The 71702-nt window shown below is 35.8% G+C and overlaps 7 protein-coding genes across 9 annotated transcripts; 5 read left to right on the forward strand and 2 right to left on the reverse strand.

Moving 5' to 3' along the window:
• Nucleotides 1-7253: 7253 nt before the first annotated feature.
• Nucleotides 7254-7972, forward strand: LOC113304983 (cytochrome P450 87A3-like). Its single transcript, XM_026554102.1, has 4 exons — nt 7254-7296; nt 7434-7540; nt 7627-7757; nt 7867-7972. Exons 2-4 carry the CDS (start codon nt 7463-7465, stop codon nt 7970-7972), a joined length of 315 nt encoding a protein of 104 aa, XP_026409887.1. The 5' UTR covers nt 7254-7296; nt 7434-7462.
• Nucleotides 7973-26991: 19019 nt separating this feature from the next.
• Nucleotides 26992-27477, forward strand: LOC113304984. The gene has a single exon (XM_026554103.1). It carries the CDS (start codon nt 26992-26994, stop codon nt 27475-27477), a length of 486 nt encoding a protein of 161 aa, XP_026409888.1.
• Nucleotides 27478-43381: 15904 nt separating this feature from the next.
• On the forward strand, nt 43382-45321 carry LOC113301658 (short-chain dehydrogenase TIC 32, chloroplastic-like). The gene is made up of 8 exons (XM_026550444.1): nt 43382-43604; nt 43689-43920; nt 44013-44089; nt 44250-44397; nt 44479-44557; nt 44643-44724; nt 44808-44854; nt 44964-45321. Exons 1-8 carry the CDS (start codon nt 43439-43441, stop codon nt 45126-45128), a joined length of 996 nt encoding a protein of 331 aa, XP_026406229.1. The 5' UTR covers nt 43382-43438; the 3' UTR covers nt 45129-45321.
• Nucleotides 45322-46544: 1223 nt separating this feature from the next.
• Nucleotides 46545-48559, forward strand: LOC113301659 (short-chain dehydrogenase TIC 32, chloroplastic-like). Its single transcript, XM_026550445.1, has 8 exons — nt 46545-46706; nt 46841-47072; nt 47234-47310; nt 47410-47569; nt 47645-47723; nt 47826-47907; nt 48056-48105; nt 48188-48559. The coding sequence occupies exons 1-8, from the start codon at nt 46604-46606 to the stop codon at nt 48347-48349; spliced, it is 945 nt and encodes a 314-aa protein (XP_026406230.1). The 5' UTR covers nt 46545-46603; the 3' UTR covers nt 48350-48559.
• A 314-nt stretch (nt 48560-48873) lies between these two features.
• On the forward strand, nt 48874-49573 carry LOC113303263 (blue copper protein-like). The gene is made up of 2 exons (XM_026552291.1): nt 48874-49153; nt 49245-49573. Exons 1-2 carry the CDS (start codon nt 48985-48987, stop codon nt 49454-49456), a joined length of 381 nt encoding a protein of 126 aa, XP_026408076.1. The 5' UTR covers nt 48874-48984; the 3' UTR covers nt 49457-49573.
• A 2896-nt stretch (nt 49574-52469) lies between these two features.
• Nucleotides 52470-53102, reverse strand: LOC113304986. Its single transcript, XM_026554105.1, has one exon. It carries the CDS (start codon nt 53100-53102, stop codon nt 52470-52472), a length of 633 nt encoding a protein of 210 aa, XP_026409890.1.
• Nucleotides 53103-63365: 10263 nt separating this feature from the next.
• LOC113304851 (lysosomal alpha-mannosidase-like) lies at nt 63366-67124 on the reverse strand. 3 transcript variants are annotated; one of them, XR_003338449.1, is made up of 9 exons: nt 65648-67124; nt 65512-65548; nt 65339-65385; nt 65154-65221; nt 64935-65049; nt 64519-64605; nt 64183-64277; nt 63870-63996; nt 63366-63709 (listed from the first exon to the last, which is right to left on the reverse strand). XR_003338449.1 is itself a non-coding variant. In XM_026553986.1 (8 exons), the coding sequence occupies exons 1-6, from the start codon at nt 66372-66374 to the stop codon at nt 64598-64600; spliced, it is 366 nt and encodes a 121-aa protein (XP_026409771.1). In that variant the 5' UTR covers nt 66375-67124; the 3' UTR covers nt 63366-63709; nt 64183-64277; nt 64519-64597. The 3 variants fall into 3 exon arrangements, 1 of the variants encoding a protein (XP_026409771.1); XM_026553986.1 differs by lacking the exons at nt 63870-63996; nt 65339-65385 and having other exon boundaries at nt 65648-65745; nt 66335-67124; XR_003338450.1 differs by lacking the exons at nt 65339-65385; nt 65512-65548.
• Nucleotides 67125-71702: the final 4578 nt, after the last annotated feature.

A 71702-nucleotide genomic window follows, 5' to 3' on the forward strand; every position in this document is an offset into this window, starting at 1 on the left:
GACAAAGGCTCTTCCGTTTATCTCAACATAAACTCCTTCGCCAGGTCCTTAGATCTATCTTATATTCAATCACCCAAAGGTAATCGTTTAAGATTAAGCCAACATCACCTTTAATCCGAAGAATCGTGTTGATGCCGATCTACTCAATTAATCAATCCAATCTACCACAAGGATAAACCGATTATTAATTAGATGCTCTTTTACCGAAACAAGTATTGTGCACACCAAAGAGTATAAAATCCAAGTCAGATCTTCAATATCTTTTTTGTCTTCAAATCTTCTTAAATCTTCAATAAAAACCTGCACACAATCACTTGAATATCTTGTGATCAATCACGCACAGAACGAAGTCTGTTAACAATGTATTATCACAAGATCTTCTTTAGAACTAATAACAGTCTAAAGATCCATGTCGAAACTCTGAACTAGTTTGAGAGAATCTTATATCAGAAGAGAAGATTCTCAAGAATAAACAAACTAGGTGCAATCATATTTCAACCACCGTTAGTCAATCAAATCAATCAAAAACAAAAGATAAACCACAATTATCTAGTTTCCCACCAACGATACACACTAGAGATTTTAAATCCCAAGAAGACTTTAAACTGAGCGGCCGTAAGAGATTTCGCCTAATTAGGTTACTCTCCTCTCCGAATAGGCGGCTACAACAGTAACAACAACAAAAGAGTAAATCTGTTGTTACGAAGGATTAGTTTGCTAAAAAGGAAAACATCGAGTATTTATAGACAAAGAAGTTTGGACACCAAGGAATTTCCAAAACCGAAAATATTCTCAAGATATTCATAAAAGCACAGATTCGGTTTTCATAATTCCTAGAAATGCTCTGTCCAAAAATAACGATCGAAATCTCTCGGAAAATCTAATTAGTAAATGGAAATTACTAATTCTATAATTTCCCTACAAAATGAAATTAATAACCTTAATTAAAAGATTCTTAACTTACTTATGTTTCGATCCTGGGATTCTCTTCTCTTAGCCGTTAAGGAATATCTTTGAAAAATTAAAGAAATAAACATTCACAGCACGTGTTCAAAGTTTGTTGACATCTTAACTTTGTAAGTTCTCTTTCACACTTACAACTTTGAAACCGATTTCCCACACTTCCAAACAAGTTTAGAATTGGTTTACCTGACTTTCAAGAACTATGTGATTGATCAAACCAACATTCAATCACAATCATGGGTTTATGGTTCTACCTTCCCTTCCCGAGTGAATTATTAGCATAAAGTTTTGAGATGTCAAATGTGCAGTCTCAGTTATTGCTTCTAGCACGAAACACCATGTGAACATTTATTCTTTTCCAGTACCTATTAATAAAAACCATCAGTATGTTTATCAGCAATAATCTTGTATGTAACCTATCTTCTCCTGACCGAACCTCCAACACCATTTTGCAAGCATGAAATGATTCATTATCTTAAGTTACATACACCGAGACTACCCCTTTCTTTATCACCACAAACTGAGGAAGGTGCTTTAAAAAGAGAAAAATAGTAAATTGGAAGAGAATTGAGTATACATTTAATAAGAGCAAGTTTACCTCCCTTAGAGAGTGAGATTTGTCTCAAAAAAAATAGTCTTTCCTCAAACTTATCAATATTAGGATCCCATATATGCTTTGAATTTTCCTTATATCCAACAGGCATGCCTAGGTAAATGAATGGGAGGTTGTCATTTATACAACCAAACTCAGCATCCCATACAGACAACTCTGGTACATCACCAATGACTATAAGTCTTGTCTTATAGGTATTAACCTTAAGGTCAACAATGTACTTAAAGCACTTGAGAGATGAAAATAAAATTGAGTAGTTCCTCTTTACTATGATCAATGAAGAATAATGTATCATCAGCATAATGCAGGTGATTGACAATAATGCTAGAAGGTGATATAAAAAAACCACCAAAGAGATTTAGTTGAGCAGCTCTATCCTTATATATATATATATATATCTATAGAATCCTTCCATGCCTATATTAAAAGGAAGAGGAAAAACTGGACAATATTGTATATATACTCATAAATCTTCCCCGTCATCATCACCGAAGATTTTTGTGCACGTTTTCCCAAGAAAATCTTCATAATGTTATTTACTTATTAATTTCAGTTTTGATGAGCAAATTTATGTTGTTAAATGTTGGTTAAAGATGAAAATGAGGATTTTGATGAGTGACGTGCTTTCTGTTTTCTAGTTTCTTGATTATGTTTGGATATTTATTTTTCTGGAAAGGTTTTGAGTTTCTACGTAAGTTTGTTGGTTCTTTTTTTTTACCTGTTCATTTTTGTTACTTTGGTGTCACTCTCGGTGACATTTATGTTTTTTAATTAATTTTGCCATTTTTCGCGTCAATTTTTTTTTTATTTTCTTCGATTTTGGCTTCGGTTGTTCAAGGGATCTCAGTTCTAGTTCTGATTTTTTGAGGTATCTTTGTTACTATTTTTCACCTATACCATTGTCATAAAGTAGATTTTTAAAATGCCTCAAAAAATAGGACAAAAAAAGAACTAACTTTTAGAAGATATCACTTCAAACTGAGGATACTTTACTGTAGTAACCTGCATTGTAAATCTTTATAAAACCATGCCGACTTCAACAATCGGCATTAAAAAATTATGCCAACTGCCACCGTGAGTATTCATCAATTTGTGAGGGTATCCCTAAATGTGAACCCAAAAAAAAATACATGTACTCCCTTTGTTCCACCAAAGATGACCTATTTCATCTTCATGTTTACACAATTCCATAGGCAAGGAGGAGGGAAGGATAATTTTAGTTACTTTTTACAATTTTATCCTTATCGATAACCAAAAATTTAGAAACGAAATATCTCCAAATTTAACTATGCCACAGATATTCGTACTTTCCGTCAGAAAGCATTTTAAAATACCTCTGTAACAAATATATGTATGAATATCAAATTAGACATTGTTTTTTCTTTATCCGCAAACTTAATATATTGAAGAAAAAAAAGAAAAGATGCGTGCAAGCAGTTACAACTTAAGAGGAGCATATAGCCCCAACGAAAAACAGAAAAACAAATTTAAAACTAAAGGAAAAGAAAAGAACATGTTTCACGAGAAACAACATCAGAGAATAGATAATTGTTCAATTGCAAGGAAATCTCATGTACTACACAAGACACAATTGAAGCAAAGATGATTTGATTCACTTGAATCGATTCATGAACTTTTGTAGCCACGGTTTGCAAACTGCGTTCCTTAGTATTTTTAAGTTTAAGTTCAGAAATCATCTTCAGATATATAATCTTCTCAAATTCGCAGACTAGGTTCATGGACTTAAGTTACCGTGCATAGTTTACAAACTCCAACATAAATTCTCGGGTATGAGAACTTCGTCGGTTCACAGACTGGGTTCGCGGACTGAGTTCGGAGGGACGAAATAATAAATATGAAGGTATTAAAGAAAGTCTTAATTACACCTTCGGAATAACCCCTAACTAATTCCATGTCATCATTTTTATTTAAAAAAATTAATATTTAATACAAAATGACGCTAAAGAGAATATTTTTATGCTTATCTAAATCCAAAATACATAGCACAACCTTGACTGTTGGGGATGAGTTTCACAAAAAGGATCTTATTTAGTCCTCTATTTAAAAATAAGAGTAAATTGGGGCATACGCAGGTATGGAAAAACCATGCCGATTTGGATTTCCGGCATTGAAAAATCATGTCGATATGAACAGTAATATATCTCCTAATTATTTCTAGTATAGCCAAACAAATGGAGGTATAAAAATAAATTCCGTGTAGTATTATTTTGACCTAATATTGGAGATGCTCTTAGGACCTTTTTATAAACTAGCCAAAGAATGCAACGAATAATTTTATTGGTTCGATAAAGAAAAATTAAAAGGTTTTTTTGGGATCAACAAAGAAAACACTTATTAGGATCGCGGTATCCATTTAGCCAAAGCTCAGTCGGGATTCATTTACAAAGGGTTTAGAGTACATCTGAATTTCGACTACTCTGTCTCAAATTGGGAAATTTTGTTCTTTCATAGGTAGTTTTCTTTTCCTATTTTTCTTTTGTTTTTTTCTACCTCTGGTAAACCCTTTGTAAACCCTTTCTCTCTTTAATGATATCTTCCTTTTGATCAAAAGAAAAATAAAATAAAAATAAATATAAATGCATCTCCAATAGTTAGGTCCTACAAATTTGGGGGACGAAATATTAAATATGAAAGTGTTAAAAGGAAGTCTTAATTACACCTTCATAATAACCCCTAACTAATTCCATGTCAACATTTTTATTTAAAAAAATTAATATTTAATATAAAATGATGATAAAAAGAATATTTTTATGCTTATCTAAATCTAAAATACATAGCACAACTTTGACGGTTGGAGATGAGTTTCATAAAAGGGATCTTATTTAGGCATCTATTTGAAAAGAAGAATAAATTGGGGCATAACGAAAATTATTAAAAAATATTTTATTGTTCATACTGGTATAAAAAAATCATGTCGATTTGCATTTCTGGCACTGCAAAATCATACCCACATGAACATAATTCTGATATACCCAAATAAATGGAAATCTAAAAATGAACTCCGTGTAGAATTTTTTTAACCGAATATTGGAAATGCTCTTAGGTCGTTATTATAAACTAGCCAAAGAATGCAACGAATTTCTCTTTATTAGTTCAATAAAGAAAATTAAAAGTTCTTTTTTGTTTTTTTGTTTTTTGGGATCAGCAAAGAAAGCAATTATTAGGATCGGGGTATCCATTTAGACAAAGCTCAGTCAGGATTCATCTAACCAAATACCCAAGTTAACCAATGCGTTGTGGACGGAGTTTGATGGTCCTAGATGGTAGCTTGGTGTATACTGTTTGTGGATGTTATTGTGGTCCCCACACCATACTTACGTAGTTGGAGTTTGATTGCCTTAATTAATAGGAAAATGACAGGTTGACCGAGGAAAGCACCGATTAGCATCCCTGCTGCCTGATTGATATGGTGATAAATCATGGAATCAGTCCATGGCTAATCGATATGGTTGGCATTCTCCGTAATTAATATCCCTGCTGCCTGATCATGCTCATCATACCACAGAATGGGTGAGTTCTGAAAATTACATATGGATGGTATCCCATCCCCATTTACCCATACAGTATGTTATACATATCACTTGAGTAGACTAGAGTTAAGACAAACACCAACCACAATAACTCTCCGGTATACACATTAACTTTACCTTATCGAAAAGAAAACTTATCACAATCAGACTTGCCACCTGTTTTCATTAAGCATATTGATGAACCTATATAAACACTACATAGCATGCTTTCAGTTTCAATACAACCATGTCATAATACGTCGTTCTCTTTTTTTCATAGAATGATATGATAATGATGCAGATATTTATGCTGAACACTTGGTTAATTGTTCTATTTTTCATAAGTTTGGTAACAATTAGCTTCAGTCATTATGTTTATAGATGGAGAAATCCAAAATGTAATGGAGGAAAACTCCCACCTGGTTCCATGGGATTACCTTTGATCGGAGAAACCATTCAGCTCTTCATCCCCAGCAACTCACTAGACATGCCCAGGTTCTTCAAAAAGAGATTAGCCAGGTACGTATGTATTACTAAGTATACTAATTTTATCTATTAAATATCATCATTTTTTTCTTCTATAATATGATTATATAATTAATTATAAGCTAACTGTTGAAACGATTTCATGCATGATCAGATATGGAACATTGTTTAAGACAAGTCTAGTGTTTCACAAGGTGGTAGTATCACTAGACCCAGATTTTAATCATTTCATATTCGAACAAGAACGAAAGACAGTACAGTTATGGTACATGGACTCATTGTGGGATGTATTCGGAAAATCTATCGAATCTTCAGATGATCCTTACATTCTCAAATACTTTAGAAATTGTCTCTTGAATCAATTTGGCCATGAAACCATCAAGGAGAAGCTTCTTCCTAAAATCGAAGACATGGCTAATCGATATTTACGAACTTGGTCTACTCAATCTTCTGTCGATGTTAAAACATTGATCACAAGAGTATGCATTATTTTATCCCCATATCTGTATATTTGATATACCATATATGTACTTAAAGTCGTTAATTAATTATTTTTCTAATTTTCTGATGCACAGATGGTGTTTGATCTGACTGCAAAACATTTATTCCATTATGATCCGATGGACAAGAATGTGGCTAATGTGTTTGCCAACTTCTTCGATAGTGTAATGACGGTTCCTATAAACATTCCCGGAACCACATATCACAAGTGTATGAAGGTAATAAGAAACAGAATATTCCATTTAAATTGTTTGAGTCACCAGACTAATTTTGACGAGGAGCTGGTTTTGTATCCAGTACTTTGAATACTAAATTTGGCACCTGGTCTAACTGTTAACTGTCATAGATATACTTAAATTCCAATACTTTTCCTCGAGAAGGAATGGCTCTGAACAAACTTTTGAAAATACTCCGAGAACCGTGTACCTAAAAGAGAATAGTGAATCCTTTTAGGAAAACAGTGGTTCCCACTGGATTCATTAATAAAATTCTCTTGTGAACGAGCTCATTCTAATTTCAATTATAACTTATCTATGCTTCAAAAAAAAAAATTGTAACTTATTTGGTTAATTTGTAGAACAAAACAAAGGCAATCCAACTGATGAAGGATATACTGCACGAGAGACGTAATTCAACTGAAAAGAAAGGGGATTTTCTTGATCGAATCATAGAAGACATGAAAACAATGGAATTTCTAACAGAAGATTTTGTTGTTTATTTAATATTTGGGATGTTACTTGCCAGTTTTGCCACCATTTCGGCAAATCTCACTTTAGCATTTTCACTGTTAACAGACCACCCTGCCGTGGTAAATGAGTTACTGGTTAGTATAGGCAAAGTCGTCATATTTAGCTTATCAACTTTATTCCTACAATAAACGAATAAAATAGTTAATGAATGCTACACTAAGTTAAGTAATGATGTTTTGCACTCTAATTAGGAAGAACAAGACAATTTGGCTAAAAGCAAAGACAATCCGGATTCTCCTCTCACATGGGATGAATATAAATCAATGACTTTCATGTCTCAGGTAGGTAAATGTACTGCAAAACATTTGTCGTGCGCAATTATAATTCAAATTCTAGCTAGATAGACACAATATTCTGAATGATTATATATGAAAGGTTGTTGATGAAACACTGAGGATGGCGAATCTTTTTCCCGGGATATTAAGAAAGGTTATTAAAGATATTCACGTAAATGGTGCGTACTTTCGAACTTTTCTTACCAGACGTCCTTTTACTATTTGCATAATATTCAAGGAGAAAGCAAATAGATGGAGAATTTGATTTATTATAATTTTTGTTTTTATGTATTTACATTGTAGATTTTGTTTACAGGGTATACTATTCCAGAAGGCTGGACAATCATGCTTGTTTCTTCTGCTGTTCATATGTGTCCTAAAAGTTTTCCTGATCCACAGACCTTCGATCCATGGAGATGGAATGTAAGTCTATAAACTGTTGCGTAGGATTGAGCAATTAAACATGTTCTTATTTACCTGTGGATTTATGTGTGTATATATATAAACAGAATATTGGTGATACAAATGCACCATCTAGAAATTATATTCCATTTGGTGGAGGGTTGAGACATTGTGTAGGAGCAGAGTTTAGCAAGGCAGTGATGGCTATATTCTTGCGTGTTTTGGTCACTAAGTTCAGGTAACCTATACATCTACCAGATTATAATATCCCTGATGGATTATACTTAGCTTATGAAACTTTTGAGTATTGCAATTTGATATTCTGTCTTCGTTTGTTGATTATCCAGTTGGAAAAAAATAAAAGGAGGAAATGCTTATCGTAACCCTGCTTTATCGTTCGGAAGAAGCGGTTTCCACGTTAAGATCTCTGAAAAGGGTCAGATCAAGAACTAATCTTCAACCGTTCTTTAGTAAAAACCACAGTTTGGTGGTCTGGAAACTTGTTTCTATGTTAGTAATATATCGGATGTGAATAGTTAGTTTGTTATCTTATTTCAAAAATAAAAATAAAAAATAAAAACTTAGTATGTTCTCTTGTCATTAATTTATGCTTATATAAATTCGTAGTATTAAAAAGATTGTAATCATACTAAAATTCCCTTTATCCAAGTTATAAATATGAGTACTCAAACCTTAATAACCTAGCATTTTTTAGAGGCGACACCAAAACAAATTAGGGGCGACACAAAAGACAAAAAAGGATCATCCAAACTAGCCATCCCTTATTTCTCGTCTTTTTAATGGCCAAACTACCCTTCACAATCGGTAGATAACTTTACATCGGGAAGTTTAATCCACAATGGGGAGTCAATTTAGTTTATATAACTTCCTTATATAAAGTATCTCCAAAATAAAATCCTCTATCTTTTGAATTTGATTATCCTATCATCGGTAGTAAATAAAGTTATCTTGACTCCCGATTAAAGTAGATTTTTGATAAAAATGCTACTGTAATCGGTAGTGAATTTAGGTTATTTAACTCCCGAATATAGAGTAGCCCCAATATGAGATTTTGCAAAAATTCTCTATCTTTTGAATTTTGATTATCCTATAATCGGTAGTAAATAAAGTTATCTTGACTCCCGATTAAAGTAGACATTTGGCAAAAATGCTACCATAATCGGTAGTGAATTTAGGTTATTTAACTACCGAATATAGAGTAGCCCCAAAATGAGATTTTGCAAAAATTCTCTATTTTTTGAATTTTGGTTCAGCATATAATCGGTAGTAAATGAAGTTTTCTTGACATCCGATTATACAGTAGACCTCTTTACCGAAATCCTAGTCAAGATAGTTCATATAACTACCGAATATAGAGTAGCCCCAAAATGAAATTTTGTCAAAATCCTCTATTTTTTGAATTTTGGTTGAGCCTATAATCGGTAGTAAATGAAGTTATCCTAACTTCACATTATACAATAAACCTCTTTACCGAAATCCTACCATAATCGGTAGTCAAGATAGTTCATATAACTATCGAATATAGAGCATCCCCAAAATGAGATTTTGCAAAAATCAACTATTTTTTGAATTTTGGTTGAGCCTATAATCGGTAGTAAATGAAGTTATCCTGACTTCCAATAATACAGAGGCTCTTTTTGCAAATATCCAACCATATTCGGTAGTCAAAATAGTTCATATAACTACCGAATATAGAGTAGCCGCTAAATGAGATTTTGCAAAAATCTTTTTTTTTTTTTTTTTTTTGAATTTTGTATCCTATAATCGATAGTAAATGAGTTTATCATTAACTTCAGATTAATAGTAGCCCCAAATACGCATTTAGCACAAATTCATATCAATCAGTAGTATCTTTGCACTTTACTTAACTACCGATTTAATATTAACAATCGGACACAAAATAAATTCCGATTACGGAAGGGCATTAACGTATTCTACTATACTTTAGGACATCCCTTAATCTTTTCTATGGGTTGGGAATAAAAAAGTCGTCCATAATTCTTTCCGGGTCGCCCCTAAAAATGCCAGGCTTAATAACATTAGGGGTGTAAATTTAGCCTGGAAGCCCGAGGCACATTGCCGTCCGCGCTGTCCCATGATAGCCCATGGGAGCCCGTGGCCCATTACAGGCTGGCCCGACCTAGCCCATTTGAATAAGAGGACGGGCACAGGCCACAGTTCAAATTTTCTTGCCCGGCCCAATACCCTCCATATTAGCCCGTCAATGTCACCCGCCCTATTAGCCCGTCAGTGTTATCCATTTACCTAGTCTAAATGACTGTTTTCATTTGAATATACTTTGTACAAATACTTAATACAGTCAACCCTCATGGTTTTCATATGTATTTCTTAAGTAGGAATTACTATTTAGTCCAATTTTTCATGACCCAGTGAATGGCTAGTCCACCCACGAAAAACATTTACTCGTTAGTCCAAAAACATGTTTTTGGACTAGATTATTTACTCGCTAGTCCAAAAATTTTGTGGAGATTATAAAATTTATTTTCTAAATGCCTAAAACACCCTTACAGATCTAATTAGTATCAACACATTTAATATTACTAGTAATATGTTACTACATACTAATAGTATCAATATGGTCATACTACATATCAATATGTACTATATTAATAGTAAAAAGAATATGTTACTCGTAAATTAAGTAGCTACTCTACTATACTAGTAGTAACATGTGTACTAGTAGACTAGTTTACTAGTAGTAACTAGTACTATACTAGTATACTAGTAGTACTAATAGTAACTAGTATTATACTAGTAAACTAGTATACTAGTAACATATTAATATGTAATATCAATATATAACATACTACATACTAATATGACACTACATACTAATATGACACTACATATTAATATGACACTACATATTACATATGTTACTAGTTATTACATATTACTAGTTACATATGTTACTACATATTACATATGTATACTAGTTACATATGTTACTACATATTACATATGTATACTAGTATACTAGTAAACTAGTATTAAGTAACTACTCTACTATACTAGTAGTAACATGTGTACTAGTAGACTAGTTTACTAGTAGTAACTAGTACTATACTAGTATACTAGTAGTACTAATAGTAACTAGTATACTAGTAACATATTAATATGTAATATCAATATATAACATACTACATACTAATATGACACTACATATTAATATGTAGTGTCAATATATAACATACTACATATTAATATGTAGTATCAATATTAATATGTAATATCAATATATAGCATACCACATATTAATAATGTTACTACATATTAATATGTAGTGCCAATGTATAACATACTACATATTAATATGTAGTATCAGTATATAACATATTGATACTAGTAACATATGTTACTACATACTACATTTGTTCTATATATGTTACTACATATTTTACTACATACTACATATTAATACTAGTATACTAGTAGTTACTAGTATACTAGTATACTACTAGTTATTAGTTACTACATATTACTAGTTACATATGTTACTACATATTACATATGTATACTAGTTACATATGTTACTACGTATTACATATGTATACTAGTTACATATGTTACTACATATTACATATATATACTAGTATACTAGTAAACTAGAATTAATACTAGTATATATGTTACTACATATTATATATGTTACTAACATACATAGTATATTATATGTTAGGGTTAGTAGAGTAATTTTACTCTTTTCAAATCTTTTTTGGACTAGGGAGTAAATGTTGTTTCCTGCTAGACTAGCCACTAATCCGGATCGGGTTTAGTGGACTAAACAGGAAATCTCTCATTTCTTAACTTCTACTCCATTGAAATCAAAATTTGTTAACCATATAGAGAAAATATTGAGCAAAATCTAAGGCAGTTTCCTTATCTGATGATTTAATTCGGAAAAAATTATAGGAAGTTTGGTTTATATTGGTCCCTTCTCAATCTCGTATTTGGTTATTAATTTTAAGTAAAACTTGTGTATTATATTACATAAAATCCAAGGCCCTCCCAACCCTACCCGCCCGAGCCCAAGTTCCATAACAGGCCATGAGTACTAACAATAGATAAATAACCCTGCCCGCTAGGCCTTTTTAATTTCATGGGTAAGAGATGTTCTAGCCCCTCTTAACGTCCAATTTGATAACTAGGCCGGGCCGGGACCCTAAATAACATGGAGAGAGAAAATGTTTTGAACCTTACATTGCATCCTCTGGAGGAGCTTTCCCAGAATCTTTCTGTTCGCTTTCCTGTTTTTGAACTCTCAAAGACCTCCTCAATTTTGCTGTAGACTTAAAAGAATGTATTGGAGGAGCATCTTCCTCATCTTATTGAGATTATTAGTCCCACATTGTTGGGAAATCTAAGATCCTGCAGTTTATAATTTTTTAGGGCCTCTCCACTCATTGTCAATTGGTTTTGAGTTGGATGCCCGTATTCTAACATGGTATCAGAGCAGGTTATATTTGCGACGAGTCATTAACCGTGCTTTTACTCCGCGTCACCCGATTTATTATCCACGTATTAGACCCAACGAGGTTACACATGAGGGAGCGTGTTGAGATTATTAGTCCCACATTGTTGGGCAATGTAAGATCCTGCAGTTTATAATCTCTTAGGGCCTCTCCACTCATTGTCAATTGGTTTTGAGTTGGATGTCCGTATTCTAACACATCTTGATCTTCTTCTTCTGATCCTTCCTCGTCAGATGCACTAATAGTCTCATCTTCTTGACTTGGTTCATCAAAGAGTTTCTTCCCCTGTATATTACGGCGTTTACGTGAACGACCCCGACGACACGCAAAAGTTCCCTTTCTCTCGTCTGATAATAAGCAACAATATTAGCTCTCAGTCCCATATATAACCAAGAAAAAGAAAATAATGATGATCTCGACCAGATTTAGTACTGATGATAAATTTTTTGACTTGATCTTGAGCTGGTCGAAGTACAATTTTTTGAGACACAAGTGTACGTAACTATTTAAACATAACTGAACATTAAGCATCAAGTAACATTGAACTGCAGCGCAAAATTAACAGCAAGACATAGCCACCTCTTTTTGATCAGATCCTAAATAACTAAACAATCCTAGTTAAGCATTAATTAGAAAGAATGGAAATAGTTTGCCAAGATAAAAGATCAGAGGTTGCTCTAGAAAATCATAGAACTACGGGAGCCAGATCATGGTTTCTTCAGACTTACCATTAAGACGGGTATTCTTTGCGTATTTCTCACGTAAATGATCAATAAAAGTGACACAAGGAAGCCACCTACTAGGATCTTCATCAGTATTCACATTCTATGTTCGTTTCTGGACATCCTTTAATCTACTCAGAAAACAACCAGATGTTACAAAATGCCTTTTATTAAATTATTAGTTTAAATGTTACATAGGAAATACAAACAGGTCCGAGAAATAATACATTAAAGAAAGTTTGGTCCAGTTGACTGAGTTAACTGTCTGTTTGGTCCATTTTTAAAAATATATTTTACAGTTTGGTCCTAGAAATTATGGCTTGGTCCTACGATGACGTCATGGATGATGAAAGTTTGGTCCAGTTGACTGAGTTAACTGTCTGTTTTCAGATCTAGGTTCTCTTTGCTCTCAATTTTCTTTTCCCTGCTGCTGTTGAAGATGAACCTTGTTTCTTGATCTGCTGCTGCGGTTGAAGATGAACCTTGTTTCTTGATCTGCTGTTTCCAGAAGATGAAGATGATGATGATGAAGACTTTAAAGATCTGCTGCTACTGACGATGGTGATTTGATTTTTGAAGATTGATTTATAGTTTTTATAAAGATTGTTGTTGAAGATGATGAAGACGATGAAAGAAGATGATGGACGACGGAATTTTTAGGGTTTTCTTCTCTGCTGCTGTTGATGTTGTTGATTGATGATGTTGAAGTCGATGAAGATGATGTAGTTTTTGTGTTTGTTTTTTCGTGTTTATTGTTTGCTGCTGCTGTTAAAGATGATGAAGACGATGCACATGATGATTACGACGTTGCTGTTACTGTTTGAAGACGATGATGTTTGTTGTTGCTGTTGTTGAAGACGATGAAGATGATCCTGCTGCAATTCATTTTAGGAATGAACACTGATTTTTATGGATTTTTTTTGTGTGTTCATGTAAAGAATTAACTCTGTTTTTATATCTTGAATTTTTAGGTGTTCATCTTAAAGAATGAACCCAATTCTAGGTTTGAATTAGTTAGTTTTTGATAGGTGTTCATTTTGTCGAATGAGCTCTGTTTTCTTATACGTTCTGTCAGGTGTTCATTTGAAGAATGAAATCTGTTTCCATATAGGTTTTATCAGGTATTCATTTGAAAGAATGAACTCTGTTTTTTGTCATAATAATGAAGTTTTGTGTTGTGTTCATTTTACAGAATGAACTATGTTTTCATATGTGATTTTGTTTGGTTTTATTAGGTGTTCATTTGAAAGAATGAACTCCGGAGTTCATCATACAGAATGAACTACTATACAAAACAAGTAAACATAATTTTTTAGGTTTTTATTAGGTGTTTGTTTGAAGGAATGAACTCCGGAGTTCATCAGACAGAATGAACTGGTACAACAAATAAGTAGGAATTAACACGAAAGGGTACTTTGGTCCCTTTAATATTTTTAAATAATTATGGACCAAATAGAAAAGGTGATTTCTGAAAGGACTAAACAAACTTGGGACCACCTAAAAAAGGACCAAACGATATTTCCCTCTAACTTTATAGGATATCAGTACTTTACTTACATATCTAGGATGTCCGTTCTTGGAAGTCTATATTCAAAATGTAGTACAGCTTCAAGGAAACTAAGCTGTCTTGGAGCATCCTCAAAGGAAAACAAGATGCCCACTTCAACAATCTTAAGAATGTCTTTCCTATACTTCTTTCGAGCTGCACCAACGATTTTTTTCAGCAAGCCGAGCAGATTGGTCCTTACACTCTGTAAGAGACTTACTTGTTAAAGATTCATCATCACTTTTTGAAACTTGCAAGATGTGCCGATTATATGCCTGATTCCAAATCCAATTTTAAAGAGATTAAATATCTAGGACCAAATTGAAAGAGAATACGAACCTAAACTTACAGAGAAGTCGAACAAGACCTCATTTATGCAAGTAATAGTAGAATAAGCTTGAATAAGTAGTTCAGGTACAATGATTTGTCTATTGAAATTTTATCCTCAAAAGAGTGATCAAAACCCTTTTTCGCATAAAAGAAAACACATGTATGCATAAAATTTCAGCTTCTGTTTAAAATAGACCTCTCATATCTCTAAGCATTCATAAGATAAGATATCAAGGTTACAATAATCCAAGATATGATTCCAGAAAAAAGAAAGTGTCCATATCAGAGCTGACTTAAAGTGGTTCAGATGATTTCTTGTAGACTCAAGTTAGTAGCAAGCACAACGAGCTAAGTTATACCCACTGCATCCAACATAATGTCGTCAATAAAGAAGCTGTTGAATAGCAGGATGATAGCAAGTGAAAAACGTTCAAAATTCTAACCCTTTTCAGTGATTCCAGAAATATATTACAAACATCTCTGTTAGCTATCTTCTTCAGAACCGAAATCAGCTGCTTGACAATCTCCCCAACATTTGTTCCATGCATCAAAAAATGTGAACTAATTTCTGGACCAAGATAGTCCTGCATGAATATTTGAAATTAAGATATTTTTGTTACCTGCACGGTATTGATTGTAAGCTCAAAAATTATGAACATAGAAAAGAAGCAAAATCAAAATTTTCTGACAGTGAGTCGGCGATATATTTACAGTATATTAAATATGAAGTAAAGAGTGAATAAAAAAAATTCACTATTTTCTGTTTGGATGACCAACATGTGTACTTTAGGTTCTGTCGATAGACCAAATTCTCACAAATGGATCCTGTCTAGGGTATCCCAGATGCAGTTTTTACCATAACTAAAGAGAGTTAATAGGGTTTAAGGGAAATTCCTATGGCAATGTTCAAATCTATTTTTTTGTTGATCTTGGTGGATGGTCAAACTGGGTTTTCCACTATGGTAAAGCATACGACGTTTGACCGTCAAGCGCCAGAAGGAAGTGCAGACGTTGGCGCTCGTATCACAACTGTTGGCGCTCGTCGTACAAACGCCAGTGTTTGTAAGAGACACACCGGCGTTTGAACCAAGGTCGCCAACGACTAGTTTTAAACGGTCACCGGAACGACTAGTTTCTACCTGCATAAATGTGGATCGAGTTTGATCTCACAAATTTACAACAATCTTTCATCCGATCAATCTTTTCTTAATTTCAATTTCTTTCAACTTTCAACCATGAATTCTGATTTTGATTCTTCTGAGGAAGATATGGATATGGATGAAATGTTGTACGAAGAAGAGGAAGAAATGTGTACGGAGTTTTTGCATCAAATGGATAAAGATGCAAATCAAGATAGAAAAAGGAAAATTTTTATGTTGCAATACATTTCGGGATCATACCAAAGCCTTTAGAGCCATATGAAGTTGCGACTAGAAGATGGACGAGGCGAGATCGACATTTTTACCATGAAAAGATGATGCATGATTATTTTAATCATGATTGTGTCTATTCCGATGAGGATTTTCAGCGACGATTCCGCATGGGCTGCAACTTGACGGAAAGGATTATTGTCGAGCTTTGTCAGGTACAACCTTTATTTAATTATCAGTATGATGCACGACATGTACGAGGCTTTAATCACGAACAAAAGGTCAGTGCGGCCCTCCGTATACTATGTTACAGGGTACCAGCGGATTCCACGGATGATTACATCCGTATTGAAAACAACCTCCTTTAGGTATGTCAAATTGTTTTGCGAAACAATTGTCGAGCATTTTGGTCCAACCTTTTTAAGAAATCCTAGTCAGGAAGATGTTCAAAGAATAACTGAAGAAAACACCGCTAGGGGTTTTCCAGGAATGCTAGGTAGTCTTGACTGTATGCACTGGACGTGGCATGCATGTCCGGTTGAATGGGTAGGCCAATATAAGGGTCATTATCCAAAACCAACTGTAATTTTGGAAGCTTTATCTATCTATGATTGTTGGTTTTGGCATGTCTTTTTTGGACTCCGAGGTTCAAATAACGATCTCAATGTTTTGTATAAGTCACCATTGTTTGAAGATCTTAAGAATGGGATCGCGCAGCACTGTAATTTCACCATCAACGGTCATCACTTCACTCAGGGTTATTATCTAGATGGAATCTATCCAGAATGGTAAACAGTGGTTCAAGCTTATAAACAGGTAGGTTTTGGTCCGACGTCTTCGAAGGATATGAAGTACTTTAACACCCAACAAATTAAATACATAAAGGATGTTGAACGAGCTTTTGGCATACTGAAAAGTAAGTTTGCCATCATAGATGGGCCGGCATGCTTTTTTGATCTTCAAGAAATGAATAAAATTATGTTGACTTGTATCATTCTGCATAACATGGTCATTGAAGAAACCATGCGTGACCCAACCTGGATGAGTTTTCCAGATGAATATTTGGTGCCGGATCTTGTGGTGGAGCATGGGAGACCGGCAAGAGAATATAGACTTTCCACTGACAGACTCCAAAACCGGGTAATCTATGGACAACTAAGACAAGATCTAACTAAGCACATTTGGGCTTTAAAAGGAGCAAGAGACGACGCGCGGGGGCGAGTAAGAGGCAGAGGGACAGGGTCAGGGAGAGGAAGATAGATGTTATTTTCAATTTAGTGTTTTGTTTATTATTATTAATTAATATATTTTTTAATTTAAAGTTGTTTGTTTAAACGACTAAACTTAAAATTGAGGAAATTATATTAAAAGTAATTTTAAACAAACGAGTACAATTAAATTAAACTTAAGTAAACAATAATTAAAATCAGTTAGCAAGACTGTATTCATCTTCGTTTTCTTTCGAGGCATCATCTTCGTCTTCTTCCACATTCACATACTGTCCAGTTTGTTGAGGGGTGACTTGTTCAGGGACTTGTTGTTGTTCGGCCGCGGCTTGTTGTTGTTGTTCGGCCGCGGCTTGTTGAGATTCGGGCCATCCATTCTCGTAGTCTATGCATCAAGTTGTCGTTCATTCATTATTGAAGTGTCCAAGGAGAGTAACTTGTTTAGCTTACAATCTCTGTAGTATTGTTCTCGCGAAAGACGACTTTTTTGTTGATTATTTATAGCAATGCCACAGTCCCTGGCTCCATATGCTTCTATCTGCATCTCGAATTCCTTGTGATCAGCATACTTGAACTCGCTTGACCCCCTTCTAATGCTCGTTCGGCTGCGTCTCTCGCTGCTTTTGCAACTTTCTGACCCCCTCCTCTTCTTCTTTTGACGTTGGTGTTAACGTCTGGATTAGTGTTGTGTTGTTCCTGACTGCTTGGTGTTCCATCAAGTGAGGAAGCAGGCCCTCCATTCAGAAAATCCCGCGAGATTGGACCATGTGGTGATCTTGCAGGCACTTGATTACCTTCCAACAAGTATGGATTAAACTTTTTAAGCACCCTCAAAATGATGAAACAAGTTTCATGTTGGAAGCTTAATTTGTGGGATCTTTGCCACTCTTCCCGACATCTTCGTTCCACATCCGGTTTTCCTTCACCACTTCTTCTATTGTGCCGCATTTGAGTGATCAAAGATACATATTCACTAACGACTGCTGAAATTGTGTGAAAACGATGAGACAACCCATCGACATCACGTCTATTGGGGTTAGTTGTTTCTTCACCAAATTTTTGTAAAAATCTTATCATAACAAGTTTTTTTTTCTTGATAAATACTAGTAATCTCATCAAATGTATATAATACATAATTTCTGCAAAGTGGCTCGTCTTCATCCATTGTATACTTGGCACCACGAATTCTTATGTTTCTTGGTTGTGATTGCGGTGTATTTTGTTGTGATTGTTGTGGTGTTTATCGGTGTAATCGTTGTTGTGAGGATGCCATATTTGTTAGAAATGAAATTGATAGAGATAGGATTTTTTCTAGTAGATTGAGTTAATATGAATAGTTTAGTTTGAAAAAAAAAGAAAAATTAGAGATGGTATGAAATTGTGTAATTTTGAGGTAGTGATGAAGAAGGTGTGAGTTTTAAGTCTGGAGATGAACTGAATTTATAGGGAAACAAAAATTAGCAACAGTCGTTGGATGGAAGGAGCCGTTGGCGCTTTTATGTAAAACTCAGCGCCTTTACGAAGGACGGTGGCATGTGAACTAACAACGGGCGTTGGAAAGACAAGCGCCAGCGTTTGTAAATCAAGCGTTGGTACCTAGATCTCCCGGCCTTCTATCAAGACAACAAAATTATTGGTTTGTACATCCATTTTTCATGTTTGTTGAGTCCACAGTGGGAGCATAATCAACAAACTCCAAATTTGTTGAGTCCATAGGAGCTGCTCTAATGGATGCAACGAGAAGAAGATTTTGTGTTTGGCGAAAAAGTATATCATCACCTTAGAAACCGCATCACTTACAACCAACTTTGATGATGCTATCATGATTGCTTCTTTAATTGTCTCTTCTATGTATTCTTGATTTGCTTGATCATCTTCAATTTCGTCTGTGTAGATGCATATTTAGACACAAAATAGAATCAAATAAATAAACTAGGAATTACCAATAGGTACTATTATAGTGGTCTTAGTTAGTGGCAGGTCCACCCACTAAAGCCCAGTAACTGGAGGTCCATAATAAAAAGAAAACAACAAAATTGGACCCAAAATTATATCCCTGGTCTTGTACACGTGTGGAACATATGAGGACGTATTTTAAATACCTAAAACATCCTCAAGTATATAAAAGCAGTAACCAAATCCATTTTTTCTTCATTTTCTCGATCTATTATTTTTCTTCTTCATTTTCTCATCTGTGCTTCGGTGAAGAGCTCCGGATATGAAGATCTTCTGAGGTATTTCGTAAGTTGATTTACCTATATTGATCTTTATTTTAATTTTCTTCTTGATTCTATCTTAATATGAGATCCAAATCTCTTGATTTCATGGAGAAAAATTCAAAATTCAGATTTTAGGATTTCGAAAAGAGGAATTGAATTCAGTTTTTTTGGTGTTTACGATCTTCGTGCTTGATTCGTTAATTTTTTAATTCAATTTTGGTAAAAATGTTTCAGATCTAGATAAATAGTCATGTTTTATGTTCATTTCATTAGTTGATCGGATGTTTTAATTCCATTTTGTTGGTCTTTGGTTTGTTTTTACTTTGATTTTGTGTATTAATCATCAGTACATATATGATGTACTGGTGGTTTTTGATGAAAATAGTCCAGATCTAGTTATAATATCATGTTTTACGTTCGTTTCGTTTGTATATCTGGTATTTTAGTTTCATTTTGTTGGCTTTTGGTTTGGTTTCAATTTGGTTTTTTGTATTAACTATCATTACGTATATGACGTGCTGATTTTTCTGTGTGTACTATGCATCTATATGTTTGGTTTCAGTTTTTGTTTGTGTATTAAACATCAGTACGTATACGACGTACTATTTTTATGAATCTTGATCGTAATTATTCGATTTTTTGCTTAGATTATGATGGTTTTAGCTTATTTGAACTCTCAGTTTGATTTTCTTGTTATTTTCGTTCTTTATTTTCTCAAAATCATACTTATTTGTTGTTTCAGGGGTATTATCCATCAATATATATGTTGCATGCTAATACAAACTACTTTTGATTCTATTTTATTCTTAGTTTTATCACTTGTTGTTGTTTGATCCATAAGTACATATCTTCCGTACTGAAATAAGATTATCTCACTTCTGTTTTTTTTGATAGATTCATTGCGTGATGTTGTGTTTTAGTTCATGAATCAGCAGTACATATGTGGCATACTTATACAAACTCCTTTTGATTATATTTTATTCTTAGTTTTATCAGTTTTTGTTGTTTCATCCATAAGTACATATATGCGATACTGAAATAAGACTCTCTCGGTTCTGTTATTTTTTGTCATGGAGTTGTTTTATATAGTGAATTAACAGTATATATATTGAATACTGAAAAACTGTTTTTTAAATCTGTTTTATACATAGATTTTAGTCAGTTAATTCTTATGATTTTGGCAGTGCATATATGGAACACCGAAATAAAATTGAACCATCGTTAGGTAATATTAATTTTGATGTTTGTCATATTACTTGTACTGTTCATTTTTATCTTTTATTCATATATGGATCGTTGTTGTGTTTTAATTGTTACATTTTGGTCACATTTACAGGTTCAATATGTCTACTGTTAAGAGTGTTAGTGCTTTGAGAGGAAGTGGTCCAATGAGAGTGGAGCAATAAAGAGATCCTGTTTTTTTTAGTATATGAATTTTTACATATATGTAGTGAAACATTTCATTGTAACCCGTTTCTTTGAGTACATCATATATGTACTGCTGAATTATATTGTAAAAAGAAACTAAAATAAATGATGGACTTATGCAAATAATGAAATTTAACCTGCAAGCAGTGTAGCAGATATGTACTCAAATTATGTAAGAAGTGTAGTAGATATGTACTCAAATTATGTAAACAGTGTAGCAGATATGTACTCGAAATTGTAAACAGTGTAGCAGATACGTACTCGATATAATGAGCATGTAGACACACACGTTTGGTAGTCGAGGGTATTATGGCCATTTCCATGTTTTAATTAATTTTGGACCTCCAAATAAAAGAAAATTCTGGTTGGACTCTACTATAAATAACTATATGGGCTTAGGACCAAATAGCAAATTTTCCATAAATAAATAAGTGGTCATGCACATGCACACTTCATAATGCTGACTCAATCCAGCTTTACCCTTTTTAAACGTGTAAAAGTAGAAGGTATAGCAAAGTTAGTAACCTGGAATATTAAGTTGTTGTTCACAAAAAGACCAGATTTTTGAACCGTACGCACGTCGGACAAAATCCTAAGCCTTCCAACTTCGATGAAGCAAAAATCGACTTTCTAAACATGAACCACGTCTCAGCAAGTATACGGCAGACCAGGGCCGGCCCTGAGTATTTGTTGCCCCAAAGTGAAACTAGCATTGCTGCCCCATCAAAAGTGTGTCTCCTTCTCATTTTCCGATGACTAATTTAATAGGATGCAGATATCATAACCATAGTGTAAATGCACACCAAACGGGAATGATTTTTTAACCTTGCAGCATCCTAACGTTTTAGAAGCACTGACGTGCCATGCAGTTTACTAAATCCAACCTATCCTATGATATCGTAAGCAACAAACCAAATCCCTTTTACGTACATTACTGGGAAATTATGAAGACCGATATGTTTTCTCTATCTCATTGTATTGAGAAGAGTAAGAATAATTTTATATTTATAGTGTTTTGATTACAATGTATTAAAAGTAATAAAAACTAATTACGGTAACCATTCTAAATACAACAACTATCCTAAATATAGAAATTACTTGGAGTATACACCAATTAATGACCTTTATGCATATATTTCCTTCTAACACTCCCCCTCAAGTTGGAGCCGTATGAGAGATATCGTATACGCCCAACTTGCTGACAATGCCTTGATGATGTTCTCCTCCTAATGCCTTTGTGAAGATGTCTTCTAATTGATCTTTGGATTTGACATAGGTTGGTAATATTAACCCTGACATAATTCTTTCACGAACAAAGTGACAATCTATTTCAATGTGTTTTGTTCGTTCGTGAAAAATTGGATTATTTGCAATATGAATTGCAGCTTGGTTATCACAGTGTATTTTCACTGGTCTATGAATCTTAATTTTAAATTATTGCATGAGATAAGTGAGCCATTGAATTTCACTTGCCATATTAGCTAAAGCTCGATATTCAGCTTCTGTAGATGATCGAGCTACAGTGAGTTGATCGACGAGTTGATCGTGCTACAGTGAGTTGATCATGGTAACATATCATGTGGTTGATCGACGAGTTGTTGGGAAGCCTGCCCAATCTGAATCTGTATATCCTGATAAGATTAAATCACTATTTGATGACAAGAGAATTTCTTTACCAATGGAACCTTTTAAATATCGCAAAATACGATTGGCAGCATCCATGTGCGTAGTTGTGGGCTTGTGCATAAATTGACTAAGATAATTTACTGCATATACTATATCAGGCCTAGTGACTGTTAAATATAGAAGTCGTCCAATCAGACGACGATAAGATGAAGGATCATCCAGAGTATATTTTCTTTGACATAAGAAAATGCCTTTCGGCGATCGAGAAACTTCAATTCCTAAGAAATATTGTAACCTACCTAAGTCTTTGATTGAGAATTTCTTTTCAAGAACCTTTTTGAAGTGTTGAATCAGTTTAGGATCATTTCCTGTTATAATAATATCATCTACATATAATAAAATATATATAGAGCTAGCATTTTTATGATAATGAAATAGGGAATAATCTGCTACAGATTGTTTGAAACCTTCTACGATGAGAGTAGATTTTTTCAAACCACTGACGAGAAGCCTGTTTAAGGCCATAAATAGATTTTTGTAAACGACAAACTAGATTCTCCCTCCGTGTCTTTGGTTGTTTATGTTACGCCAATAACACTAATATCAAACATAAATCTGATGCTTCAAATGCTGCTGCTTCTCACTATGGTTGAATCACCACCATCATCTCCCTCTAAAGTTTTGGGGTGAATGTGTGCTCACTGCCACTTTTTTGATAAATAAACTCCCAACTCCATTACTTGGTTACAAATCATCCCATGAAATTTTATTTGGATGTCCTCCGCTATGATACCATGAGAAATTATGAAGACCGATATGTTTTCTCTATCTCATTGTATTAAGAAGAGTAAGAATAATTTTATATTTATAGTGTTTTGATTACAATGTATTAAAAGTAATAAAAACTAATTACGGTAACCATTCTAAATACAACAACTATCCTAAATATAGAAATTACTTGGAGTATACACCAATTAATGACCTTTATGCATATATTTCCTTCTAACACTCCCCCTCAAGTTGGAGCCGTATGAGAGATATCGTATACGCCCAACTTGCTGACAATGCCTTGATGATGTTCTCCTCCTAATGCCTTTGTGAAGATGTCTTCTAATTGATCTTTGGATTTGACATAGGTTGGTAATATTAACCCTGACATAATTCTTTCACGAACAAAGTGACAATCTATTTCAATGTGTTTTGTTCGTTCGTGAAAAATTGGATTATTTGCAATATGAATTGCAGCTTGGTTATCACAGTGTATTTTCACTGGTCTATGAATCTTAATTTTAAATTCTTGCATGAGATAAGTGAGCCATTGAATTTCACTTGCCAGATTAGCTAAAGCTCGATATTCAGCTTCTGCAGATTATCGAGCTACAGTGAGTTGATCGTGCTACAGTGATTTGATCATGGTAACATATCATGTGGTTGATCGACGAGTTGTTGGGAAGCCTGCCCAATCTGAATCTGTATATCCTGATAAGATTAAATCACTATTTGATGACAAGAGAATTTCTTTACCAATGGAACCTTTTAAATATCGCAAAATACGATTGGCAGCATCCATGTGCGTAGTTGTGGGCTTGTGCATAAATTGACTAAGATAATTTACTGCATATACTATATCAGGCCTAGTGACTGTTAAATATAGAAGTCGTCCAATCAGACGACGATAAGATGAAGGATCATCCAGAGTATATTTTCTTTGACATAAGAAAATGCCTTTCGGCGATCGAGAAACTTCAATTCCTAAGAAATATTGTAACCTACCTAAGTCTTTGATTGAGAATTTCTTTTCAAGAACCTTTTTGAAGTGTTGAATCAGTTTAGGATCATTTCCTGTTATAATAATATCATCTACATATAATAAAATATATATAGAGCTAGCATTTTTATGATAATGAAATAGGGAATAATCTGCTACAGATTGTTTGAAACCTTCTACGATGAGAGTAGATTTTTTCAAACCACTGACGAGAAGCCTGTTTAAGGCCATAAATAGATTTTTGTAAACGACAAACTAGATTCTCCCTCCGTGTCTTTGGTTGTTTATGTTACGCCAATAACACTAATATCAAACATAAATCTGATGCTTCAAATGCTGCTGCTTCTCACTATGGTTGAATCACCACCATCATCTCCCTCTAAAGTTTTGGGGTGAATGTGTGCTCACTGCCACTTTTTTGATAAATAAACTCCCAACTCCATTACTTGGTTACAAATCATCCCATGAAATTTTATTTGGATGTCCTCCGCTATGATACCATGAGAAATTATGAAGACCGATATGTTTTCTCTATCTCATTGTATTAAGAAGAGTAAGAATAATTTTATATTTATAGTGTTTTGATTACAATGTATTACAAGTAATAAAAACTAATTACACTAACCATTCTAAATAGAACAACTATCCTAAATATAGAAGTTACTTGGAGTATATACCAAGTAATGACCTTTATGCATATATTTCCTTCTAACAATTACCTATAAAATGAATCATAAAATATAAACGGTAATTTATCTTATGGTTGAATTGGAGGTTTAATTTCACTTACCATGGAGATGGTCGCTCAAGACTCAAGTGGAAGTAGTGGTGTGGGAAAGGAACAAGAAGAAAGAGACGAGAGTTCTGTGAGAAACCCTGAAAGAAAAAATGGCCTCTCGTTCTCTGTAGTATATGAAATTTGTCGTATATTTAGCAATTAGCCTGAAAATAAGTACTTATTTACAATATGCCCCTAACTATTTTGCTACACATCCTGTTTGTTTTCTGCAATCAGGATTTAAACCTTCATTCTTTTTATTTAGTAGAAAACCACCGGACAAAAACCTATTTTTGTTGCCCCTTTCCGGTGCTTCCCAAAAATCAACCTTCGTTGACTTTGCCTCAGGGCCGGCCCTACCGCAGACCTAAGGAAAAAGGAAAAAAAGGAAAACTCAGTTACCAATACCACATCTTTTAACTGCTACATATTACTTTTAAATGTAAGACTTCTTACTCGACAAGCAAGCCTCCATCCATATCTTCCATCTCCCATGGCTTCAGAATGGGTGTCCAGGTAGTGCTCAAGTTGGTTAAACAATTTAGTACGTTTGGATAATAATGAATCTAGTGATTTTTTGGAATTATTTTCTTCATATATAATAGATTGGAGACACCAGGTTACATGCATTTACATGTTCAGAAGCAGAAAACATACGACCTGGAAATACATGAACATCAATTGTAAACAGATTTCGTATAGAAAGCAAAGAACCTAAAGAATTTCATACAAGAAATTGCCAAATTCATATATGAACCTCCTCATCCATATTTCTGTTTCCTTCAAGAATCCTGACAAAATCTTCATATAGGGCTTTTTTTTTTTTGATCGGTAAAGAATTTGATGCTGGCGAGTTTCGAATTCGGGTCCCTGATATCATCACCCAGAGACTTTACCACTGTACTACAGTGACACCGGCTTCAATTAAGGCTTCAATGGGTACAAATTTCGCTAATCGGAGTTCATAAATACGTTTCAAATTAACGAGAAAAGAGTAGTCATCATCACCTCCCTGAAATCTCGAAACATGTCAAATTTGAGATTTGAATCCTGTTGGATAAAAATAAAGAGCTTAGAAATGACATTAGATATACCTATACTTGTTTCATTGCAGATTTAAGCTTTGTTATGAGTTCATCCTCTAGCTCCTTCAATTTAGTGTGTGCACAATCTTGCAGATCTCCTTGATTCTCAGTGGAACAAAAGCTCATAGCCTTTACACAGGACCTCAAAGGTTCTTTTTCACCATTTTTGAAAAACGCTTCTTAAATGAACCTGAGAACTTTTTTAAAATTCTATGCCAACAAGCAAAATAAGAAGACAGCATGTGACGGGAAATCCTAAATTAAAAACATTATTCAGATGAACCTACCTGTTCTTGCCTCTTAAGATAATAGAGATCGAGATTCATATTCAGAATTATCTCTACCAGCGGTGACATTTTGTTCTTGTCAGATATGAATTTAAGTAACAGTTTTGGGTAATTATTCATCATCGCTAAAGTTATGCCCCGTCTATTATATTCCATTGATCCCTAGAGAATATTAAACATAGATCTTGTAGTTGCAGGAAATCCCATAACTACACCCTTAGTAAAATCTGTAGAACAAACCAAGAAATCATCATGAGAATCTCAAGAAGTTTTATTAAAATCTTAGGATGAGTACAGAGATATGAGAAAACCCTAACTTGGGAAGGAAATAATCTTTCTCTCTCCTAAATTTCTTGTCTAAGCTCTCTCCAAAGATCTCTCTCTTCTTACAAAGGCGCTCGGCTCCTTATATAGGAGTTTATATAGTGGAGGAGAGTTAATAAAGCCCCTTATTTCGGATCTGACCTGCGTCACTGTCGCATTGGGATTCACCATTGCCAAATAAAAGAGGTGGACGTAGCAGATTCATTATTAGAAGTAATACCAAATAAAATTACTGAAGAAGATCAACAAATGTTGGATGCTATTCCTAGCATTGCAGAGATAAAGAATACTGTATTTAGCATTGATCCAGACAACTCTCCAGGTCCAGATGGATTCTCGGGTTGTTTTTATAGAACATGTTGGAAGATCATTAATGAAGATGTAGTTCAAGCAATACAATATTGCTGGCAAAAGCAGTTTATTCCAAAAGGGCTTAACTCTAGATTTCTTGTTCTCCTTCCAAAAGTGCAAGGTGCTAAAAAGCCAAATCACTTTAGGCCAATTGGACTGAGTAACGTCAGCTTCAAGATTATCACAAAAATTCTAACAGTAAGGATGAGCAATCTAATGGAAAAGCTGGTGTCTCCTCAACAAGAATCTTACATAAAAGGAAGATGCATTCAAGAACAAGTTCTTCTTGCATCTAAAATGGTCAATGAAATGAAGAAGAAAAGGAGAGGAGGAAATGTTGGGCTTAAACTTGACATATCACAAACATATGATTATGTTAGCTAGGAATTCCTTTTTCAAGTACTTCAAAGATATGGTTTCTCTGCAAGTTGGTGTGATTGGCTGCACAAAATTTTTAAGTCTGAAAGAATATCATTGTTAATAAATGGAGGTCCATGTGGTTTCTTTCTAGTGAGTAGGGGGTTAAGGCAAGGAGACCCACTTTCTCCAATTTTATTTGTGTTGATGGGAGAAGTTCTGAGCAAGAAAATTACTCAATTGGTGAAGGAAGGTATGATCATTCCAATGGTCATAAGAGGATGAATTGGACTAACTCATCTGTTTTTTTGCAGATGATGTTTTCATGTTTTGCAATGGAGGAAAGAAATGTCTTCAGAATTTGATGCAATTATTATCCACATATCAAAAGTATTATAGGCTGATCATCAATAAGAGTAAGAGAAAACTCTTCATTGATGGTACAAATGAATCAAGGAAATCTTTAATTCAAGACATGATGCAAACGGAGATAAGTGATTTTCCTGACAAATATTTAGGTGTCCTATTATCAGCTGGGAGAGTTAAAACATCAACAGTTTGGCCAATGGTTGAAATGTTACAATGAAAACTAGCATCTTGGAAGGGGAGAATGTTGTCTTTTCAGGAAAGGCTAGCTCTTATAAAGTCAGTACTTTGTTGCATTCCAATCTACAATATGGCAGTATACAAATGGCCATCATCAGTAATTAAGAATTGTGAGAAGATTATAAGAAATTTTCTATGGACTGCTGATGGAGAGATTAGGAAATACAAGACTCTTGCTTGGGAAGATGTTTGCACTCCATTTAATGAAGGTGGTCTGGTTATTCCAAGACTTGCAGTTATAAACAGAGCCTTAGAACGTCCACAATGGTACGATCATAACCAAAGATCAAAGACCAAAACAAACGATCAAATTTGAGAGTAGTCTGGAGTGTGACGTTAAGGCAGTGGAGTATATTTATTCGAGCGGATGTATAATCTACGCTTGCATGTGGAGCGTTCGTATAATCTTCTCCCCGAAGAGGCGTAGATATAGTTTACGCTGGTTGTGAGGCGTTGGTAAAGAATACGCTCGTTGTGGGGCGTACATATAGTTAACGCTCGGAGAAGGGACGTAGGTATAATCTACGCCTGGTGTGGCGGACGGGTAAATCAACGCCTCATTCAGGCGTACTTATAATCAACGCCTCTCTCAGGCGTACGTATAATCAATGCCTCATCCAGGCGGACGTATAATCAGCGCCTCATTCAGGAGGACGTATAATCAACGCCTTATTCAGGCGTACGTATAATCAACGCCTCTCTCAAGCGTACGTATAATCAATACCTCATTCAGGCGAACTTATAATCAACGCCTCATTCAGGCGAACGTATAATCAACGCCTCTTGTCAGGCGTACGTATAGTGTTCGACTTGTATTAACACACGTATCGAGCACGTGTGGCATTAAAGCCCAGACAAAGAGAAACCACCACGTATAGCCCACGTGTTCACTTGGCCTTTACCCTAATCTTCTCCGTCTTCTTCTTTTCTTTTCTACCTCCTCTTTGTTTCTACCGCCCACAAACACAACACATCACAGTAACTAGCAGGAAAAGAGAAAAAAAAAAAAACGAGATACTTGATGAATCCCGGTTAGAAAATAGGTATGTTTCGTTTTTCTTAATCTCTTTTGTTTTATCCATATTGTTGTATAATTTATTTAGGGTTTTATTTGTTAAAATTAGTTTATATAAAATTGGGTTTTAACGAACAAATATGAATATGAAATTGATTAAATATAATTGGGTATGTGTGTTTTATGATTTTAGAGATTAATATGTATGTGAAAAAAACCATATTTGATGCTTATGTAAATTTGGTTAAAAGAAATTTTAAAATAGTTATAGAAGATCTAATTTATGGGTGGAATAGATTTAAAATTTTTGGCTACTGTAAAAATTGGTAGTTATGTAGATTATGTGTGTTATATATGTAGAAGAGATGATTTGTACATATGTGAATATGGTTAAAAATAATTGAATTTGTATTGTTTTTTATTGAATTTTGAGGTGATTAATTTTAGTTGTTTTTTGGTTTATTTTTGATGTTCATGTGAATAGGCTAAAAGATTTTATGAAATTTTGTCAAATATGTACAACACTTAATTTGTGGGTTATATAGATGAATATGTGTTTTTACAATTCACGTGGTTATGCCAAAAATTGTAGTTATGTACATTTTGTGTGTTACATATGTAGAAGAGCTAATTTATATGTATGTAATTGATTTTTTAGTGATTTTTATGGAATCTTGAAGTGATTAAATTGGGTTGTGGAATGTTGTAATGATTTTCAAAATGCATCGGTGACGATTTAATTTGTGTTCATAGAATTATAGAATTTGGAATTGATATAGTTTGTGTTAAGGATTTATAGTATTTGGAATATAAATGGTGTTGGACTAATAAAAATATGAAATGGCGCGGGTTGGTCTTTTAATAATGTAATTGCATCTATCTTGTGTGTGCATAGATGTTGAACAAATTCACAGCGCGGTTCAATGGTCGCATGAAGACGAACAAGAAACAAAAATTTGTAGCCGAAGAGGATTATAACTTAATCACTACTGGTAAAATTAAGGAGGTTGATATTCCCCGGTTAGGGAGGTTTCCTATACTGCAAGATGATAAACCGCACGCTACTATGGACATCACATTTACAGGGGAGCACAAATTGAAGTATCAACATCGTGGATCTCTGGCATCGGTAATTCATCCCTATCAAACTATTTCACAACACTGTCCTAGAGCTAAATATATTATTGAAAAAGCGGGATGGCAAAATTTACTGAACATACAATGTAGCGAAACCAACCATTCAATGGTTGATTATATTGCTGAGTGGTTTTGGGATACAACAAACACTTTTCACTTCCCATTTGGTGAGATGGGATTCACCCCCATAGATTGGCTCATGTTGACTGGACTGAGTATCGGTGATGGGCCTGATGTTCCTTATGATTCGGGGAAGTACCAATTTGAACATGTTCGTGAGCATATCTTTCCGGATATCCAAGATGTCACGTTCAGTCCAAAAGCACCGTCGTGGGTTTCAAATTCAATTATAATTAATTATTTAAGGTCATATTTCTTCGAAGACAAGTTGGTTGCGGCTGAAAATGATAGAACCCTTGCTCATAGAGTAGCAATTGCCTTTTTCATGTATGTTTTGGGACATTTTTTCTTTTCTAATGCAAAGACCTATATTGATGCTGGATGGTTAGATGCTTTTGAAAATATTGATGTAGTATCCACGTATGACTGGGGTGGTGCCGCGTTTTCGAAATTGTATGCGGCACTCCGTTTATCTGGGAGGAGACAGAAGGCACTATGTGGTCCATTCCAAGTATTAGAGGTATTCATTTAATCTAGTATATTTGTCCTTTCATTGTTTATTTTGTTGCTAAGTTATTGAATTGGCTAATTATTTTGATGGAGTAGTTTTGGGGGTATGAATACCTGGGCATATGTCGACCAGAAATCCCAGAGGCGAGTACAGAACAAAAATGGCATGTATCTTCTAAATGGAATGTACCGAAGAATACAAATGATATTTTTCGCTGTAGGGATTTACTGAGTAAGCTTACTGCTGAACAAGTGACATGGCGCCCATGGGAATCATACAGAGAAGTTCTTGCATCTGATATGGGATGCACGGCTACGCGGCTATCAGACTCGAGATATATATTTTCTTACATGGGCATTGTGAGTTAATAATTAAATTTTATTCAATAATTGTTGTTAAATGCCAAGTACCTTTTTTTTTAATGGTTTTGTTTCTATATAACATACTTACTAAATTCTTATTCCCTTTTTAACTGTACAGCACAACATGTATCTTGGTGAAAGGTGTTGGAGGCAAAACCATTGTACTTTCCCTGTTCCTATAAGACCACACACAGTTATAGGGGATATCGGCAATATTCAAGCTGAATGCCTAAAAAAAGAAGGTTTGGTCGATGCAACAGAGATAGTGAAAGTTGTTAAAGATTATGATATATATTTACAATACTGGAGAATGGTAACCAATTACAAAGATTATGTGACTCATCCTATTTGGGAAGCCCATACATATGGGTATGTCAGTGACTTGTATACGAAACCAATTGAACAACCTGCTGAACATGTATATATCCCTCCTCCATATCTATTATCCCACGTAAGTGTACTTTCGACTTTTTGTTGTACGTTCGATTTTTTATTGTATATTTGTACTTATGTATTTTATTTTTTCTTCACAGCACGAAGCTTACACATTATTTCAAGAAAATGCTGATTTTAATCAACAATTTCGCGATTTTACATTAAAACAAACGAAGGAGAGGATGGACGTTATTATGTCGAAAGAAGCAGAAATACAAAGGCTAAATAATGCGAACGTTGATTTGCAGCAACAACTATCTCTTTTCCGTATTCCGCACACTGTCCAACCTCCCCTTGGATACGGTTCCTTTTCCCAAACAATGCCACCACAAGTTTGGAGTGCTATGAATCTAGGATCACCTTCAACAATGTCCTCAGTCAATACCACTCCGAGAACGCACATGCCTTTTATGGCACCAAGATCGTCGACTTCGGATACTGATAATAAGAATGGTTAATTTATTATGACTATTTAGATGACCTGTCTTTGGTGTTATCTTTTCTTATCTTTTTGTGTAGTCATACTAGACCTACTGATAGTTAGATGCTTATCTATTCTTTCAGCGACTAGTCATTTCAAGTCTACTCTGTTTGATGTCATTTTAGTAGTCCTCTGAAGTTTGAGCGAGTAGTCAGTGTGTATAGGATTTTCACCGTCCATTCTTATTGTATAGTCATATCAGGTCACTGACAAACACTTTATCTTTTTTGGAAAACACTTTATCTTTTTTGGAAATCAGTACCTCTCTTCTGCTGTCACTTTAATGCTCTTGAAAATGGGTTATAAATTAAAGATCTGATCACTCAATATATGAATAACAATACCTCTCTTCTGCTTCATATAGTAATGGAAAACTATGAGAAAACCGCTCATTATTGCTCTTCTGTTTCTTCTTCATCTTCTTCTTCTAACAGTAGTTTTTATTCCTCGGATGATGATGCAATAGCAATTATGCAAAATAACATGGCCGTTAGTTTGGGAGTCCTTATTACAAATTCAAAATGGCCTCAAACTCGTATCAAAATACCAAGAGATCGTGAGTCAGGGGTTGAACTTCTATGGAACGACTATTTTTCTCCGTACCCAAACCAACCACCCAATGTTTTTCGCAGAAGATTTAGAATGCGTCGACAATTGTTTAACCGAATAGTGGAAGGTGTTACCAATGCAGACAGATATTTTGTTCAAAATCCCGATGCTTGTGGAGTTCTAGGATTAAACCTCATCAAATAGTTACAGCAGTAGTACGAATGTTAGCTTACGGATGTGCGGCAGATGCGATAGACGAGTACTTACGCATAAGAGAAACCACTGTGCTAGAAGCTACTCGTAGGTTCTATAAGACGATTGTAAATGTGTATGGGAAAGAATATTTGCGTGAACCAATGGATGGTGATATTGAACTGTTGCTCAAGCAAAACAAAGACCGGGGATTTCCTGGGATGCTGGGTAGTCTAGATTGCATGCATTGGAAATGGGATAAATGTCCATCGGCAGAATCCGGGGCTTACACCGCGTATAAAGGGAGCGAAAGTATCGTGTTGGAGGCAGTGGTGTCGTATGACCTATGGTTTTGGCATGTTTTTTTGGTATGCCCGGCTCTAACAACGATATTAATGTTATGAACCGTTCATATGTTTTTCGAAGTCTTGTAACAGGAAAAGCACCGCCGGTGAGCTATGAGGTGAACGGACATTCATATGATATGCCGTATTATCTAGGTGATGGCATATACCCAGAGATTCCTACTATTATTATGGCCATTAAACATCCTGTTGGAAAAAGGAAATATTTTCATCGATGCAAGAGGGTGCAAGAAAAGATGTTGAACGGGGATTTGGTGTACTTCAACAACAATTTGGAATCATCAAACAACCTGCAAGAATGTGGAATCCAGATGTGCTTGCCTATATCATGAAAACCTGTATTATCTTACATAATATGATAGTCGAGGATGAGCGTCTACCCGGTGACTGGCCACATGTTTATGAACAACGTAGCAACGCAGCACCGGTTAATATATTAAGAGGCAATAGTGACGAGTTTTCCCAAATTAGAGCTGAGCAACGCCGACGTGCAATGCGTAACAAAGATGCACATATTCGCTTGCGTGATGACTTGATCGAACATATATGGGTAGAATATGGGAATTAAAAATTGTCGTTTGTCATTTCCTTTGTATGTTAACTTTGGATAATAATAAAATAATTAACTTTGGACAAATGATTTTGTTGTACGTTCTATTATCTCTTTGTATGTAACCATCCTCAAGTTTTAATTAAGGTCGTATGTTTCAAAAAAATAGAAATTTAATTAAAATCAACGGAAGTAAACTTAAAATCCAAAAATTACATAATAATACGGCTAATTGTTCAGATAAAAGAAATATTAAAACATAATAATACTAATAATACTACTAATCACTAAATAGGAGAAATAAGTAAGGTTTGAACTATTCCGCCTTTGTGTTAAGATTGGTTTCTTTTATTCCGAACTATGTCCGCCCTGCGAAGTTGGAAGTACTCTTGTTGTACAGGTTCCATTTTTTCAAGATCCATCATAATGATGCGAAATTCTTCGTCTTCAGCTTGCTTGGCTATTTTTGCCGCATGTTCAGCTTGTTTTGCTGCAAACTCTGCTGCTCTTTCTTCCATCTTGAATCTTGATTGTGCTTGGTAATGAGTATTGAAATTTTTTTGTTCTTTAATAATTATTCCCATCAATTCCTCTTGGTGTCTGGATCTCTCTCTCCCTGTTTTCTTCAATCTTTTTGCTGCTTTTTTCCCCATCTTACGGAGATATGTGTTCTCTATGTCTCCCCCATCTGTGTCGTTACAAGTCTCTCCTTGGGTTGTTGTTTGCGGTCCTTCCTCATCTTCCTCGTTATTCTCATAAGTGTCCAAATCGTGAGTCGTATCGAATACAAAAGTCGATCGCCGATTATATTTTATATTTTCTAACACAATTGGATAGCACTCTTCGTACTTAAATTTTTTCCCATCGTTGCATTCCTTGAAACGCTTGTTCACTTCTTCAAGCTGTTAATGTTTTTAAAAACACTTAAGTACATGGGCGCTTATTAAATATTAGAAAATAATTGTTCAAAAAATCAAGAATGATTACCTTCTTTTCAGGACCCCATCCAGTATGATATTCACCTTCCACTTCTGCCTCTTTTGCCGAAAATAACGCCACATCTTTACTTATTCCCTGATATCGTTTTTGCCAGGAACTCCAAGACCGCTCTGGATTATTAGATAAATGAAGTTCAATATCATCCTTGATACGAGTCCACAGCGTCGCCTCTGATTGATCAGCTCCAACACTAGGATCTTGAGATATAGATAAATGAATTTTACACATTGTTACATCTTCAATTGTCGTAAAATTTGGACCTCTTGCTGTTCTTGGTGCCATTGTAAGCGAAACGCAGAAAAATTTCCAAATGATTTGAAAGCAGAAATAATATTTCTTCTTATTGGTGTGATAGATAGTTTGAAGTATTAGTTGTGGGAAAATGTTACACCCTTTCATGTGTATATATAGGTGTTTCCTCAGTAAATTTCCAACGTTCGAAAATGTCTTCCAAACTTTTCAACGTTCCAAATTACCCAACGTTTGATTTTCTTCAACGTTCGATTTTCTTCAACGTTCGAATTACCAACGGTATAAAAAAATTTCAAAAACAAATTTGTCTAATAACGTTTTAAAATTTTCTAAAGCTTTAAATGGGGCGGAGCTATTAATTCCGCTCGACAACGCCGGGCTGGGGCGTTGATATAATCTTTGTCTCATTGGGGCGTAAAGTTTATGAACGCCTGGCGTGGGGCGTAAACTTTACCAACGTCCCATCGGGCGAACATTTCAGCAACGCCTCATTCAGGCGTAAATTATATACACGTCTCTTTGTGGGGCGGTGTCTTTACGTACGTTTCACAACAGGCGTAGTTTATATGCACGCCCGATAACAAACGGTGATTATACATCCGCTCCACTATATATAGTTTTGGTCTTGGTCCCATACCAAATATGGTCCGGAATTTGGTTATGGTCCAGCTTTTAATCTTTACTCCGTCCCGCTGCGTCTCGTCCCTGGACCATAATTATAGGTTTGGTCGTCCACTGCAGTTGCTCTTATTAATGAAAATGATGTGAATAAATCCTGAACTCAAATGAATATTGGGGAAGCTTTCTTTAAAGCAAAATATATTGATAAAAATGGGCAGTGGAGTACAAAGTTGCAATTATCATCTGTGTGGCCAGGTCTTAAATGGGCATTGGACGCTCTGAAGGAAGATATAAGATGGAACATAGGAAATGGTAAGGATATCTCAGTCTGGTATGATATTTGGATTCGTAACAGTCCACTAGTAGATAAAATGGGATCCTCTCAATATTTCTTAGATAACAAAAACATGAAACTAGCAGACATATTAAAAGAAAGCTCATGGTTGATTCCAAGGAAATTCAAATAGCTTTATTGAGACAAAATATGCCATAAGTATATGGGGATCAAGATGAAATCATTTGGAATGGATATATATAAAGGGCAAATTTACAATGACAGCTGCAACAAATAAGCTCAGACAGAAAGAACCCAAAAAGCATTGGTCAAGGTATGTATGGAATAACTTTTTACATCCAAGTGTTGCAAGTAATATTTGGAAGTTGATACAAGGAGTATATATTGATGATGCTATAATGTTAAGAAAAGGATATGAGCTTAAATCTAGGTGCTCTGTGTGTGAGAAGGCACATGACAGCATGCAACACTTACTTTGGGAATGTGCTGTCAGTGTTGAAATATGGGAATGGATTTCTTGTGTGTTCAATTTTAAATCTCCTAATCCTTTGAAGATGTTTGGAGAAGTACAATGCATAAGAGTTCACTCATTCGGGAAATATGGATTACTGCCTCCTGTGTCATAATTAAAGAGATTTGGTTCCAAATGAATAAGAAATATTTTGAAGAGATAAAGACAGATACTCAAAGTATTAAAAGGAGAGTACTGAAATTTGTTCAAGAAGGAAGTATGAGAATGAGAGTACACAAATGGAATCAAATATATGATGACAACATAATAAGTTTTTTTAATTTGGGGAAAAAGACATCAAAATACCAGTGCATCAAGGTTTGTTTTTGGACTCCTCCAACTGCAGGTTATATTCATTTTTGCTGTGATGGTTCATCTTTTGGAAATCTAGGAATGGATGGTTTTAGAGTAGTGAACATAGATGAATTTTTTCAGGTAATTGGCACTCTGTGTGGTGGCATTGGAGTTGCAACAAATTACATAGCAGAAAATTATGCAGTGTTATGTGCAGCTGAGTTAGCAATGGAGTGGGGATTAACAAAGATTGTCATTAGATCTGATTCCAAAACATTACTGCAAGATTTTGAAGCAGGTAAGCTTCCTTGGTTCTTAAAATCCAGATGGAGGAAGGCAAAGTCCAAGATATCTATCATTCAGCTTGACCACTGTTTCAGAGAAATCAATTTCTCTGCAGATACTGTGGCTAAGAGAGGAGCTAAATTATCAGCTGGTGAAAGGAAATTTCAATATGGCAGGCCTAATTTTTTACCCAGAATAGAAAAGCCCAATTGTGCATATACAGATTCTGCTAGTTTTTTCTTTTAAAATTTTGAGGATGTCTTTTGTACTTGAGTAGATTAGAATCTTCCTTTAAGTTTTGAGTTGTAATTTGGTTCTTTTATTTGGAATTAATAAATAGTTAATTCATCCAATGTCGTCTGCACATCACTCCCTTGCATCGGTTTCCCATATAGATGCTGATTCAATGATTTTGAGCCCTGGTTTTCAATCTTCTGCACCTCCAGCTGCTGCCTCTGTATCGTGTTTTTCTGCAGCTACTTTGTGCCTTGTAGCTGCTGATTCAACGTTTTCGAGCCCTGGTTTTCAATCTTATGCACCTCCAGCTGCTGCCTCTATACGGTGTTCTACTGCAGCTACTTATTCAACGTTTGCATCTCCTGCTGCTGCAAAATTTGATGCTGATGTTCAACCGTCTGCAGCACCAGTTTTTCCGAGTTCTCCTGGTAAGGTTTCTAACTCAACTGTTGCTTTATCTGATGATAATGGAGAGCTTCACCGGTGTCCCTTTGCTGGTTTTGACGGCTGCAAGAACGGGAAAGGAGGTAGGGGATACATGAAAGGATACTTGCTTACACACATGCGAGACAAACACTATGCTACTGTTGAAGCAAAGGAGAGATGTCGCGCTCGTATTAGTGGTGATAATGGGGTCTACAGGGCTTGGGAGAGTTTTTTGAGGGGTGTGCATATGTGGTTGTGTTTCCCTTGTATGCACATACACGCTTGGAGCAAAGCTTGCAAGTTGCACAATGGCGAGCCCACGCAGTCGCCTCTTAGGGGTAGGACTGTCGACTTTCTTATCCACGGAGTTAAATGCCCTGATGTTGTACCTGCAGGGTGCCCTGCTTCTACTTCGACTGGAGATGATGGTTTGGCTGTTGTGGCTCCCGTCACTTTGGAATTACTAGACAAAGCTTTACAATGACAAATTCCCAATGTATCCAGTGTTCCCGCCAAGTGTAAGCTACAGTTTGCTCGGACCTTCACTGTTGCGATACAGAATGTTTTGTGTAATCCCTCTGACATGTCCCGTTGGATTCAGGTGTTGTGGTTCCCTATCTGTACATTGCGCTTGTATGTCCCCCAATGCAGCACCGAGGAACGCTCAGGCACCCGAAATAAACTACATACTGTTGTGATTCTTTTAGCTCTGAAAGAATAGTCTGAAATCGATGGTTGTGCTGCCTTGACTTATCGTGCCATAAAGGAAACAACGACTCTACAAGAACTGAGGCGGAAGGGTAAGAAGAAAGAAGTTCATGGTAAGTCTGCGGAAGAACAATAGAAGACCAACATTAGGTTGTCCCGTAAGAAACTGAGCTATGGTTTATATACGGTCGCGATTCGTACCTTGACTTCCAGTGGTGTAGCCCCCCTAATACAGGTACCTTGCAAGAGCTTCAAGACAAGCATCCTTATGCTGCGCCTCCTATGATACCTAATACGCCCATAGCACAAGCACCTTTCATTGCCTCTAAATACTTGGTTCTGAATAAGATGAGAAGCTTCCACAAAGGTACCTCGTGTGGAAGAGATGGCCTTAGGGCCCAACATTTGGTTGATGCCTTGACTGGTTCTACTGCTGCTGTGTTGGGTGAGCTCGTTACTTGTATTATGGACCTTGTGAATATTTGGCTTGCTGGGGGATGCCCATCGGTTTTGGGTGAGTTCATAGCTTCTGCACCTCTCACTCCCCTGCTCAAGCCATATGGTAGTATTCGTCCGATTGCTGTTGGTACTATTTGGAGGCGCCTGGTTTCTAAAATTGCTGCTTACCACGTAGGTAAGGAGTTGGAGGGCTACCTTAGTGATTATCAGTTTGGGGTGGGGGTTCCCTGTGGAGGCGAGGCCATTCTTCACGCCGTTAACAGACTTATGGAAGAGAAAAGTGCATTTACATCTGCATCTATGCTCCTGGTGGATTTCTCTGATGCTTTTAACCTGTTGAGTCGATCTGCTATGATTAATGAGGTTAGGCAGCATTGTTCTTCGATTTCTAGGTGGGTAGAATTCTGTTACGCAGCCCCTGCTCGACTTTATTATATGGATAAGACTCTTTTGACAGCGCAGGGTGTACAATAGGGGGACCCGCTCGGGCCCATGTTATTTTCTCTGACTTTACACCCCCTTATCCGCAAAATTGCAGAACTTTGCACTTTGGATCTCCAGGCTTGGTATTTAGATGATGGGACTATTGTTTGCGGATACGCTTATGGTTTCCAAAGCCTTGGACATTATTAAGCTAGATGGGGCTTCTCTGGGCCTAAACCTCAACGTCTCTAAAACAGAGCTTTTTTGGCATTCCGTTGATAGAAGAAGCCTATCTAGGGGAGTTTTTCCTCCTGGAATCCTCCGGCCTCCTATTGGTGTTAAGTTATTGGGTGGACCGGTTAGTTTGGATCCTCAGTTTTGCAGAGATTTGGTGATTTGGAGAGTCAATAAGACTATTGCTTTGATGGAAGCTCTACAGAAACTGAAGGATCCTCAGGTGGAGTTACTTCTGCTGAGAAACTGTTCCAGTGTCTCTAGGTTGTATTTCGTCATGTATACTACTAAGCCTGAGTATTTGGAAGAATCACATGTGGTCTTTAAAGATTACCTTAAGCAGTACCTTAGGTTGTTGGTTACTAGAGATGGGCCGGGCTTTGGTATTTTGCAGCAGAGGTTTGCTACGCTCCCCCTCAAGTATGGAGGTTTGGGTGTGTACACTATGGAGGACACGATGCAGTACTGCTATTTGGCTTCTTTCTTTCAGAATAGATCTCAACAGGTTAACATTTTGAGAAATGCAAAGGTGCCTGGTCCAAGCCCCAGTTTTGAGCACGCCCTAGCCCTCTACAAACAGGTATGTGGTATTAATGATTCTTCATTGTGCATTGATGATATTGCCCCCACTCTATGAGCTCCTTGGCAATCAAATATTTTGATGCGGTGAAGAGAAATATGTCCACCCAGTTTGTTATGACTGCGCGTGATTCAGCTTTTTGGCAGAGTAATAGAGTCAAGCATGCTCATGATTACTTGATGGAGATTCCTATTGATGGGCTTAATCAAACAATTGGTGCAAGATAGTTTCGTGTTGTTTTACAGTATAGACTTGGGATTCCACTTTTTGAGGATGGAGATTTTTGCACTAGCTGTGGCAAAGGTATGGATATATTTGGGGATCTTGCCTTGCACTGCAATAAGGGAGTAGGGATCAAATACATGCATGATCTTGTCCGTGATACTTATGAGGAAATTTGTTATCGAGCGTGTGTTCCAGCCAGGAAAGAAGTGGATTTGGGGCTCCTCGCTGACAATGGAGTATCCTTACGTCCCGCAGATATCCTTGTATATGGGTGGGACAATGGTCATGACATGTGCTTGGATGTTACGGGTGTTTCCCACTTCACGGGTGTCTGGAGCGTAATTTTGTTCTCATACGGGCAATTGAAAACGCGGTTTTAAAGAAAAGGGCCAAGTGCCTTGAGAAATGTACAAGTCAGAGGCTGGGGTTTGATGTTCTTGCCTTTACTACCTTGGGTGGGTTAGGGAGTGATATTGTAGAGTTCCTAAAATGGCTACGAAATTATATGTCCAGCCATGATGAGAATGTTTCTGTTGGAGATTTCATTTTTCATAGGATAGGTGTTGTTATCCAAAAAGGGTTTCGAGCCCAGCTTGTTGCCAGGCTTCCATATAATGTTTGTAAACTCCTTTCTGTTGATGATGAATAAATTTATCTCTTTTTTTTTTTTTTTTTTTAAGAAAGTAGTATAAGTTGTATGGACAAGAGATGTCCACATGAAACTCTTTGCTTGGGTCTTATATTGACCAAGTAAAGAAAGATAAACAATAATCATCTTTTAAGATAATGAAAAAACCGAAAGTGAAAAGAACTTATCAAGTTCCCACTTCTCCATTAACAAAAATCATCATAAAGACCTCTTTTAATCACCCAAAACAAACAACAAAACCAGAAAAGCACAAGGGCATAATAGTGCAAAGCGAATATCGAACTCATTAAAGGTATCGATGATTCTATGTGTATGATGTTTCTGGTTGTGTCACATAGGAGTAGAGGTTTAATGCCAAGGCAACCATCAACTTGGACATAACTTTGAAACGTTTACAGTAAGCAAAAGTTTAATCTTCGTGACACCTTTGTGTACGCATAGAATCATCACATTACTCGTTTGATTTGTTTATTTAATCTAGTGAGGGATTGTTGAATATCTGATCAATATTCAATTAGGGTAGATTAATTATATAGTTGGGTTAATTTGTAACCTGCAAGAGAAGAGATAGAGGGGAATAAACAGTACGTTACTGTTTTGGTTTGAAAAGACATAAGTGATATATGGATGCTTCGTTTATGGGCTTGAAGAGACATGTCCATAAGGAGTGACTTGATGTCGAAAGAGATATGTCTCCTGGTTTAGATTTTGAAGAGACGTATTTGTTCTCTTTGAAATCTATAAAAAAGATGTTCAAGCAATACTTGGAGGTAGTATTCTAATTATCTTCTCCCTCTTTCCTAAATGAGTGGAAAATACCGGTTAGAGTTCAAGAGTGATTTGTCGATTATTGTTGATCGTCGATCACGCAAAGGCTAGATTGTATCATGGGAAACAGTTTGCATTTGATCCTGCAACAAACTCTTAGCGAGTGGGAGCAAATAACGTTTTGAGGAAAGTGATTACACGTCCTCAAACCATGATCGTTTCTATTCCATGCCCTAATATTTACAACACTTTCTCAATGAGAGGATATTTAACTCCACAAACCTGTTAATCAACAACCTTATTAATAACACTTATATGCAAGCAAGAGAAGGCAAATGGACTGTGAAATAATCCAGTATTTTGAAATTTATTAATATTATGCATCTCATCAGATATATATATATATATATAAAGCTATTACTTCGAAAAGCATCATAAGCAATTCTACCATAGCAGATTTAGGGTTCTTTTCATATTGCTCGACCCAGTTCTTGACCACATGGGGAATTTTCTACCTCTATCAAACTGAGATCAACATTTTTAAGATTTCCGAGAGCCTTTGGAGTACACTTCCTTTTATTACTTGGTCCAATTTTGTATAATCAAAAATAAACTCACAGAAAACAGCACCAGAGAGAGATTGAGAGATCCGATACTAACCTTCAAATGACATGCTCTGATACCATGTTAGAATATGGACATCCAACTCAAATCAATTCGCAATGAGTGGAGAGGTCCTAAAGATTATAAACCGAAAGATCTTATATTTCCCAGACAATGTAGGACTAATAATCTCAATATAGTTGTCGCGATCCCCGCCATGAAGCAAAAGCTTGCCCTAGAAGTTTTCAGAGAGAGGGGAAGAGAAAAATGAAACTCCCGCCAATTTAGTTGCCTTCGGGGTGATATTTGGTTGGGGATTTTGAGACACTTGCACTGTAGGTTTCATATTGAAGTAGGTTGAGCATCTCCAATGCTAGGGGTCAAGGTCTTAAATTGATATGAAACATAGGATCTAAGACTTTTTCTACCAACTTTCATCTCCAACACTAGGATGAAGGTCATAAAAGGAGATGACATGTCCATGTGGGGACCAAGTGGGGGTAAAGGAGAAAGTCTAAATAAGACTTTCTTCATTACACTGGGTCTTAAGTCCACATCATCTCTTGTCTCTAAATTTAGACAAAAAGTGTAAGATAAGACCCTGGGGATTGGAAATTGAATTTAGGCAGAGAGTCTTTCTCTTTATTATTTTTTGTCATACAGTAAATAACCCATAACCAAAAGACATTAATAAGACCTCCACATAGGATGACCTTGACCCCTAACATTGGAGATGCTCTAATAGTCAACTTTTTGGTTCTGTCATGCGGAATGCAGATAGGGCACTTGTCATTCCTTGTTTTTCGTGAATATCCTATCATAAAAATAAAATTGCCCCATGGTTCTCAAAATGGTAGTCATTTTCGCATCAAAAATTCAGCTTTTGCTAATGCCGTGTTGAAGTATGCATACCTTTGCTGTTTAATAATTTTTAATAGTAAATAAGTAACAAAATTCCAGTTATTCATCCCTTTATGATGTTGGTCATGCAAGCAGAACTCCCTTAATCTCAGCCATATACATCAGCTTCTGAGATGTCCCTTCCTTTAGGAACACGACGTACAATCAGTATTTTTAGTACTGTTTTAATGTTTGTATGATTGAGTTCTCTTCAAATTTCATTCCAGGAAGCAGAAAAAAGAGAAGATCAATGTGGCGGTTGTTGAGTAGATTCAGAGGTCCATCTGGTTACTCAGCTTCCAACACAGCTGAGGAAGTAACACATGGAATCGACGCCACTGGACTAACTGCTGTTATCACTGGTAAAACTTGAAAATAAGTTATTTTCTTCGATTTTAATCATTTGTGTCGTTTAGTCGCTTAAGAATTGGATGTATGATTTATAGGTGCGTCAAGTGGAATTGGTGCCGAGACTGCACGTGTTCTTTCATTACGTGGAGTTCATGTAGTCATGGCAGTCAGGAATATGACAGCCGGTAGAGCAGTCAAAGATGCAATAGTTAAAGAAAATCCTAATGCTAAAGTTGATGTCATGGAGTTAGACCTTAGCTCCATTGCTGCGGTCAGAAAATTCGCTGCGGAATTCAAGTCCAAGGATCTTCCCCTCAACATTCTTATGTAAGAAAACAAAAGCATAATACTACTTCCCATTTCTCTGATTAGTCTGGAAAACTACTGATAGGAGATATTTATCATTTTCATTATTGCAGTAACAATGCGGGAGTTGCAATCTCCTTTACGCTTTCCGAAGACAAAATAGAGCTAACTTTTGCAACCAATCATCTCGGTATTTGCCAAGAATTCGTAATGATTCTCATATATTATGCTAACAAATTCACCCAAAATATACATTTAATTAATCCAATTGAACTTAATAAGCAATGAAATAACTGTACACGCTTTGAATTTATTGTTTCATCTTTAATATATGGGATTTTGGTTCGCAGGTCATTTTCTATTGACGGAGCTTCTGCTGGAAACCATGAAGATTACGGCACGTAAAAGTAACATAGAAGGAAGGGTTGTCAATGTTTCATCTGCGTTACACTGGATAGCGGAAAAAATTCGTTTCGATAAAATTAATGAGGACACAGGGTAATAAAATTTCCTTTTGTCAACATTTTAGCTTCACTCAAACTTCAGATATTTTACCTTTATTTTTTCTTCAATTTACAGGTCCTATGTCTTCCAGTTATACGCACAATCCAAACTCGCAAATATATTGCACGCTAATGAGCTTGCAAGACGCCTCAAGGTACGTATACGTATGACCCATTCAGAGAGAAAGAGAATTAACCTGCAATACTGCATTGAGCATTAGTGGTTTGTTCAATGAGCAGGAAGAAGGGGTGCAAATAACGGCAAATTCACTTCATCCAGGAGTTATTACGACCGGTATATATCAGCATTGCTATTTAAGGGGTAAGATAATCGCTTAGGTTTGTGTAATTAGTGCTCAACTGTTCTGCATATTAACTTGATGTGCGCCTTTTGGTTTAATGCAGTTGTATTTAATTCATTTCTTGGGAAGTTTCTCAAAAATGTTCAACAGGTGATGAAAATACATATATTGGATTGTTTGTTTTTGAGATCGAAACAAAACAATTCTTCTTGACTCATTTGCTAATATTGTTTGATGGGTTGAGTTTCATCTTATACAGGGGGCATCAACAACATGCTACATCGCATTACATCCGAATCTCAAAGGCATCACCGGAAAGTATTTTGTGGACAACAACTTCTCAAAACAGAGCCGAAATGCTAAAGATACAGAAGAAGCCAAGAAATTATGGGACTTCAGCATGAATTTGGTCCGCAATAAATGATAATGCATGATGGTGATAATGTAATAAGCCCCGAGGGGGGTGTACTTGTTGTTATAACATCGATAACATGCTTTCGACATCCATTTCCAAATGAATTTTATCAGTTCAGTTGAAACTTAAACTTAACATCGGTTTAAGCTTTATAAACTCCCATAAAAACCAGAGTTAATTGTTAGTTTTTTCTTATGCATGACAGGAGGTATATATTATTATGTAGAAATGAAACTGAAAATCCTTATAGGTGCCTATGTAGTATATGTACTAAGAATTATACTTGCCGGCTCACAGTCTCGGAATTAATTTATGCTACAAAATGCCGTAGAGACAAACGGCATGCAGCCGGCTGATTTCGGTGTAGATAGTATATATGTATTCCTATTTTATAACTATAAGGTTTCTTGCTTAGTTAATTTAGGTCATTTCCATGACCGTCTCAATGAACAATTGATCTTGTTAGCAATAATTAATAGAGGATAGTCTCTAGCTGTTAAGCATTCATTGCAAGAATTTGGAGGAAAGAATTTCTTTAACAGTAGTAATCGTACTAATTATGAAGCTGAGGGGGTCTCTCGAGCTGCTTCTACCTATGTAGGTTCTCTCCTGGATTAGTCCAGATAAGTCTGAACACAAAAGCTCATGCCAAAAAGTAATAACCCTCCGTCCCAGTTTAGTTGAAGGTTTAAAGTCTATTTTTAGTCCAAAAATAGACTGCTGAAAAACTTTTTCTAAGTTTTTCCTGATTAGTCCTTGCAGTGGAATAAGATACAATTAAAAACCCAGGAGTTTCAAATATTTTTATTAAGGAGTATATTTGGATAAAAATAGTCTATCATTTCTTTTAAAATGTGTAAATATACATAAACCTTCAATTAAACTGGGACAGATGGAGTAGTAATAATAACGAGGCTGGTAATGGGAAACTAATACAATTTCATATTGTGGAAATATCTGAGCAACCCAGATTCATATCAGGTACAAGTTTGGTTTTGTAAACAATTCATATTATTCATAATTATTGATTTTTTATATATTGAATCTTTTATTATGGGTTTCTAATATACTAAAAAAGGAAATTGGGCCAGAGAAAAAGTTCTGCATTTCATATTATCAAGGCATTCCAGAGCGCTATACATTAATTAGTTTTACTAAAATCGCAAGATAAAATCTGGTGCTCAAAAAAATGTAACCGAATATAAAAACAGCCTTTGCACCTTTGATATTATTAACGTACGAAGCTGCCGAAATGATGCGGGGTTATGATATCCACACTTTTTTTGTTTGGTAGTTTTCTGGCTGTAAGTGTGCAATAGATCATTGTATTTTGATGTCATCATGCAAACAATGCTCCTTTCAACTGCAATCCTCTCCCGTGTATATAGCGCAGCTTCAGCGAGAGCCTACTGCGGGGAACGATTCAATAGCTTTAGGACCCAACAAAGCGGAGGAGTTTGGTTTCACCTAGAGGTAAAAAAGAAATGTGGTTGTTTGGAAGAGGTTCATCTGGATTCTCATTTTCTAACACAGCCGAGGAAGTGACTAATGGAATCGACGCTACTGGTCTTACTGCTATCATCACTGGTAAAACTTTGAAGTTAAACAGACCTCCATTATGTGCTAGATAGCATATACGAGCTTGATGATTTGCGCGCTTTGTATTCTTCAGTTAGAAAATTTGCATTCACTCATCTCTTTGTTTGAGTTTTTATTTACAGGTGCAGCAAGTGGTATGGGTGCCGAGGTTGCACGTGTGATTGCGTTGCGTGGTGCTCATGTTGTCATTGCTGACAGAAATGTGACAGCAGGTAGAGCTGTCAAAGAAGATATAATAAAAGAAAGCCATAACGCTAAGGTTGATGTTATGGAATTAGACCTCAGCTCCATGGCATCAGTGAGAAAATTTGCAGACGAATTCAAATCGTCGGGTCTCTCACTCAACATTCTTATGTAAGAATACGTGAACAATATGAGCAACTCTAGATACTCATACTTTCCATCACTACTTGCAATTTTTCTCATTTTCGCGAAATCGGCCTGCATTAAATATATAGCTAGCTATATTGGTGTATTATCAAAGTTGAATGTTTTTATCAACTTTGTTGTTTCAGTAACAATGCTGGAATTGCGACCAATTTCAAGCTTTCCCAAGACAATATAGAGTTGGTATTTGCAACCAATCATTTAGGTATTTCCAGCACCATTTGAAATGATGATTACTGGACGCTTGAGAAAAAATGATTACTCTTCAGATTAGTGATGTAAAATGTTAATCTTGTTTTTGCAGGTCATTTTCTTTTGACAAATCTTTTATTGGATACCATGAAAAGCACAGCGCGTAAAAGCAAAATAGAAGGAAGAATTATAAATGTTGCATCTGCATTACACTGGTTGTCATCATATGGTGAAGGGATTCGCTTCGATAACATCAATGAAAAAATAACAGGGTAATATGAATATTTTGTATATATATACTAACATTTCATATTAGCATTCTTGTTTAGCGTTTATCTACCTTACAGGCGACATATTTTGTGGTCATATACACAATCTAAACTCGCAAATATATTGCATGCTAACGAGCTCGCTAGACGCCTCAAGGTACTCATCATCTGTTGATTCTGTTCACTGAAAATAACGCATCATTCTGAACGGCTAGAACTTGGTGGTTAATTTCTTCGAAGAAAATTGTTTGATAAACAGGAAGGTGAGGTTCATATTACGGCAAATTCACTTCATCCGGGAACTATTGTCACCCCAATTTATCAGCATACACCTAACACCGGTAAAGCCATCATCATTGTCTAAAGAAAAGACATAACTTTCTCCCACAAACTTTTAAGTGCTTTTCAGTTGATTGATTCTTCGGCTTAATTTTGAGTTGACATAAATAGTTTCATATAAAGGTTTTTCGCTGTTTTGAACAAATGCAGGCAAATTCTTATCAATTCTTGGGAGACTTTTTACAAAAAATGTTCAGCAGGTTGACTTATCTTTTCAACTCTCTGGAGTCTGGAGACTTATTTGTAAGTACTGTTTTCTAAGGGTTATTATGTTTTCTGCAGGGGGCATCAACAGCATGTTATGTCGCGTTACATCCCGATGTGAAATGCATTAGTGGACAGTACTTTGTTGACAACAATATCTCAACATCACACTCTAAAGCTCGAGATATATTACTAGCAAAAAAATTATGGGATTTCAGTATGGAAATGACCCAAAACTGAAGATTAATTGTAGTTGATGCATGATGGCAATAAACATCCCAATAGCTGTAAACCTTATCTTTGATGAGGTTTTTAACAGTTCTATATAAATTACCAATACTCAAGATTGAATTTGCAGTCATAAATTATTAGTTTTCCTAAAAGGTAGTAAAAGAGAAGCAATGGAGTTCTTTACAGCACCACCTTGCATTAGGTTTTATCATTACTCAATATTCATCCCCATAATTAAAATAAACATGTTGTTTAGAGAATCTGAAATGGTTAGGAAAAACAAGAAAATGAGTAGGATATGATTAAAAGGATGCATTAAAAGAAGAAAAAGTAGAGCACTCACTTCTTAATAATACTTTACAAACTAAACAAAAATGAACCAGTTCTATCATTTCCATGTGTTGCGCACTTAATTTTACTAAAAATTGTCAGCAACTTTTTGATTATTATAGGATTATAAGTGAGATTAAGTGCGATCGATTTACTACTTTAACAAATCAGATTCTCTTTTAGATCTCCATATAGTCCTTACCAACCATAGGAGGAGTACTATATAAGCAATTGTATCGACTTCGTTGTCAGATCGTATAGCAAATTCTCTCTTCATATCTCTGCAAATCTCTCTTATCTTGCTGGAATCTGAAATGGGAAGTACTGGGCGAGTTTTGTTTTCGGTCTTGGTTGTGTTTTGTATTTCTGCAGAGCCAAATTTGGCAAATCAGTATGCTGTCGGTGACACCTTAGGTTGGGCGCCGTATGTGGATTACCAATCATGGGTTGGTGGGAAGACGTTTACTGTTGGTGACACCCTAGGTAAATCATTTTTGGTGGTTGGTCTTCATTTCTTTAATTGGTATCACTTCCTAATTCTATCTTAAGCTGGTTGTGTACTCTTGACATGCAGTGTTTAACTATGGACCAACGGATACAGTTGATGAAGTGAGAGCAGCCGAATATTCTAGTTGCGCTTCGGATAAACCCATCACCTCCGACAGCAGTGGATTAACCAAACAACTTCCCTCGAACTCCCAGTCCCATCCTTTGAGTCCATCTGGTCTTCGTAACTTGGCATCCACAAGTCAACTACTATTCCCTCTGCAGTTGAACCTGTTTTAACAGTGCGAGTGTTTGTTGCTAAAAAATGGCATAGCTAAAAAAATTCTGGCCAGGGTTTCTGACAATGTGAAGTGTAGAAAATCTGATATCAAAAACTTAATGAAATAACACAAAACTAAACTCAAACAAACTTCTCTTAATTGATGTGTTTCGACTCATGGCTCAACAGCCTATTTAAACGATTAACAAATTTGACTCTCAAGTAAAAAGACTTTCCTAAACAAAATCAAACTCTAACAAAAAACCTTCTAGACAATTCTTACGTAAATAAAATCTTAAAACCAGTAATACTTACAACCCATGTAAACTTCTAAAAACCGTACCATGGATCAACAACGCTTGTTTATCCATTCACTTCATGTCAACTGTACCGGTTGATCCAACCACATTCTGTCAACTCTCATAGTTTATTCATACTATTGTATCAATGACACTTGTTGATCCCTTCTGTCTTCTTCATAGTATCTTGGTTTATTCTTCAACAGCCTCCCTTAAACCAAGATTTTGCTAATCATTCCAAGATTTCCACGTAAATAAATGAAAGTGTTAGACTTCAAAGACTTGGTGAAAATATCAGCCACTTGCTCTTCACTTTCAACAAACTCAATAGCTATCTCCTTATTTCTTACAAGTTCGCTGATGTAATGATATTTGATATCAATATGCTTACTTCATTCATGAAGTACTATATTCTTAGTTAGTGAAATTGTCGACTTATTATCACAAACTATTGTTGTTGGTGTTGTTTGTTCTTGAAACAATGACTTCAGCATCATTCTTACCATAGAACCTGTGTAGCACAGTTGCTAGCAGTTATATACTCATCTTCTGTTGTAGATAGTGCAACAACTTGTTGCTTCTTAGATGACCAAGAGAAAAAACCAGTTCCCAGCTGAAATCCATAACATGATGTACTTCTTCTTCCTTCTGTATCTCTAGCCCAATCGCTATCAGTAAAACCAACCAACTTTGGATCTTCTGAAACAATATAAAATATTCCCAAACTAGTTGTTCCTTTGACATGTCTCAGAATACGTTTTGCAGCATGTGAATGAGATTGTCTTGGTGACTCCATAAATATGCTAAGCAAACCAACTGCATACATGATATCAGGTCTTGTAGCAGTCAAATATCTTAAACATCCAACAAGACCTTTAAAATCTGTTGAATTCACAAGCGCTCCTGATCCATCTTTTAACAACTTCAGTCTTTCTTCTACTGGTGTTAAAATTGGATTACAATTATCCATCTTGAAACGCTTCAAAATTCCTTCAACATACCTTTTTTGATGACATCAAACCAAGATATGTCATCTCAAACTCCTTCACCATATCCTCCATGAATTCTTTGATCATCTCTAAACTATTTCTAGTAAATATGAGATCATCCACATATAAACACATTATAATATGACTGCCAAGACCGTCATCTTTCAAATACAAGTATGCTCATGTGGACATCTTGTAAAACCTTTCTTGAGAAAATAAGAATTTATTCTTGTATACCAAGCTCTTGGTGCTTGTTTCAGACCATACAAAGCTTTTTTTAGCTTCATTATCATTCCCCTCCATAATGTAGCAAGATGGTTTCTCAACATCAACTTCTTCTTCCAATACTCCATTCACGAATGTTGACTTCACATCCATCTGAAAAATCTTCCAATTCTTTTGTGCAGCTAAAGCATTAATCATTCTCACTGTATCAAGTCTTGCAACTGGTGCAAACACTTATGAGTAATCAACTCCTTGTCTCTGTCTATATCCCTTAGTAACTAATCTTTCTTTTTCACTATTTTACTTATATTTTGTTTACTAAACCCACTTGAAACCAATAGGTTTCTTTCCTGGTGGAAGTTTTGTCAGTTCCCAAGTGTTATTCTTCTCAATGGACTCCAATTCTTCATTCATGGCTTGAATCCAACCTTGTTCTTTAGCAGCTTCTTCATAAGCTACAGGATCACAATCTCCAAACAATGCAAAGTTCATTACATCATCATCATCTTCATCGTCGCTTGTTAAAACATAATCATTCAACCTAGCAGGTATGATATATTTTCTTCATGTTCTTGTATTTTATTGTTGTGTTATTGTTTCAGTTCTTGCTTCCTCATGTTGTTCTTCAACATTGTCTTGAGCTTGTATTTCTTCTTCAACTACAATTGGAACTGTTCTGACAGCAGTAGGTGGATCAACATTCCTTATTGAATCAATATTCATTGTTGATCTAGTGTTATGTGAATCAACATTCGTTGTTGATTCATTATTCCAGTTCCATTTTGAATATTCATTAACCATCACATCTCTACTTGTAAACACTTTTCCTGCTTCTGGGTTGTATAATTTATATCCTTTGGTTACTGAACTATAACCAACAAGGATACACTTCTCACTCTTGTCATCCAATTTCTTTCTTAGTTCTTTGGGTACATGTGCATATGCAATGCACCCAAAAACTCTCAGATGTCTTACACTTGGTTTTACACCTCTCCAAGCTTCTTCTGGTGTTATGTTGTTCAAACTATTTGTAGGAAATCTGTTGAGTAAATACACAGCTGTGTCAACTGCATAACTCCAAAAACTTTTGGTAAATCTTTTGTTCTTCTTATAGTTCTTGACATCTCCATTATGGTTCTATTCTTCCTCTCTGCAACTCCATTTTGTTGTGTTGTATATCTTGCAGTTAGTTGATGTTGAATTCCATGTTCTTCTATAAACTTGTCAACAAGTAGCATGTTTTCATCCTTTTTTTCTTCTTCTTCTTGTTTTTGACTTTCTGCAATATTAGCTTTGAAATTTTCTTTGTAATTATTAGCCACTGTCTTTCTTGGTATTGGACACTCGATAACAATATGTCCAAAATCTCCACAATTATAATACTGTATTTTTTATCTATAAAATGGCTTCCTATAACTCCCATTATTTGATCTCCTTCCATTGTTGTATCCTCCTTGAAAACCTCCAGCATTAGGTTTTCCTTGATTGTTTCTCCAGCTAACTTGACTCTGAAGTGCCTCTTAAACTTGTTTTGCAGCAACTATTTTCTCTTGTAATCTTTGTTCATAAGCTTGTAATGAACCCAACAACTCATTAAGAGTCATAGTTGCAACTGTGTTGCATTTTTCTATGGCAGTAACCTTTGATTCAAATTTCTCAGGCAATATTTTTAAAATCTTCTCTACAATGGATGAATCTTCTATAGTATCACCATTATTTTTCATATCATTGACAAGGTTTAATGTTTTTGAGAAAAAATCTGATATTGTTTCAGTAGTTTCCATCTGCAGCAATTCATACTTTCTCTTCAGAGTTTGTAATCTAACCTTCTTGACTTTGTCAGATCCTGTGTAGTAGCTTACCAAACCATCCCATGCTGCTTTAGCTTGCTTAATATAAATCACTCTTTCCATGAGAGATTCATGAATACCTTGATGAATAATGTATGTGGCTTTAAAATTCTTCTTTATGTTTTCAGTTAATAGGGTTTGCGCAGCTTCTTCAACTACAGCTCCTTCTACTGGTTCTACATAACCATCTTTCACAATATCCCATACCTCTTGGTATGTGAAAATATTTTCCATCTGCAACCTCCAGTGCTCGAAGTTTTTACCTTCAAACAAAGGTACCTTAATTGAACTTAAACTCGTCATCATCTTCAACTCAACAACTCATACCCACATCCCTAGAATCTGATACCAGATGTAGATAATCTGATATCAAAGACTTAATGAAATAACACAAAACTAAACTCAACCAAACTTCTCTTAATTGATGTGTTTCGACTCATGGCTCAACAGCATATTTATATGATTAACAAACTTAACTCTCAAGTAAAAAGACTTTCCTAAACAAAACCAAACTCTAACAAGAAACTTATAGACAATTCTTACGTAAATAAACTCTTAAAACCAGTAATACTCGCAACCCAAGTAAACTTCTAAAAAACGTACCATGGATCAACGAAACTTGTTTATCCATTCAATTCATGTCAATTGTACCAGTTGATCCAACCACATTGTGTCAACTCTCATAGTTTATCCATACTATTGTATCAACGACAACTTGTTGATCCCTTCTATCTTCTTCATAGTATCTTGGTTTATTATTCAAAAAGAAGCTACGAAGAGGGAAAAGAACCCCTTCCAAAAAAACTAAATAGAGTGAATGTAGCCTTGTTCGTTGCTTTCTTTGCTAGGTTCAAACCTAGGCTCAGTTTTCTTTCTTGTTTTTGAGTTTGTGTTAACCCATTTGTATGCTCCCTTTTTCTATCAAAAAAAATGAAAAGTTGAACATGTCCTGCGTTGTTAATTAGTTATGGAAATTATTTAGGATCACTCTTTCGTAGATATAGAATGACTATCTAGCTAAATTTCGACTTCCTCTGTTTGTTATTTCAACTATTAATCTTGGATGGTTTTGGACGAATTCTTGGTTCGGTTGTGTTTTTTTTCTTTGAATTGTATTTACTGCCGAAATCACAGTAACCATTATAAACCTGGCTTAATTGGAGTATACCCGGATTAATTGGGGTATACCTAATGAGACAAAACCCAAGACATTTAGAAGTAAAATAGGCCACCCCTTAACCATGTATTTTCAAAATGGCTAATATACCCTTGTTTAGTTAACACTAAAAAATCTGATTAGCTTAATTAATTGAGTAGATTAAAACTTTTGAAATTATGAATGGAATAGATTAAAAATTTTGTCTCATGACTTCAATCAAAACCAGTTTTTCATTTTGTGAAAAGTCGGCAAGGTCTACGGATGAAGAACATGTCGACTTCCTATGGTCGGCACGGTCTACGGATGAAGAACATGCCGACTACCTATGTCCGGCAAGGTCTACAGATGAAGAACATTCCGACTCTATGCATTACTAGTCGTAAATTTATTAATTTCTTACCTTGTCTATAACATTGTCGGCAATCCCATAGTCGACATTGTAACCTTGCCGACCTTTAAACAAAAAACAAAGAATGGGAAGATGTAATTCACTTTATTCATGCAATTTTTGTTACTACATTGATTGAAACATAAAATATAACTCCTTATCGTTGGAACAACGAATGTAGTTAGCATGTGCATCAAGTCTTTGAACCCCTAGGCGACCCTAGTGGATGAGTTATAGTCTCGTGAGGGTTTACATAAAGATATACCTACAAAACCTACACTAAAACCATCAATATTCGTCCGATGCACCCTCCATGAAGTCCGGGTCATACTCTGGGATTTTGGATACCATGAATTGATAGGTTGCATCGAATGAGAATGCTTCCCCTTTTTCCTCCAAGTAGAGCGCTCTGACGACTTCATGCTACAAAAATAAAACACAAGCTTACTTTGTTAGTGGTGTTTAGTAGGATGATCAAACAACATGGATCACGTAAAATAAACCACAAAAATCCATACAAATTGTTCAATGGACAACTTAAAGTGGGTAGCGTTGATAATCAGTGTTTGGATAGCTAAATAAGTAAGTATCGCATTTTCGATGACTAGGTGCCTATCATGAATTTTTTGAACACTTCTTCCATTAAGGATTCCCAAACTCTTGCATATATTTGTTGTATACCCGAGCCCAAAAGGTTACGGCATACACCCTTACGGAGGACTGCCTTCTAACTCGAGTTTCCGCGTACCAGGATTTGGTGATTGCCAAATATTAATTTGAACCAAATGATGCCATTGTTGTATGTAGAGGTATTGGGAGAGTTAGATGGAGTATATGATGATATGAGATTTGGAGAGTATATGAAAATAGGTGTGTGTTGTTTTCTACATGGAACTAGTGTATTTATAGGATAGTGCCCAAATTTGGCCGTTATGGTAGTGAATCAATGCACTTGTATTTGCAAAAATTTGAATTTTGAATTCGTCGGCTAGGTTTTTGTTTCCCAAACATGTCGACTAACACACTGTCGGTAGGGTCATAATTTTCTTACCCTGCCGACTTTATGATTTTTGTAACACAAAAGAGGTCATTTCAGCTGCATACCGCCGGAAAAGTACTTTTTTAATACATTTTTGGCTAACTTATAGTCGGTGGGGTTGTAATTTTCTTACCCTGACGAATTTATAATTTTTGTAACACAGGAGAAGGTAATTTTCTGCTCTTTTTAGTCGGCACGGAATTTGTTCATCAACTTTCCGGCCATTAAATTGCCGGAAAAAAATGTATTTTCTTACCTTGCCGACCCTGGTATCTTTCTTCTTCTGCTGTCAAGGCCGACAGTCTTCCAGTTCACAACCTTGTCGGCCCTGTTTTAGTCGGCACTGTAACTTAACAATTAAATAACTCAATACCCTTCCGGCGGGGAATGATTGAAACTTTACATAGATAAACAAACCATTCATTCAACAACTAGAAATCCAATATTTTTTGTCCAAAATACGAAAACATGTCCCATAATTCTTAAAGAAAATATTTGTCCAACCACTAATCTTTGTCTACCACAACATAAAGAAATAAACTAGGAATGCATTCATTCACGACCACGACCACGACGACGGCCCCGTTTATCATTTTCACGACCACTACCACCACCACGGGAACGAGCCCTCTTTTTGTCAGCATTCATCTTGGCTTGTGCTTCCCTCTTGGCTTGTTCTTCCCTCTTTAGTTCAGCATTAGCTTGCTGGAATATTTCGGTGGCATCCTCATTGTCAACATTTCTAGCATAGTCAATGTGCTTGGTTTGCTCTTCAATCGACAAAAGCTCTCATCTTTCTCTCGCAACACATTACCTTCACAGTGGTCTTCAAATGCTCCTTCTATTTTCAATTAAACAACAAACAATTAATAGAATGATTAGATAATGTAGTCATAAAATAATAAGAACAATTCTAAAATACTTACAAAGTTCTTAAAACTTGTTGTTGGGTCTTTCGGTGTCATCTTCCTCTTACGAGCCGCTTATTCAACAGTTTGTTCCCTAATCACAGTAGGACGAGCAAAACCCAAGTATCACGGCATGTAATTTTCATGATCTTCATGACCTTCGGTCACCTCGTCCAAAAGACTCGTATCGATTTTATGATTTTGTCTTTCCCTCCAATAAGATGTACCTGGTGATGGATCATAATGGACGCCAATACTTTTTTGGGATGTGATGCACGATCCCCTTACCACTTTAAAAAACGGTGTATCACCGGTACGGGGTTCTTCTTGGACGTAACCCACTTTTCGCATTACTCGATGTAGATCGTACATTAAAAATCCATGGTGGTACAACAAGGGACCGTAGTAGAATGCAACATCATCTCTCCTTTGGATTAAACCTTCATTTCTAGCAACTCGATATGGATCAAATATTATCCCAACCGCAGTCAATTTGTCCAAGGAGATTCGCATTTTGATAAGATGCTGCGACATATCCTTATCTTGAGCACCCTTAAAACTGTATTTATGTCCTCTTGGCTTATCAATTGCAATCTTGTCATTTACTTTGATGTAGGGGTTGGCTTTCACTAAAGTAGGGAAGTGCTCATATATGCAAACCTATGCAAACACAAAGTTTAGTAAGAATCTTACATTACGAGCACTTTGCAAATATAAATGATTTAGACAACAAAATTACCTGGAAGAGACATAGATTTCCGTTGACGTGTGATTTAAAGATTTTCTGGGGTTGTAGTAATGAGGTTCAAACTCTCGGACTTGTGAAGATTAAATTTAAAGATTTAATAGAATTATATACAAAAATATTAACAAAGTGGGCGAGAGGTAAACAAGACACTAGATTCCACTATTATGCAAAATTGAATGATAAATATTTCAAAACTCTTTCAATTCTTAAGTCCTCTTTTATCTTTAATTCACTATCAATCATACAGATTCTCAAACATTATTTGTAAACCTTAAGCATATATTATCAAGAGATTAAACCAAGCATAACCTATCAAACTGAATAACAAATAATTAAGACAATCATTCAAATAATTTAAAACTCTATAAAAGCATTGATTAGGTGAATTATATAATTAAATGAAATAGTTACCCATTTATGTTGCGTGAATAGCTTCTTCCATTGCCTTGGTTACGAGGGACTTAGCTCATCATAGTAAAAATGCTCTCAAAATAATTTATTATGGCTCAAAAATGGTTTACAAATGATGAGAATATGAGAAATACAATAAAACCAGAGAACTACGACCCTCAGTGACAAACTAAGACTGCTACAGCTGTGTCGCAAATGCTATGGAAAATAAGACTGCCCGATGTACGACCCACAGGTGTGAGTCGTTATCACTGTAGAAAAACGACTGCTATTGGAGGTCCGTTCTTCGTGTTCTTCATGTTCATCAGCAGCAGCAGAAGAAACCGAGTTTGGGAAAACTCGAATTTCTTCTTCTCTGGCTCTCCTCAGCCCCTCAGACTCTCGACACCTTTCCCAAACTGTTTTTCCTTGTATTTATAGTGAATTGGAGCCAAAAATCCGACCATTGATTGCATATATTCTCCATTTAATCCAAATATTCTCGGCTGCCAATAATAACGAAAATTTCCATTTTTAATCCCATGCACGCGTTAACTTTGATCCTGCACGCTCCCATTCTACTTATTCACGCCTCAACACTCTTCCAACGCCAGCAGAACTCCCCCATGCACACAAGAACTTCAATTTTGCTCGTGTTACAATACACGTGCTCTGTTTTGGGTGTGTGAATCATACCGAAATTCCAGCCAAATTTGATCGATCATGTCACCCATACTATGTTCCTTAACCTATATCACATCTATATACCAAATTTCAGCCATTGAATCGACCCATAACCCCTTCATTTTGACGATCGAAATTCTCAGAACTGTTTAGAAATTTCCCGCCAAAATCGTTTCAAATGGGGAAGAAACTGGTAGCCCCCTATCCAGAGTAGGGGTGCGAATAGCAGCTGCCTTGGGGGTGACCTGGGGGTGCCCCTTAGTAATTAGGTTACCCCTTATCCAAAAGCGAGAGTCCGAATAACACTTGTCCTTCCGGGTGCCAAAATCAACTTTTCGAGCCAAATTTTCCAAAAATGTTTATTTCCTAAAAATACATAAAAACACAATATTAGTACAAAAATAGAGTTCCAACAATATGGACATTGAGGACAAATTAGACACAAAAATGTGTCTATCAAATACCCCCAAACTTAATATTTGCTAGTCCTCGAGCAAAACTAATAAAAAATAAATAAAACAGAGTTAATCTCGGGAGGGTTTACCAGAGGTGTGCCCACAAAACCATTACTCCAGACCCTAGCTTGTCTATGCAGAACCTTGGAAGGCACTAAAGAATCTCCTTGGTTGGCATACTTATTGACTATAGGAGGAAGTACCCTGATGCGAAATTCCAATTGATGTACACGAGTTTGCACTCAAGCATACTAAAATTCATATAAAGTGACAGAGCTCTACTAAGATAGTTGCACTATGGACATCATATTCGGAGTCAAACTAATCATATGGATAGAAAAAGGAGATGGAAATAGAAAAATGTAGATGGTTTTGATGTTAACCAAATGATCGATGTTTCACATATCTGTCTGAAGGCCACTTCCAGAATGAACCTATCTTAATGGACTGAGATACCGGTCTGACTAATATCAACACAACTGGCATATACAAGGGAACCAGTGGTCAATAACTTAAGTCTAGATCAACAAACTGGCAAATACAAGGGAACCAGCAGTTGACTACACAGAACAATAACAATTTTTTTTTTTTAACTTAACGACATGAATAGATCTTTTTGATCCAAGCGCATGCTTCTTGTCAGCAGATTACACGATAGTTCCCACGGGTCCTGCATTCCACGCTTGCTTAGGCGACGGAAACAGGGAGAACACACGCATATTGCTATCCAAGTGTTAATACTTATTCCGATTGGTTTAACTGATCCGGTCTCTTTTTTTTTTTTTAGTAACTCAGTCACTCTAATTCATCCTAGCAGTGGTAACAACTTGAATCGTGTGCCCCACCTAATCACTTAGAGAAACATAGTTTAAAATGAAAAAATAAAAATAAAAAAAAGAAATGAAAAGGACTCAACGAAATATGGTGCAACTATCATGTTATTTCTAACACCTGATCTCTGTGCTTTTATGAATAGACTTTAAAGATGTTTCCATCTAATCAGATTGGTTCCTCAACTCCTACAACCAAGATGTTCCCATCCACTTAGATTGGTTAGTGCGAACCTTAATAGGCATAAATTTCTAGGATCTGGAGTTTAATAATTGCAACTAAAAAGTTTCTCCCATACCCCCAAACTTAAATCTAGCATTGTCCTCAATGTTCTAAAGATGAAACTAAAAGCATGAACAAGGAGAAACTGTTACCATTTGCAGCGAAAGAGTTAAGGAAAGATATTAACGTGTTGCATGAGCATGGGATACCTCCCAAGAAGTCCTAAGTTTAAAGTCTTCATCCAGACTTAGGAAAGGATTAGTCAACTCGAACCATAAAGTAACAGTCGAAATAACTGTGGGTCTTCAAAACTAAATAGAGCTGACCAAAGGAAACTGCAATGAACCAAGAAAGTGAACAAGACTAGCATGCCCTTACTTAATTTCCTGATTAAGAAATTTATATCTAATTGTGGTTCAGGTTCAGGTTCTAAGAAAGGGTCTAAATAAAATATTTTCATTGGTTGCGTTTCTTCATAGGTGGGATCCGAATCATTAGGTCCTAGAGTCTGGAAAAACTCAAATATGATCTTAGAAGCGCACAATAATAACCTAAATAACTGAGGATCCTCTAATTCAATAAGATTTGACTTACAAAATTGACCACAATGAGTGTAGTGGTCACTCTTAAGCAAATGTCTCGATTCTAATTTCCTAAATCATTTAGGTTTAGTCTCACAACTTAATATTCGAAACATTTTAAATATAAACGTTCCCACATTTGGAAGAAAACTATTTGGTGGGGAAACAAAGTCAATCTGGGTATCATAGCCTGGGAAAACCACATCAACCATAGGATGGGTTTCTAACGATTGAACTTCTTCCTGGACATCATTAGTCTCGGGAAAACGAGTATGAAGGTAATCTTGTAAAATGGTCGAGGCACAGATATCAAGTCCTAAGTGTGGGGACTTTCTGAGAGTTAAAGGTAAGGCACTATGGAAGTGATAATCACCCCCAAACTTAGAGTTTTCAGTGTCTCTAGATAGACCTCTAATTATTTCTTGAATTTACGTATCTTCAGAGTCCTTAAAATATTCAAGAGATTCTTCTAAGTTATTATCAGGTAGTGCATCTTTACTCAACTCTACGGGTCTATCTTCTTCTTCCAAGACTATTGTTTCTAAGTCGCTAGACTCTAAAACAGTATTTTCGAAATGAACCCGTTCCTCTAAACCACTATCGGCTTCGTAATCAAAAGGAAAAACTACATCGTCTAAAACGGTGGTATCCCTAATCAAATCCTCGTCCTTTTCAATAGGTGAATAATCATAAAAATTATTTGGATTTGAACTAGAAATAATATAATCATTATTTAAAGATTTAAAGATTTTCTGGGGTTGTAGTAATGAGGTTCAAACTCTCGTAGTTGTGAAGATTAAATTTAAAGATTTAATAAAATTATATACAAAAATATTAACAAAGTGGGCGCGAGGTAACCAAGACACTAGATTCCACTATTATGCAAAATTGAATGATAAATATTTCAAAACTCTATTCAATTCTTAAGTCCTCTTTTATCTTTAATTCACTATCAATCATACAGATTCTCAAACATTATTTGTAAACCTTAAGCATAGATTATCAAGAGATTAAACCAAGCATAACCTATCAAACTGAATAACAAATAATTAAGACAATCATTAAATAATTTAAAACTCTGCAAAAGCAGCGATTAGGTGAATTATGTAATTAAATGAAATAGTTACCCATTTATGTTGCGTGAATAGCTTCCTCCATTGCCTTGGTTACGAGGGACTTAGCTCATCATAGTAAAAATGCTCTCAAAATAATTTATTATGGATCAAAAATGGTTTACAAATGATGAGAATATGAGAAATACAATAAAACCAGAGAACTACGACCCTCAGTGAAAAACTAAGACTGCTGCAGCTGTGTCGCAAACACTGTGGAAAATAAGACTGCCCGATGTTCATCAGCAGCAGCAGCAGCAGAAACCGAGTTTGGGAAAACTCGAATTTCTTCTTCTCTGGCTCTCCTCAGCCCCCCAGACTCTCGACACCTTTCCCAAACTGTTTTTCCTTGTATTTATAGTGAATTGGAGCCAAAAATCCGACCATTGATTGCATATATTCTCCATTTAATCCAAATATTCTCGGCTGCCAATAATAACGAAAATTTCCATTTTTAATCCCATGCACGCGTTAACTTTGATCCTGTACGCTCCCATTCTACTTATTCACGCCTCAACACTCTTCCAACGCCAGCAGAACTCCCCCATGCACACAAGAACTTCAATTTTGCTCGTGTTACAGTACACGTGCTCTGTTTTGGGTGTGTGAATCATACCAAAAATTCCAGCCAAATTTGATCGATCATGTCACCCATACTATGTTCCTTAACCTATATCACATCTCTATACCAAATTTCAGCCATTGAATCGACCCATAACCCCTTCATTTTGACGACCGAAATTCTGCCAGAACTGTTTAGAAATTTCCTGCCAAAATCGTTTCAAATGGGGAAGAAACTGGTAGCCCCTATCCAGAGTAGAGGTGCGAATAGCATCTTCCTTGGGGTGACCTGGGGGTGCCCCTTAGTAATTAGGTTACCCCTTATCCAAAAGCGAGAGTCCGAATAATACTTGTCCTTCGGGTGCCAAAATCAACTTTTCGAGCCGAATTTTCCAAAAATGTTTATTTCCTAAAAATACATAAAAACGCAATATTAGTACAAAAATATAGTTCCAACAATACGGACATTGAGGACAAATTAGACACAAAAATGTGTCAATCAACGTGCGCAGTGAGTTCCATTGAATCTTTTGTCAACTCATTGTTCAAGAAGGGGACCACCGCAGTACCCCAAGAATACTGATGCATCTGATCTAAGGTATGCAATAGTTGAATATACTTGCAGTCGAACAAGCTTCCGGAACTGTCGGGGAAGATACATTTTCTCAGGACATATAGAAAATAAGCTGACGCGGTAGCATTGATTCACACCAAGTCCACCCTACCTTCCTTATCATAGATTTCCTTGGTTCCAGATAATGTGTCCCTCAACTTCTTTAGATTAAACTTCTTGCTTAGATAACCATCCTTCATCACAAGCATAGACTCTGTCTCAATCTGATTCCAATCGAACAAATTTTTGGTCAATTCAAAGATCCTGTCCCAAGAAATGTCATCATCGTAGCCATCACTGATTGCTTTTCCCTCAATCTCAACGCCTAGAATTTGATTAGCATCATTGGGAGTTATCGTCATCTCACCGAATGGGAATAACATTGTATCAGTTTCTCCATAGAACCTCTCACATAATGCAGATACGGAAACTATATCATACTCAACAATTGAACTCTCCACCGCATGCCACAACCCGGAGTTCTTGACAATCACTTGCACCTCGTCACATTCCTTGTCAACACCACACTAAATTTAGTGGTTAAAAACGATAAATGACAGTTGCAAAGTGGGGTCGCAACAGTTATGCTCTGTTATGATAGTCGATGTTGTAATTTTCCGCAACGGCTGTATTGCCGTTGCAAAATTTTGGTAGCAACAGTTTCAAACTATTGCAACGTCATAAAGTCGCAACTGTTGGAAACCGTTGCGAAATGAGATGGTCGCAACAAAACAGTTGCGAAATTTTTGCAACATCAAAAACATAGTGGTTTTGACCGGTCAAAAACCAAACCACCAATTCCCCTGCATTTGGAAATAAAATTTAAGTTTCTCCAGTTCATTTGGAAATAAAATTTAAGTTACCTGCATTTTGTGCCTAGTATCAAAAGAATGACAAGTATATAAACATTTTCTAAGTTTTTAAAACATACAAATTTTGCAGTTCTAATGTTTGAGTGTAATAGCAGTAGTAGATAAAATCTTAAAGGCACGGGACCTGGAGCAGCTCAACATCATTCATTACCTACATGCTCAAACAAATATAGTTTCTTGTTGCTTTATAAACAACCTTGTAAGTAGTGGCACTTATTTATCATATCTTTGGAATCATCTTCGACCTCCACAACCTCTTCTTCCTGTGTTCCCTTCTTTTCATGTTTCTCGAACAAGGTAGGGTACTCCTCAGGGTCAGTTAAAGATTACACAGCTTTCTGGTTAACCTGTAAAAATACATGACATGTAAAGAGAAAGTCAATCTAAATAGTATAGCATATAACAAAAACAAGGTATTTCAGTTCATGAATTTTGTCAAATGGTAAAGGTGCGACTTAAGAATTTGAAAAATAAGTACGGGCAGATCATTTCAGGGAGTATACCCACATGAATAACAATTACACCCTCGTGACTAAGTTAGCAAGCATATACACAGAAAAATCCACACCAATCCACTTAATACTTAAAACTCGAATACGCCATACTTTCAGAGACCAAAACATCAAATCACACCCTGAATATATTAAAAACATGATAAAACAAAGATCAGAAAGATGGGTAGCACACAATATTAAGTAGTAATGACAGCATGGACACATAAGTATTGTGTTTGAGAAAAATCCTAGTCGGCTAAATTCAGCTCTAGAGGCAAGCATGCCATTTTACAAAAATTCCAAGTCTTCTTTAAACAAAAAGTTACCTCTTCATTGCATATGATCTTGTCTTCCTTAATACTTCCAGAAAGAAACACTCCATGATTTTAAAAAGAAGTGGAGTGTAATTTGGATAATCCGACTGCAAAAATAAAAATAAAATTTAGAGACCCCTTGAAACTACAGGAATTAATACAAGTAAACAAATTCGATTTTTTTGTAACACAGTTGTCATTGAGGACTTGAGGCCTGCTAATTAAAATTAATATGTCATACCAATGCCCATCAACTGAATTACTTCAAATAGTTCCATGTTGGAAGGTTCCAACACAAAATATCCAACCAGCTGAATTGCTCCTAAAGAACAAAAGAAAGAAGTTTACCTTGAGACTTGCAATTAACTCGTTCCATTGGCGTCGTTCTTCTTCAGTTCCATGTTTTATGTTTCCCTAAACGCTTGCATTACGAACCTATTGCAGGAAGAACAATAGCAATGAGTAAGTAAAACTCAGGTATAAATCTATTTCACTTATGACGCATACATAAAATAAGGCATCTTCAAGAAAGCATGCATATTAGGTTTTAGAATTCTAGTGGAATCAAAAAAATGAAGGAGGTCATTTGACAGAGTGGTAAGGAGAAGTTCATATATTAAAATCTTCAAGAAACTGAAATAAATATCTCAGCAACACAAGGTCTGTAAGTTAAGAAAATGTAAGTACATCAAGCATGCATGCAGCCTCTTCGAGCAGGTTTAGCATTCTCTTTAGGCTTTGATTTTGGTAGATCAGTATTATACCTGACACCTTTACCCGTAGATCCTGGACACCTCCTTCAAGAGGGCCCCTTCTCTTTTGATATGTTTTCTTCAAACTCTTATGTTGGATGCAGGTCTTTAGCAGCAACTCGGAGATCTTGAAACGCCAACCATAAACAAATCCATCATTAATGAAAACCAAACAAAAAATATGGGAAAGGTTATTTATTTTCATATAATAATATCAAACCTAGACCATACTTGAAACTCGAGGTTTGCCTTCGTCATCAAAAATATCATGTTTCCACTTCTTTTCATTTTGGCGCTATCTGCCACACGAACAATAAAAATAAACATCAATAGAAGAAAATGAAATCCATACAAAAAAAATTAGATAACAATAAAGGTCAGAATTCAGAAACGTAAGAAGTTCCCAAACAAATGACCTTGTTGAAATGATAGATGTATGACTGTATGTAACCATCAAGCATATCTGCAAGGGGTCACAATGTACAAAGATAATATGTTCAACAACCCAAATCTAGCTAAATCATTTTATAATCAATCTTGAGCAAAATAACTACGACCAAGCTATATATGTCCTTGGGACGTCCTTTACCTTCAAGTAGGGATAGTTTAGTCACTCCCTCCAAGTTCTTCACAGAATGCACATAACCATGAGTACAATTATTAACTTTAATAATATATGGTAAGCAAAGAACAATACAATCTACGTTGGAGAATTAGAGATATACCCGTTGTAGGAAATCTCTTCTATTAGAATCTGTATAAAACATCTTTCTTGTAGCCATACTGGTTGTCATTCGTGTAATGACTTCCCTTCCATCATATGCTGGTATCGGACCAATCTTTATTAAAGGTATTAATCAGAACTGGATTCATTAACTCGAATAGATCAATAATGTAACTTGGTTTTTCGAGTGATAAAATGATAAGAGGTACAAAGAGACTCACATGAACTCAACTTCTACGTAATCCTTATCTTTGTAAAGTATTGTAAACTGAGCAATGTAGTGAAACCATCAGATAATTCTACTAAGTTTAAGATAGTCTACCCATAACTAGATGATATCGCGACAGACGTAATATATCCAGGAGCTGAATTGTTGATGAACTTCGTGCACAAGCGGACCTAGCACAATCTTCATAGGTACTACCTGTACGTAAATCCGAATAAAACTAACTAATTCTCATTCTAAATAAAGTAACATCAACTACCCGGATCACTCTAAATAAAATAACTTCAACTACCCTTAAATCCTAATAAAGCTAGCTAATTTTCATGGCTAAAGACAAAGAAGATAAAAAAAAATCAAAAGACTCAATTAAAATGTAATACTTGCTGATAAAGTTGCGAGAGAACAGTAAAAAAATTGGATAGATTACCAGAATAAGTCCAATTATGTTTGTAGGCTACTCACAGATTACTGGCACTCTTCTATGACCTTTCTCCATCAGCATCAATCAGCACCATAAACAGCTTCATACATCACCATCATCATCGGATACCACCAATTTTCTGCTCCTATTAACTCCAGATGAACTCCATCATCTTCACAGCCCCGTAACCCTAACTGTGGACTCAAAATTGGGTAAACCCATTCTCCTAAACCCATTATAACTACCATTCATGCTTCAATCACCTCCAGTGATGTATAAATTCAACACTAGCAAGGTTGTATTCTTCTCTTTTTGCATCAGAACTTTTCCGCATAACTCGTACCACCATCATGCTACCAAATTCATAATCATCAACACAATTCCTCAATTACATGTTGATTTAACTCAAACCCTATCTTCAATTTCTTCTCTTCCATCACCGATGTCATCTTCTTATCTTGATTTCTTGGCACCCATCTATTATTCCAACATAACATCTCCTTCTCATTTCTCTCTTCTTCAAAATCGAACCAGAACATAACCCCAATTCTTGGCTTTCATTTTCTATCCAAAACTCCATATGATTCATCCACTTTGCTGCCGATTTCAAACTCGAATTGAACCTAATATTCAACGACAGCCATTAGTTTTGGGTTTGGGGAATCTACGGACATAAAAATATTTCTAGGGATTCGAAAGAAAAGAGGGAAAAGGATTTGGGGGGTTATGATAATGATGCTAGTAGTAGCAGAAAGAGGAATAATGAACTTCAATGGTAGGGTTTCATTAGAGTTTCAGATGGGGAACCTGAAAGAGTTTCACAGGGGAACCAGAAAGAGAGAATGAGGTAGATAAGATAATGAATGAATGATCGATAATAATAGAGGTAAGAAGAACGAGTCAGAGTCCGAGTATCTGAATGAGCTGAATAGTGAGTCAATTTCAAAGTGTAGGCGGCCACACTAGTTTTCCGCATGCGTACAAGTGGATTTAGTTGCGAATCGCAACTGAAGAAAACAGTTGCGAGTTTCGTAACTGTTGCGAATCTTTGGCAACTAAAACTAGCAACTGAAAATTCGCAACAACTGCATAGTTGTTGCTAATATGAGTTGCTAATCCCATAATTTGGTGTAGTGCAAGTGGCCATTTCTTAATCACTGAACATGAAGCTTGACGCCTCAAGACACGGATGGCATGCTTGTGATCCTAAATACCAAAAACACAAAATGAAAAGAAATAATAACACTTAAATAATAAAAAAACGACGGATTGAGATTACTTACGACAATATTTTGGATTTTACATGCCCATGAGTCTTTGTATCCAAAAAGAACATCTCTATCATCTTCTGGGGTCCACCGTAGAGGCTCATCTGGTTTCAGTGTAACCTTCAAGTGAGAGGGAGGCATGTGGGAATCAACTGGTTTAGTGATAACCCTCTTCTTCTTTCCGGTTTCAGTTGTAGGTGCAGCTTGGGTTTGTTGATTATTATCTATTTCTTCTCCACATTCTTTTTTTTCCTCTTCCTTTTCAACAATTTCATCTTCTCTATCTTTATCATTATTGTTATCACCATCATCATTACCTCCTCCAACAGGTATGTCTTGATCACCATCATCATCATCATTGTTACCTCCTCCAGCATCCGGGGTTCTTTCAACATCATCATCATCTCTTCTACTAGATGGAATTGATTGGTCTTCATATGGAGTTTCATCTGAATCATTTTGTTCCGGTGGTGGTTGAGAATCATTCCGCTTACAGATCTTTAGCATTCCTGGATCAACTAATTACCCTCGATGTATTGCAGTCAAGAGTTTGTCACCAAAGCGAGGAGGTCTTGAAGGAGAGTAACATTTTTCTTCTTTTCCTTTGCCAACCTAAACAACAAAATTAAGAAAAAATTCAATAGTCGGCAGGGTCGACAAATGTAATCAAGCCGGCGGAACAATGGTCGGAAGGGTCTATATCGAAAATAAATGCCGGATAAACTATAGTTTGCAGGGTCTTACTCAAATAACCTTCCGCCTTATAACAACTATGAACACAGTAGATACAGGATTTTCCACATCATTAATCGGCAGGGTTTTTAATCCAAACAATTCTGGCTAACATACAGCCGGTAGGGTGGCATTCAAATACATTCCTATATTATAACTTTAAGGCATCAAGAGACACAAACTATTCAAATACAGACGGCAGAGTAAAAAATTATAACCCACCGACTAAAAAAAAATATATCACCCACAAGATCCTATGTTGAATAACTTGTCGACCTTGTAAAAGCAGTTACATACTAAACAGCCAACATGATCTTTAACCTGAGAGCTTTCCGACTAACCCTAAACATGAAAAGTCAGAATGGTCGTGGAACAAACACCTTGCCGGCTAAATAATTGCAAATTCACAAATTCAATTTTCCTGACCTAATTTGACATGCAAACATGAAATTGAAGTACTGGAGTAAGTTTAAGTATGCCCTTACTTTCTCAATCGCAACATTTCTCCCTTTTCAACGGCGTTGATTTCTTCTTCTTCAACTGCTTTTTTCTTCTCTTTTTGTTGAACTAATTTTGCAATTCCAGGGTTATACTCATTGCGTTTTCTATTTGCTTCTTTCATACGATTAGCCCTAAGCCGTGGCGGCTCCATGTTTGAATATTAATCGGAATTTCGAGTCGACGATTACGACGAATTAATCGACGAGTTTTCAATGGTGGGTGATGGAGAATTCGATAAGGTAGAGGTGGAGGAGAAGAAGATGAAATGAAAAATGAAAACTGATTAGGATAATAAGAATTATAACGGGAAAGAGTAGATTTGTAACTTTACCCATGAGGACTCCTCCTTTACCCTTAAAAAGAGTCCACTTAAAATTGGGTATACTCCAATTAATCTGGGTATACCCCAATTTGGCAAGGATTATAGACATAGTGGTCTTCCAAACTTCCAGTGTGGTCATTCTTTTTTTTCCTTCCTGTATGGTCTTGTAGTTTTTTCGTTGTTGTTTGTATTTTTTTACACTTTAGGGCATCTATATGCGCTAAAATATGATTTTTGGTAAAGGAAAAGCTAAAATATTTGGGGGAAAGCTGATTTTCGGTCCAATGTGTTTGATCTTGACTCAATTAGGGTGCAAATGTAAATTACTATTAAAACTCATCCCCGACCTCAATTCTTCCTCTTAGTCTTTTAACGCTGCCATTGCTTCAACATTACCTCTGAAATCTGATTTCTTTTTAATTTATTTTTGGGAAAATTAAAATTTTAACTTGTTATAACATCGGAATCCATAGGGATAGGGGATTATGATCAATGAACCGGCACCTTTATTATATAGTCGTGTTTATTACTTTGCCAGCATCGGCATGATTGATAAAGTTTAAGTGATGCATCTCGGAGATTCAAAATCGGCATCAGCATCACTGATAGAGTTTAAGCAATGCATCTCCGAGATACAAAATCGGCATCGACATCATTGATAGAGTTTAAGTGATGCATCTCGGAGATACAAAATGACACGGACTGTCTCGAATCCGTTCATTTGGTCGAAATAAGGTGTATGTGTAGTTGTACGCATGAAATAAGTGTTGGGTGCAATAATCAAAAACAAAGAAAAATCAAATAAGCAAAAAGTTATTGATACTTAGCTCATTTATAGTGGAAGTGATTGCTTTGACGAAACGAACAAGCTCCCCATATCTCCGCAACAGCAACAGGGAAAAACTTTGGAAAACAGAGTGAGTCGCGTGTTCAACACGCTGTCCTTAAGACATTAGCATCCGGCTACACTCAAGAGTGATGCTATAGCCCTCACAGGACGGATATCTCCAGGATAAAACACCCTAATACACCTACTACTAGCATATGTAGTAGATGCTCAACTTGAGCTTGGCAACTCCGAAAAAACATCCGGCTACACTCAAGAGTGATGCTATAGCCCTCACAGGACGGATATCTTCAGGATAAAACACCCTAATACACCTACTACTAGCATATGTAGTAGATGCTCAACTTGAGCTTGGCAACTCCGAAAAAACATTAAGGAAAATCGCGAATGCTAAAGAAAGCAATACAAAATATTTTCCCTTGGGGGTCTCTCTTAAAATATAGAGAATCCCCTTGGGGGTCTCTCTAAAATATAGAGAAACCCCTTTACCATATAGGGGTCCCTCTAGAATATAGAGCAACCCTTTTTTTCCATACTTTTACAAAAGAAGTGAATTTGTTTATATAATTGACAAACTCAAGTTAAGAAGAGCTCCTCCCCTATGTGGGACTAAAAATCTTATATACTCTCTTAAAAACAACTAAGAGTGGAAACTCCACTATGTGGGACTAATAAGTTTTCATTCATAAAAGAAACACTAAATTAAAATCTTTAAAAAGTATTTTTGTTAATCATTTTTCCAACAATAAGATCATATGTCATCTGAATATTAGCACTGTTATTGGTGGCAGAGTGAGCTACGTACTTTCTACTGGGCGTGCATTATCAGTTCATCATTAAAGTTGATCATTTATGCTAAGGTAATAATCATGATGACTAATACGTGAGACAAAACATGCAGTACTCCAATAAAATTAGATGCAAGTTTACAAATGTTAATCCTTAAGTGTATTGAGGTCTAGCTACTGTAACATACTAGTTTCATCACTTACAAACTATATTGCTTGTGTGTTTTTATAAACAACGGTTAATCTAGATAGTGGCGAGTGGTCCCGATAAAAATGTCTCTCGTAACTTGGTTTGATGTTTTGTACTGGACTACAAGATACTTCATAATAGCGTGGGATTGAATTAACAATTCGTTCTTTTACAAGGAAGAAACAAAGTGATTCGAAAGCGTATCTTGCAATTATCTTTGGTCATTGATCCATCAATACTGTTGTCTTATGATGATAGTAGTGAATCAAGGTTTGGGATGAGTTGTGTAATTTATATTTGCACCCTACTGAGTCAAGGTCAAATACAGAAAGTCAGCGTTCCTCCTAAATGTTTTGGCTTTTCCTTTAACAAAAATTTAAAATATATACACTTACATTTAAGCTTAATTTAACGGGGCAGATTTGACTTGTCAGGTCTGTTTTTAAATCGACCCTCACACAGCCGGGACATCAGGACCAAATCTGGGACATGAAGTGGCAAAATCTTATTGGTTGAGAGGGAAATGATTGAAGTAGGGATTAGTAGCGGCTAAAAAGAGGAATGTTCAAGGGTCCAGATGCATTGTCCCAGATCTGGGTCCTGATGCACAATCTTAAGTTTGACTTATTTTCAGACTGCTTTAAATTGAGTCCGACTTGCCAGGTATGCTTTTAAATTGACTCACTTCCTGTACGAGAATTAATGGGCATAATTTTGTTTCCGACTATAATGAAAGTTAGCTACCATCGTTGGTTTTTCCC

The sequence above is a fragment of the Papaver somniferum genome, chromosome 8, assembly GCF_003573695.1.
Source record: "Papaver somniferum cultivar HN1 chromosome 8, ASM357369v1, whole genome shotgun sequence".
Classification (NCBI taxonomy): domain Eukaryota; kingdom Viridiplantae; phylum Streptophyta; class Magnoliopsida; order Ranunculales; family Papaveraceae; genus Papaver; species Papaver somniferum.

What these genes read in the sequence shown, in the direction of transcription:
- LOC113304986 (XM_026554105.1), bottom strand. Translation starts at nt 53,102, where the DNA reads ATGACGAGTTTAAGTTCAATTAAGGTACCTTTGTTTGAAGGTAAAAAC.
- LOC113301659 (XM_026550445.1), top strand. Translation starts at nt 46,604, where the DNA reads ATGTGGTTGTTTGGAAGAGGTTCATCTGGATTCTCATTTTCTAACACA. An exon ending in ATCAATGAAAAAATAACAGG is followed by an intron (nt 47,570 to 47,644) that starts GTAATATGAATA and finishes TCTACCTTACAG; the next exon opens with GCGACATATTTTGTGGTCAT. An exon ending in AGCTCGCTAGACGCCTCAAG is followed by an intron (nt 47,724 to 47,825) that starts GTACTCATCATC and finishes TTTGATAAACAG; the next exon opens with GAAGGTGAGGTTCATATTAC.
- LOC113304851 (XM_026553986.1), bottom strand. Translation starts at nt 66,374, where the DNA reads ATGCTGATGGAGAAAGGTCATAGAAGAGTGCCAGTAATCT. An exon ending in TAGAAGAGTGCCAGTAATCT is followed by an intron (nt 65,746 to 66,334) that starts GTGAGTAGCCTA and finishes GTCCGATACCAG; the next exon opens with CATATGATGGAAGGGAAGTC. An exon ending in TAAACTATCCCTACTTGAAG is followed by an intron (nt 65,222 to 65,511) that starts GTAAAGGACGTC and finishes TTCGTGTGGCAG; the next exon opens with ATAGCGCCAAAATGAAAAGA.
- LOC113303263 (XM_026552291.1), top strand. Translation starts at nt 48,985, where the DNA reads ATGGGAAGTACTGGGCGAGTTTTGTTTTCGGTCTTGGTTGTGTTTTGT. An exon ending in TACTGTTGGTGACACCCTAG is followed by an intron (nt 49,154 to 49,244) that starts GTAAATCATTTT and finishes CTTGACATGCAG; the next exon opens with TGTTTAACTATGGACCAACG.
- LOC113304983 (XM_026554102.1), top strand. Translation starts at nt 7,463, where the DNA reads ATGCTTGTTTCTTCTGCTGTTCATATGTGTCCTAAAAGTTTTCCTGAT. An exon ending in TCGATCCATGGAGATGGAAT is followed by an intron (nt 7,541 to 7,626) that starts GTAAGTCTATAA and finishes ATATATAAACAG; the next exon opens with AATATTGGTGATACAAATGC. An exon ending in GTTTTGGTCACTAAGTTCAG is followed by an intron (nt 7,758 to 7,866) that starts GTAACCTATACA and finishes TTGATTATCCAG; the next exon opens with TTGGAAAAAAATAAAAGGAG.
- LOC113301658 (XM_026550444.1), top strand. Translation starts at nt 43,439, where the DNA reads ATGATTGAGTTCTCTTCAAATTTCATTCCAGGAAGCAGAAAAAAGAGA. An exon ending in ACTAACTGCTGTTATCACTG is followed by an intron (nt 43,605 to 43,688) that starts GTAAAACTTGAA and finishes TATGATTTATAG; the next exon opens with GTGCGTCAAGTGGAATTGGT. An exon ending in TTTTGCAACCAATCATCTCG is followed by an intron (nt 44,090 to 44,249) that starts GTATTTGCCAAG and finishes TTTGGTTCGCAG; the next exon opens with GTCATTTTCTATTGACGGAG.
- LOC113304984 (XM_026554103.1), top strand. Translation starts at nt 26,992, where the DNA reads ATGTTGGATGCTATTCCTAGCATTGCAGAGATAAAGAATACTGTATTT.